The sequence below is a fragment of the Ostrinia furnacalis genome, unplaced genomic scaffold (genome assembly GCF_004193835.3).
Source record: "Ostrinia furnacalis isolate ACB-3 unplaced genomic scaffold, ASM419383v2 OfSCF4405, whole genome shotgun sequence".
NCBI lineage: Eukaryota > Metazoa > Arthropoda > Insecta > Lepidoptera > Crambidae > Ostrinia > Ostrinia furnacalis.
In genome coordinates, this window is record NW_021134644.1 from 215244 (window position 1) to 287332 (window position 72089).

Sequence of the window (72089 nt, forward strand, 5' to 3'; positions counted from 1 at the left end):
ATTATTTGATGAGCACTTTTCAACTTTTGCTTGTTTGACGTTATAATATTCTATTGACGTCGGTTTGTCGCTGAACTCTTGCAATTTATTCAGGATGGTATATTTAGTAAAGGAGTCCTGGTTACAGTGTAACGAAATATTGAATTGGAGGAGGAGAGCAGTGGCGAATCAAATTAGCGTCTTAAGCTGTTGAAAAGAAAACAAAAGAGACGCGAGCGCTAATCCAGTCGGGCCCTGCCTCCTCGCATTACACAAACGAAGGGGAAAGGCCGGCGGGGCGCGGGCGGGGGACATTAACAGCTGATGGCAGCGGGGGGAGGGGCCGACGTCAGGTGTCCGACCTGACTCAGCTGAGATTCGGATCGCGCAGCGCTGCAGCGGCTGCCGGGTGCGCGGTACATTGACCTTTTTGTTTATCATTTTTTTACACATTACACAACTATGTTGGCATGTATTCTCGATGCCGTTTATGGTAATCGGACGAATTTTTAATAGAGCTTTCTAAGTATCTGTGAATTTTCAGTTTTCTTTTAACAGTGGCTCTACCAAGGAATGAATTAACGAAACAATATTGTTTATTTATTCAAAGGTAGATAAGAAATAAAAGACTGAAAATTATTCTAAAATGATCTAAAATCTAAAATGATATACCTTCTGAATACAACAAAAAAATTTCGATACGAGTTTTTACTTAAATTACAAAAATTATATTACATTCCTACCTCCTGAAAGAAGTATAGTCAGATCAAATCGACGGTCCCTACGTATAGTTCAGTATCTACCAGTTCCGTGATTTGCCGTTTTTGTTTGCAAAACCTTCAGAGCACCCAACAGTTTCGGCTCAGTAAAAAAAACATACAGTTTTTATTCAAATTGAACCTTAAAACGTCAAAAAACAAATCCCGCAACTACAAAATTAGAACGATTTCCGCAGTAAAATTGCATTAGTGGGAGTTAAGAAATTTTACGTTGAACCGCACGCCTTACTCCGCGCGCCCAGCCCCGTAACTGCCACTTTCATTCGCGCAGATCGAGTAAATTGATACGTAATTTATGAAGGAAATAGGTATTATTATGGTTTCTGACTTAATTTATTTCACTCAACATTATACCAACGGCAAATTAATCAGTTAACTGTAGGCATAAGGTAGTTGCGTTGTTTTACTCGGGACAATTAAAGTTACTATTATAAGTAGGTGGCACTTACTTATTTTTACGTCGGAAAATTCAAGTATCTTCTAGCTGTAACTGCCACTATAAATGTTTTACTTTGTAAAAGTTTGTTTTATGTCTATAAGTCAGTGCCAGTAACGGTGTTTTACGCTGAGAAATTGTATTTTAGCAATATCTGGTGGACATAAATGTGAAGACAAAACAATATAAAATATGATATAGAACACGACTGAAGTATCTAGGGTCATTTATTAGACAACGCAACCAAGTTCTTCTCCTATGATACTTTATAATACAAGATACAAGTAAAAAATCGTAAAATTTATTTTATTTATTTATTAGGCATATTAAGGCATTCAGAAATAAAAATAAGCAGGTAACACTTACAAACAAAAGTTTAAATTAACTGCATTTAGAATCTACTATTACATGATAATGCTTACATGATATTGCAAACATCAGAAGGATGAGGTATACCCACTAAAAATACCCTGGTGCCCCGTCACTCGCCATAAGTGCTAACTTTGAGATTCCGGACAAATATTTCCCACCTACACGGCGATAGATAGGACGAGAGCAACTGGAAGTACACAGCTTTTCCGTACACACACTCACCGACAGCAAACGGTGGTGGTGGCCTATCTATGTAATGCCTCCCGTGCGGCCTCACGACCCCGTTACGCTGGTCATTACCGAGGAAGGAAGATAGGAGGCAATCATACTGTCACCTTCCCTGGAGCGAATTCAAATGCACCCGCACTTGGTTCGTAGTAGCGCTATCGTACTGCAGCTTCTTGCGGCACCTTGTCTTCTCAGATAGAGGTGCTTCATTACCACCCAACTTTTGTTACCGTCCACATAGCTTTGACTATGCTATCCCCCAAGAATATAGTGTGTCGTATGCTCCTAGCCACCGCAATACAGGTAGGACTCAAAGGATCCGTGCCCAGTCATGGTGCGATCGCTAGAGCAACCTTAAACTTCAGCACGAGTGCGAATAAGGTTCGGCGACCCAACTTAGCCACGGCCCACGGCGAGGTGGTTTATCAACTATTAGACTACAGCACAGTCTAGCGAGTCTCACGTCAAACGGCCTGTCTGTCCTCCGCGCGGAGCTTTCACCTCGTTCTTCACGCTGCGTTAAAGCCGACGATGTAGCCCTGTAGACTTTCTGGGACTGTTAAGGTCTTAGAAAATGGGCAGCGTTACCCTTCCCTATGAGGGTGATACCTTGGATGGGACAGAATCATGCTTTTGAGGGTACCAGTATAGAGCTCCCGGTCTTTCTCCATAGCCTTCCGACATAGAGTTTTCGCACCTCCAAATTAGGGAAGCAGCCACGAAAAAGCAAGCTGTCTTCCATTCGCACGGCGACGGATTGGAAAAAGTGCGAGCTGCCACTGGTTATATACAGTTAAGGTCACTGTGTTTGCGCTCACTACTTTGCGCCACTGTTGATTAACAGGATAATTCTTAGATATTTGATCTGGGCCTTAGTTTTGACAGTGGTGTGGGCGTCAGGTGAAGGTGTCAGGGATGCCTTTAAATATTTGTGGTCCCTGGCCTAGGGCGATCATAATGCCGTCTGTTTTGCCCAGGCAAGCCGCCTCGCTGTGATAGTTATTTATTTATTTATGAGGATATTCTTGTAATGATGAAACTATCTGCATGACAGAAAATATGAAATATTGAAATATCCATGTCCTTGAAAAGGGTTCCATTTAGTACCCAGTTGTATTCAATGTTCCACAAAATCGAACTCAAAAAAGAGCCATATGGATCTTCGGACTCGATGCCATGCTGTCAAACCTGGCCGGCATTATTGACAAAGAAAATTTACCGGTTCTACAAGTATTCTTCAGTCAAAAGACTCCTTAGATAAGGAAGAATCTTAAGGTATTGAGTACCTCCAAAATGCAACTATCTGGGAAACGAGGCGGGACGCTGTTATGCCTCGTCGAGCAGGACTATGGGCCTAGAGTGAGAGTTACGGTCAGTAGTAGCTAAACTTTGTTCCCGTGTACAATTACTTATGTGGCAGTTAATAATTTAAACAAATATATTACTCCGACGTAAAAGTTAGTAAGTGCCACTTACGTCATTTGTAATTAGAAACTTTCCGTTGTATAAGTGAGTAAATGACAAATAATACACTTATTGTGATTATTTTTTGATAATTCTTCATGTTTTATAAAATATACCTCATATAAAACTATTATACCAAATTTCATCAATGTATGATAAATAGAACGCGAGCTACACATGTTTAAACCTTCAAACCGCTCTCCTGTAAAATTGGCCGTTTTCAGATACGTTTTTATACGTAGGGACCGTCGAAATGTCCCTAAAATGTATAAAAAGATCCCCAAAACTGTTCCAGGAACCCTAAAACCGAAGCTCCGGTTTTCCCCAAACAAAATCTTCAAAAGACCAAAGTAAATACGTCCGCATTTAATCATAATAAGATTAAATTGGTGTTTTAATCGCGCAGCGCTGCAGCGCTTGATTCCCACGGATCTATGTCTCGGGCGGAGAGCGAGGAAATCCCGACGTTGTATACCTGTATATATCTTGTACATAATTATATATAGCAAATTATGTAAGTCAGCTGATCGTTGAGAGTGAACGTTTGTTTACATTTTTTATGATGTCACTGGTTCAAGGACAATTAATGGTCGATTGGTTTTTTGGGATTTTTGGATGGGATGCTGAGCTGGTCTCTGGCTGTGGACTGAGGGTCAAGATCAAGGCCCCTATAGAGAAAGAAGAAGCACATTATTTCTTTCTTTTTTACTTTCTATCACTTTTAACTATAACTTATGCTTAGCTAAGCAGAGCTCTACTTGTCATCGTCTATGTTGTGACAACTACTCTCATTGTGTCACTTATGAGCCGATATATACGCCCGTATTCACAAACATTACTATGAGGTCTCACAGTGCGCGTGGACAGGGTCACACACGAACCAATCACAGAGCTCTGTTTAACGCTGTGCGTTCGATTTGCTGCTTCACTTAAGCAAGCATCGTTTGTGAATACGGGTGAAACTATGTTTAGTTCTGCTGGACCGACGACATATCAAGCCCTTTTCTTTTGATTCAGGAATACAACAGTTTTTTTTTCAATTTGTGTGTCTCATCTGTGAATTGAACCCGAGACCTCCAGAGATCCATCCAGAGACCTCGAGATCTCTACCTCTAAGAAGAACTCTAATTAGACTTGTACTAGATTTCAAAAATATTGCTTCTAAGCCTTGAATTCTTTCAGTCCACCAGACTACATTTTTGCTGCAAAATAGCACCAATTTCAATAGATCCCACATGTTTACCTAGGTTTACCTAGACACTAAAGTGTTCAGCTTGATGTGATCGATGCTTGATGAGTCCATACTACGAAGCTCCACTACCACCATTCACCAATACTCAATTGTTTATTGCTTCCATAATGTTTACAAAAGGTGTTATTAGTAAGGTAAGATACAATAATACCCTGTCGGGCACTGCATTTTAGGAGAGAGGAAGATTTTTAGATTTTTATTGCATTAATTATTCTATGACTATTAATATCAAATTTATTTTTATTCTGTATTTATATGTATAACTAATTCAATAATATTTATTACTAGCGGCCGCCCGCGACTTCGTACGCGTGGATCCCGTTTTATCCCTTCTCTTTCTTACGCGGTTTAGATATTTTCATACAAATGTTTTTTCCCGCTAACTCCCGTTCCCGTGGAAATTTTGCAATATCCTGTTGTAACTAAGCTTTAAGTTTATTAAGGTACCTGCATGCCAAATTTCAAGCGTCTAACTTAAGCGGTTTAGGTTTTTCATACAAAAGGATTTTCCCGCTAATTCCCGTTCCCGTGAGAATTTCGGGAATAACTAAGCTTTAAGTTTACTAAGGTACCTACACACCAAATTTCAAGCGTCTAACTTAAGCGGTTTAGATTATACATACAAAAGGATTTTCCCGCTAATTACCGTTCCCGTGGGAATTTCGGGAATTCCTTGTTGTAAATAAGCTTTAAGTTTACTAAGGTACCTACATGCCAAATTTCAAGCGTCTAACTTAAGCGGTTTAGATTTTTCATACAAAAGGATTTTCCTGCTAATTCCTGTTCCCGTGGGAATGCCTAAGTGGGTCATTCCATAAAAATCTGTATATTTTCGACGTCATTTTGTCCGTAACTTTTTTAAGATGCTTTTGAATACTTTATTAGTGTAAATTATAGGTTATTAATTAATTATGTTATGTCTAAAAGGGCCAGTCACTTTATGCTTTATTTTAGGAGAAATTATAATTTTCAATTTTTTCATACTACATTACTCCTATATGACTTCTAATAAAGTATAAAACTTATAACCTTAACATTTACAGATAAGTTAATATACATAATGTAGTTGTTTTGTTATTATCACTGTATAAAAAACATCATTCCCTAACTAGTAATTTAGTCCCAAGTGCCGTTTAAAGCTAGGGCCTGACGCTCTAGGGACTGACGATTTGGAGTAAAACTTAACAAAAATGCAGATTAACTTAATATTATAAGATGCTTAATACGATGTGCCAAAAATAGCCAAAAAACCACACGTAAATACTAATTAAATTATATACAATTTCTTATTGTAATCAATAAAGCTACTCAACTAGGGACTGACGAAGGGACTGGATTAACACATTTTTCCGCAACAACTGGCACGTTTGCACTAATTCAAAAAACGGCTACCGCAAAGCCAGTATGGTCTGAGGATAACTTCGTATCGTACTTTAAACTCAACTAAATGTCATTCACTCTAAATACATATTAAAGCGCAAAATTATAAAATCAGTGCGTGGCGAGGGAATGACGCTAAAAGCTGTAGACTCTTTTTCAACTTAAGAAAATCAAATTATTGTTTATTGAATCCGCAAAATATTAATAGAATTTGATGTAATATACATTTAAATAGATTATTCGTTAATTAAAACAAAGGATAAAGTTGATGCTTTTATAAATGTNATCAAATTATTGTTTATTGAAACCGCAATATATTAACAGAATTTGGTGTAATATACATTTAAATAGATTATTCGTTAATTAAAACAAAGGATAAAGTTGTTTTTTTTATAAATGTGAGTCCCAAAACACAAACTTTTGGAGTACGGACGTGCCTAGGGAATGACGTTTTGGGTCATTCAAAAGGAATTTAAGATGTTTTAAAAATAGTTTCAAAAAATATAAATGGGTGATGAATAAAGCACATTGCGAGCTGTTATTTAACAATTTTGGAATAAAATATTAACAAATATTTCATGTGAAATGTGGCGCGGACTAAGAGTTGACATATTTTTGTGGAATGACCCAAGTATACTTTAACCTGCCCAGGAGTATGAAGACTAATTGTACCAAGTTTAGTTAAAATCCGTCTAGTAGTTTTTGTTTCTATAAGGAACATACAGACAGACAGACAGACAAAAAATTTACTGATTGCATTTTTGGCATCAGTATCGATCACTAATCACCCCCTGATAGTTATTTTGAAAATATATTTCATGTACAGAATTGACCTCTCTACAGATTTATTATAAGTATAGATTATTAAATAACCAGTCAACATATTACCACTTTTCCTAAAACAGCAGACTTTATAATTTGTTGCAACATAGCTCGAATTTCAGCTACAGGACGCCCACTGCTGAACATAGGCCTCCCCCAATGATTTCCACATCGCCTGGTTGGTAGCGGCCTGCATCCAGCGACTTCCTGCTACCTTTATGAGGTCGTAGCTCTGGCTAAAAGTATTCGTCTCAAATCAAGAAAGTATCTATCCTAGTTTTCAGGAAATAGTTACTTAGGGCTGATTTTTCAATCATCAAATAAATTTTAACTGAATAATTCACTTGTTATTTTGACATATTTTCCATACAAACTGTCAATATGCCAAGCTTATTCTTCAGTTAAAAGTTATCCGACGATTGAAAAATCAGCCCTTACTCTAATTGTTATATTCTAAGTACAGAACCTTAATTGCTGCCGCATCGGCCGTCAGTTCTGCGTATGTGCCGTGCCCATGTACAGTCGCGGAATTAAAAGGTTCGTCACCTTAGTGTCGGTTTTCGCTTGCACTAGGTACTGTAAGAGTCAAACCTGCCAACATAACAGTGCAAGAAACAGTGCTGCTAACATTTAAATAAATATGACGTTTGCTTACGAATAAGGTTTTGCTTGTTTATTTTTCTATCCCATCAGTGCAATGCAATGATGACATTGACCAATTGACAATAGTTTTTTTATTTTATAAGAAATAATAATGGCAGGTTGAACCAACAAGAAGGTTTTAGTTTATCAATCATAATAATCTTCTTGACGAGATAAATCATCAAACAACTTTGATCTGAATAATTTTGAACTTTACTGACGAACAGTTAAATATTATTTTCTCTAACTCGAGATTATTCTGTAACATAGTTTCAAAAGGTAATATGTTACGCGATTCGTTGAAGGAATCAATTTGAAAACTGACGAACCTTTTCATTCCGTGACTGTACTTACTATGTACATTTCTAAAATTCCAGTATTTAGCTTGTATTGATGTGCTGTATGTACGTCTGCACAAGACAAGTTCTGTTAAAGACGATTTTATGTAAATAGTAAGTACTTCACAATACCGTCTCATATCACGCGACTGGCATCAAAAGACTACCCTCAAAAACTGCTTGGTAACCGAACACGTTTCGTGTCATCAAACGTGTTTCCATTGTGTTCTGTTTCATCTCCGGACTCTAAAGAAGCCATCCGTACCTCTAGCACAAAAAACTATCGTCTTCGAATCGTTTGCGTATTCGACAAAATTCGATACTCAGCAGTCAGCCTTCGGATTCAACGATAACGTGACGATCTCGATTGCCAAAATTAGTTTCGTGCTACTATTTCTCATACAAGTGACATAAAGTCATTGTTTATGTCTTCATACTATCTTTTGATGGCGATTCGAATACGCAAACGATTCGAAGTCGAAATTTTTCATGCTAGAGGTACTGAGCACAAGTTATCTTCACGTTACTCTATCACAGTGTATCAATTTTATGTAGGCCGTTAATCTTTGACAGCCTATCATCCTAGACTTCGTAGAGACGCCTACATTGTATCACGTCATGTACCTGAGTTGTTGCTATCTAAAGTGCCCGGAGATACTCGTAATCTGAAACGACTCTCTTAGCTCGATTTGAACTCAAGCATAGATAGAAGCTTGTGAGATCTCACTCGAGTCTTGAGCATCATTTCAAAACATCGCCCCTAAACTTTACTGAAATTACAGAATACTGACCGTAAACTTTCGTAGGTAATTCAACAGCTATTTCAATGGTTTGGAATTAGTTTTAAATATTTTTAATTCAATTGTTATTACATTAAATTATTAAGAACACTAGCTTTTGCCCGTGCCTTCACCCGCATGAACTTTAGTTTGTCACAGATCGTCATAAATAATAGCTTATATGTTATTCTGCGTTATATAAAGAATAATATTGTAAAGTATCATCAAAATCGGTTCTGTAGTTTTTGCGTGAAAGAGTAACAAACGTCCATCCAGACATCCAACCTTTCGCATTTAATATTAGTAGGATTTTGCTCTATATTGTCATCTAATGCTGACAATACAGAGCAAAATCAAGACAATAAAAGGCTGACAATAGTGTCTGAGTTTCTTGCGCTGCTTCTTCTCAGCACTGGCCTATTTATTGTCCTGAAGCAGTGGTAGGGTTAATACTGGGACGTGTAAAAGTGCTTTTTTAAAGCCTACTTACAGAAATAAATGAGTTTTACTGAGTTTTTTTTACTAATTCCATCTTGAATTTCAATACAGTATTCCAGCATATACCATTTTTAAGAGCTGCAGTTGTTTATTTCCGTACATATCCCACGTCTCCTTAACAACTTTTAATAAATTCATCGCATACCCATTAAAACTCAATACATTCACAATAAATCTCAGCACGAACTCGATTCGAATCGATCTCACGAATTAACGAGAACTATGATTCATTCATACAGGGGGTGGGGGGTGAAGTGGCCTTAACGACGCTGGTTTTTCACGAGCTGTGCAAATACTACCCTCAGAACCACCTCGAGTGGGCTGGGGTACAAATTGTTTCTATCTATCTTACGCGTTTGTATCGCTATAGTGTTACATGATGAAGGCTCTTAGCTGAAGAGGAACCGTATTTTGTGCCAAGTATTTGTGATGTTGATGCAGTGTCTTATGCTAATTTCCGCATGCTTTTACACTATGCGGAAATTAGTCGAGTCAAGTCAAAAAAACAGAGGAGTGGGGATGAAATTCATTCATAATTCATCCCCACTCCACTGTTTTTTTGACTTGTCTTGGCTAATTTCCGCGCAGTGTAAACGCAGCATCAGCCAAGTTGAGGCCATATCTGGAAATGTAGTCATAATTGAGCTATTTTAAGCTAGGCGCAGACCACCAACTTTTAGTTGGTCGATGTTTGGATCGGGCTGTTAATCTGTACGAAGATGTATGAAAGTGCGCACATTACACCAATTTGGTATCTTCATACAAATTAAAATCGGGCCCACCTATCGGCTAACTAAAAATCGGTTGTCTGCGCCTAGGCTAAGATGAAAAAAAACCATTCCAAAAATACTATCACTTGTCTATCATACACAGGATAAATACTATTTTCGAATATCTGATGTGAACCAAATGATTTTATTTCTGTGTGAAATCCGGAGCCGTATTTGACAGATTTTCTTAGAAGTCTATCAGAGACCTCCAGTGATGAAAAAGACCCTCAAAATATGTCTTTGATATTCTATTGTTTCACTATCCACTGTAATTTAGGTTAAAAGGTTCTTGAGAGCCGACGGCGTTTTGTCAAACGCAGCTGCTGCGCCCTCTATCAAGATGCAGTAACTAATGCCCGTATTCACAAACATTACTATGAGGTCTCACAGTGCGCGTGGACGCACAGGGTGACACACGAACCAATCACAGAGCTCTATTCAACGCTGTGCGTTCGATTTGCTGCTTCACTTATGCAAGCATCGTTTGTGAATACGGGTGTAAGTATACTTACACAGTGGCACTGTTCAGAGAAAAACACCTTCGGAGGAATAGTCCACTAACTCTCGTTTTTATCATCATCGTAAGTCAAAAAAAGAAAGTTGTGCTGTCAACAACGCATGTCATAGTTTTGAGCCGTAGCCAAAGATGCTACGACTACGACAAATCGGTTGCTACGACTCGTAGCAAACTAAATCGCTATCTATCACATCGTTAATATGTATGTACTAGTTATTGATAACTATATACATAAATATAGGTACCTATTCGTGTCGTGTAAGTGAAATAAAATAATATTAATAATAAATAATACAATAGATAACTTTTTAATATTCTTACATCTTGAAATCAATCGAATCCTTTAATTTGAATCGTGGTCTCTCTACCAAATACTTTAATTATGTTAATTCAATTAGCAGAAGTAAATACTTCTTGAAGAAGAATATACAGCGCCACTCAATTTGGCACACTCGATAGATATCGCCATCGATTTTGCGTCGACACGGCATTACAATGCGCTAGATTATTTGCATTTCATCGTTTAAAACGAAGCATGCGCAGTTTTCACCTCTTCCTATTACCTAAACATTTATTTCTTCACACGTCTGTATTAATTAAATAACAATTTAGTTAGTTGCTAGAGATAGTTATGTAGTTGGTATCTAATGTTGTTTGGATTTTATCGTCTGAAAAAGAAGTAGCGATTTTTTTTTCTACCAGACCAAAGAGTCCAAAACCGATTATGAAAACTAACAAAAAGTTTGAAAAACACTTACGTTACAAAGCTGATAAGTTTGGCGGAACACTTCCTAATGTACCATCTCTTTTAGACCGTCGCATTGAGAAAGACCAAGTCTTTCTCTACAAAGTTTTAAATAACCATGTTGACTCCTCTTTTTTGTTAAGTAATATTAGTTTTAGGTGCCCTCGGACGAGTTCGCGTTCTACAAAACTTTTTTCTATTTCTCTCACTAGGACTAATTATGCTAGCAACAGTTTTGTACCTAGATCTTGTAAGGAATATAATAATAGGTTTAACACGATTGACATTTTTAATTCTTCCTTACCATCTTATAAAAAACAATTGAGAGAATGTTTGAATATATAACTTGATTTTAATTTTGACCTACATAATTATTGTTTTTAATTTATATAATTTTATTAATATTTAACTTTTTGACATTTTATAATTTTTATTAAATTTAACTGTTTGACATTTTATAAAATTGACATTGTATTTATTTGACATTTAGAAATTAATGTATAATTTATTACTATTTAATTAATTTTTAGTCTGCACTCTGTATTAATTTTAACTGTGGAAACTTTGCTGATTTCTGTCCTATTTTTTGTGTGATTATTTGTCTGTATATCAAAATTGTTTGTTTCCCTAATATAAATAAATAAAATAAAATAAAAATGAAACCTTCGCACGCATTATCCCACCGTCCCATTTCGCGCCCGAATCGATACGTTCCGAATTTAAACTGTGTGTCCCCGCCATTTTTGTCGGATCTAATGAACTATTAAACTGCAATTTGGCTGCGCGTTGCTTGCTAGATGGCGCTGTGCGCACGTATTGATCGCACGGAGGGGGCCAAATTCTCGACATCACTTCTGCCAAGTCACGGAATGTATTGCCGGCTATTGTGGCGAAAAATGGGGGGTACAGATGGGATACTGAGCGACGCCCGGCCGCTTGAGAGCTCTCCTGCGTTCCCAACCGACGCACGGCGTGGAATGCGAACTCGGCGCTTAGTGCTGGCTGGGTTTTTCTTTTTTAAAAATAAAAGTTTGGTATTAACTTTTGTAGGTGTCATTTGATTATTTTTCAATTAAAAAAAAGAGTAGAGCTGACGTTTATTAAATTATCTTTTATGGTTTTTTCTAGTTTTGTAGAGTTGGTTATCTCTTTTATTATCCTAATCAAATCTCAAACGAATAAAAAATTTAAACTGTTAAAGTTTATTAATAAAATCGAAAACCACATTTTCGATAAAAATGCTATCACACATAATAAAATAAGTCAAGTTGTGCCGAATATGAATAGCAATAAAAACAACTTTTACCTGCTGTAGGGTCAATATTATTAAAATAATAAAATGTTCAAAAAGTCGCACATTTATCGTCAAAGTAGAGCGCAAAAAATATGGAAATTAAATATACATATTTGCTCTCAAACTCAATATTATGTTAGAAATAGAATCAGACTGATAAATGGAGTTCTGTAAATAACTGCTGAAATACATCAAAAATTCCGCGGTATTAGAACGCTAAATTGTTATTCCAGGTCCCAATCGAATATTTTAGTAGTTATCTTGAAATAATCCCTTGCTTCGGTGGTGAGTTCCACTTTCCGCATTTAGGTCGGTGAATTTATCAGGCGACAGGCATCAGGTCCGCCGGCCATTTTGTTCTAAATTTTATATCACTAATCGCCCATTTTAGCCTGGACTTAGCCTTTGCCATTTTTGGATAGAGACCTATGCTGTGATCGCTGTGGAGCATATAAAATAAACATGTCTAATGCCTGCATCGAATAGTTAATGCTGGAAACTTTGCAGATGGGTAAATGTTTTATAATTGGAAAATAACTGGACTGAACTGGAAAATTACTGGGTAATTAGATGCAGCAAATGAAAATGGTCTAATTATAAGTTAAGGAGTGTTGTACTGTATGGTTTTTTACTTTAAAGCACACTAATCGCCTCTGTGGTGTATTGGCTAGAGAGATTGACTCTCTCGATCCGCAGGTCCTCGGTTCAATTCCCATAAATCGTTTGTTTCTTGCTATGGTGTCTCTTGGTGTTCTTAATGGTGGTTTGGAATGATCCTCTTAATTGTAAGGAAATACGAAAAGTGTGCTTTTTATTTTTCAATTAAAAATATTTTGTCTCTCCTGCTTGGCCTTTCTAATTTTCTGGCACTTATAACGTTAGGTTTGGCACCCCTCTATAATGTAAATCTAAATATATGCAACTCAAAGGTGACTGGCTGACTGACTGAATGACATAGTGATCTATCAACGCACAGCCCAAACCACTGGACGGATCAGGCTGAAATTTGGTATGCAGGTAGATGTTATGACGTAGACCTCCGCTAAGAAAGGATTTTACAAAACTCCACTCCTAATTGGGTAAAACGGGATCCACGCGTACAAAGTCTTCAGTTAAGTTCTTCTCTTTACATTATCTTAAGTTCCCTTTGCTACCAAATAAGTTTGTGGGTAGGGGGCACTCACTATACTTGGGTACTGTAATAAAAGTAATGAGGGAAGGGTGTGGGAGGCTTTGATGTTCCTCAAGTTTACAACTGCGGACTACTTTGTGTACAGAATACAAGGAATGTTTATGGAGAAGAAAGAGACAGAAAAAATAATACTCTAGGTTAGAATCATAGATCATGAATAAAAATATTGGTTAAAAAACTTACAACATTATACTGACCATTTTTCAATGTCCGTGTAGTACCGAATACCTCTCTACGCGATGAATCGATGGTCTAATTACCCATGTCAAAGTGCCAAATGATTCATAATAAGTTTTAGTCCTATTTAGTAATCAAGATATCTAGTAAAACAACTGTAGAGTTACCTCAAATGAACTGACAATTAATTGCCTTTCGAAGGAAGCCAATAACTAATTCACGGCTTAATAGTCGTCCAAGTCGCATTTTCTCATATTTTTAATGCAAAACCCATTTCGTGCTATCGATTGGCGCGTTAATTTTTCAGCGGCCGGCTGTACTTGACAACTTATTCAATTATTTTAGAGCTTCGATTGGTCCGCATTCATTTTTCACCAGTTAATGTGCTGTGTATAGCGCCATCTCTTGGTGGCAGTTGGAACTAACAGCTAGAGAAAGCTTTAAAGCTCTACTGTACAATAAGTAACGAAGGTGATAATATAATTTATGGTTTTGTAATGTGTATTTATTAAAACAAAAACATAATTTACGTACTTTTTGGAATGTATAATACGGGTTTGTATGGTTTGTAAATTAAAAAAATCTTGAAATTATAATTAACGGCGCCATCTGTCGTCAGTTGTTGGGACTAAATTAAGCTTAGTAAGCTGAGCTTTGAGGAAAGCTTGAATGAAGCTTACAGTATTGGTTGACTTCACAAAAGGATAGATGTCGTTGTATGTAGAGTTTTTACAATTTTGTTTATTCATTTGAGAAGTTCATTTCCTGCTTTTAAAGAACGATATTTACCTATGTCGTTAGAGTAAAACCTTGGTGGTAGTATAAGTTTCATTTTAATAGAAAATATAAAATTATGTTGAAATACATAAATTCGTCAAAAAGCTCACGGGCCTGGAAGTTCGTTGTAGCGAACTGGGTATGTGAGCTGATTACCTCGGTCCCAAGAATAGAGCTCCTGTAAAAAAGGGAATAATTTAAGAGGAAATCGTTTATAATACAGTATCATTATACTAAATATTTACCTAGGTAGAGTCAACTAATTAATCAATACACCATGCATCTCTTTATTAGTCTTAGGGCTCCTGCACTCGACGCCGCCACCGCGCCGCCGCCGCGCCGTCGTCGCGCCGCTACACTGAGACTCTACTGTGAGTTTACGTTAGGTGTGCTCGCTAGCGACTGCGTAAAAAAATGACACTTTAATGTATGACATATTGTGCAGCGCCCCTAGCGGCTACTTTCAAGAAATAAAATCTCTATAGATTTTTTTGACGCACTCGCTATCGAGCACACTTAACGTAAACTCATGGTAAGAACGCTGTTCATACGCACCGAGTAAAACCGCCGCCGCGCCGCCGCCGCGCCGCCACGTCGTGTGCAGGAGCGCTTAATTTTTTAACTACATAGGTACTTTTATGCAACGTTAAAAACAAACAGAAGTAATAGAAACAGAGTTCGTACGCCACTTTAAGGCAGTGCTAGTGTTCTCGCTAGGAAACCTTAAAGTTGCCAGAGACAGTTTTATTAATTATTTTTTTACTCAGGGCATCCAAAATATTACCTTGTGTGTATGGTCGTAGCCAAGCTGCGTGGTCTTCCTGAAAGGATTGGTGAACTGCAGCGACACCTCCACCTGCTTCATCAGGTATAGGTCTATAGCTATTGTCACTTTGCTCTCTCTTTCTGTGGCCGAGTCCAGGGCATATAACACCCCACAGACTATGAACATCTCTCCAACCTGGCAAAGGCGAAATAAACTTTTTTTTTTGTTTTCGGCACTTTTTCGATTTTGGTTAAAGTACCTAATAATGTGCTCACAGTTTTTATTGAACTTCGAAAGTTCTGAGCTCCAAGGGCGTTTAGTTGCAAGTCTGCTAATGGATACAGTCTGCTACCAAACGTGAAAAGAGAGAGAGATCCAACAATACGTAGCTTACAAGCTATGTTTTGTTGATCCCCTTGAGTTGATGGACTATTGAGTTAATGAGGGCTATGAACGTGACGATTGGTTGGGATTTTGTTATGATTTGTTGTGGTTTATAGGGGTGATTGGCGAAATAAACTTATCTGCGTATCAAATTGGCATTTTAGAACTTTGTAATTGTTTGGAATATTGGAATCAGGCATAACAATAGTAGCGATCTGGTAAAGGTCGCGGGTACCACCTGAAGCGGTTAGCAAGACGGTACATTGTGGAAATCTTTGGGGGGGAGGCTTTTGTTCAAAAGTGAATAGCATTTTATCAAAACGAAAGAACAATAGACTGATACTTTCATCATTAAAGTATATTGAAAATTACCTGCTTGTGGTTCAACGATATGTTCCAGATGTAGTCGATATTCAGCCCTTCCTTGTTGGGATCAAAGCTAAGCTGTTAGAAGAAACAATATGTGGATGTAAAATAATGTTACTTTATTAATTCAAAAGAAAAGGGTTAATGTTATAAAAATTATCTTAAAAAATACCAAAGAGCTGTAACCAATTCAATGATCTATTGTTTTTTAAAGAATTTATTGATCTTACCTTAGCAACGGCAGTGTTATTGGAGTTCTCGATCGAATAAATGGCCCAAAGACCGTTGTCATCTGCACTGAAGTCGACCTGTAATGAAAATAATGGGTCGGTGATTTTGTTTCACGTCTTTTTAACATGTTGTTTTTTATCCGGCTCGAAGGACCAAAACAATGTATAGTGTTCCAAAAAGCTCAAACTCAAGATTTAAGTATTTCCACCTGGTTGTGTTGAGCAGAGTACAGCCTGCCAGCCGCGTGGGGCAGGTGCACAGACTTGATCCGGCTCTGCGTCAGGTCGTACCGGATGATCTCGCCCGGTTGTCCGGACTCGTTGGCTTGGTAGAAGAACGACCCGCTGTATACGATGTGTCCATTGCCCTACACAAGATTCGAAATTAGACGGTTCGTTTTAGAATATTACAGAAAAAGTAAGCTAAAATAAAGGTAAATAGTAAGCTAGCTAGGTATATGATATGATGATGAAGAGTGTGAAATAGCATCACGTTGTAAGCTTTTTTATAGGACTTTATAGCTCAGTGCTTTGCAGTTGTAGAAAATCTGGTATTTGACCTAAGAAATAGCTGTCATTATGAAGTAACTTACAAAGAAAGGTTTTTGTAGTTTATGGAACTCATCCACGTGATCAGCCTTGAAGCTGGCTTTAGTCCTGTATTCCCGGAGCCTCTCAATGTCATTTTCTTGAGTTGTCCATAACTTATCTCTCTGTAACAAAGTAGGTATTGCCATATGATTCATATTGCTATACAGTGACTGATTGACGTATTTTTTTTTGTAGTTGGTACCTGAGCTTCACTGGCATTAGAGTCTCTCAGCCAAGCCCCAAATAGCTCGTCTTTGTAACGGTGGTAGACTGGTTTGCCAATTGCGTAGAGTTGACAGTCTGTAAATAAGAAATTATAGCAGATTACAAGCATACGTACGACTCAAATCACACTAATCAAAAGTCAATCAAGAAGCGAATTTTTCGGTTCCCATAATGTCCCTTAAAGGAGACAATTCAGGGAGACCAAAAGTCTAGAAGAAATACGTGGAACTTAAAGGAACAAAGCCAAGCCAAAGCCTCTAAAGCAGGAGTTAGGCACGCTTCGATGCGATTATTAACCCTCTTTACTGTAGACTTCTGTGGAATCGACTGTCAATACCTCTTCAAAAAATCATGTCTCTTACTCGTATTCCTCCTGGGCTTAATTCCGGCAGTAGCATTCATGGTGGATATCAGCAGCTGTGCTCGATCACATCTTGGACACGAGGGACACCTCTGCACGTGGCACAACTCCTCGTAAGAGGTCAGCACCGGAGGCCTGGAGCCGAACTCCATCGGCTGCTGTACCGTCATCTGGTGGTTGGGGCCGGGATCTGGATAGAAAGGTTTGATTGATAAATAATTTTGGTAAAGAGTTGGGTATCAACTTCGAAAAATATACTGCGTTCCTATCGCGCTGTGAATCATCTTGTGACTCTGCTATTGAAATGGTGAAAGTGAATAGATTTAAAAAAAATACTACTCGGGATTTGAATAAAAATTTTTTTTTAACAAAATATAGGCTGTGAAATGACAGTAAAAATAACAATTAACACTGGCAGTTCATATTAAAAGGCAATCTTTGAGGGCAGAACTCAAACTACTCGTAACAAGGTCTTATACGTAGGTACATAAACTGTTTATCAGTAAAATAAGTATTTTGACGACTTACACAACAGCTTGATATGCCCTTTCACAGTCTGGTTATTCAACTCATTCTTGGCCACGCAGCTGTACTGCCGCAAGTCGTGGTCCCTGATCCCGGGCACTTCCAGCCTCATGATCCACCGCCAAGGGTCTGCCGTTGTGACCACCTCAGTCCGGTAGCGGGGACCCTCAAGTGTGATTCCGTCGCATTCCCACGCGAGGACCGGTTCTGGCCAGGCTTGTACCTAGAATCCAATGATGGATACTTTATTTGAACTATTGAAAGAATAAAAGTATAGTGCAAGAGAATCAAAGAGATTGAATTAACCAACATGATAAACACTCTGTATGTCGTGTTCTGGGGACATGGCACCAGTATTCGTGGAAGCCACAGATGAAAGAGCGCTACCAGTTTTGTAAAATAACTATAAGATTGGGTTTTTGCTGATATAAAGACGGTAGTAATTCTTACCTCACACTCAAACTTGGCAGTTTTATTGTAGACGTAGACGACATTGTTTGGCACTCGGATGTACGGACTAACTGCAAAAAGTAATAGAAAGAGACGAGTCAGTTTTACAACAGTTGATTTTCATAGTTCATCTTATCGATATAAGGCAGTCTACTGCTGGACGTATCCTCTGTAGAGGCCCAAGCTTATAAAGAAGGTGGTATACATTTACAAAACTTCTTTTTAAATTAAGTCGTTATTTTTCGTTTCGCAATTGTTGTGTTCAATTTATTTTCGAACTAGCTACAAAATTTTAATGCCCCTATTAGAGAGGTTCGTACTACTACAGTGGAGAAAGGACCTAATGATGAGGAGGAGGATGTAGGTCAACTCACAATGGACCTCCACGTCGGTGGTCTGGTTGGCGGAGGGCAGCATGCCATTGTTGGCGAGGCACACGTACTTGCCCGTGTGCCAGCGGGACACGTTCGGGATGTTCAGCAAATGGCCGCTGACCGACGCGTCTCGCCAGGACCCCTGAGGAAGTAAACTGGGTATCAATTTGAAGCAAATTCAGTGTACGTTTGATCGTTCCCTTAACCAGCAAAAGAGGTGTAAGACCAAAAGACGTATGCAGCAAGACAAGGGCCTGGCTCAAGACTTATAGATTTCTACTGCTGGAAATCTCATTTTCGTTTACTTTTTGCTAGGCATTTATAAATAATATTTTTATTTCAAAATAGCACTTAAGAAATCTTACTGTAGGAATTTAGGTATATACTCGCTGTTTGATGTGGATTAGGCTATAATTTAATAACAATTCGTTTAATAAAATGAAGCTTTAGTAAGTCATTTTAATTTTGATGAAATAATATTTCGTGCCATGCTTTTCCCGGTGTTTATGTCAACGTGAAATTGTGAACTCTGTCAGTTTATAATATAACGCGTTAGATTGTAAACTAACAGTGGGTTAGGTTAGGTTAGATTGTAATTTAACTACGTCAGATTATAATCTGACGGAATTCACAATTTTACGGTGACATTTCGACGGTCCCTACGTATAGTTCAGTATCTACCAGTTCCGTGATTTGCCGTTTTTGTTTGCAAAACCTTCAGAGCACCCAACAGTTTCGGCTCAGTAAAAAAAACATACAGTTTTTATTCAAATTGAACCTTAAAACGTCAAAAAACAAATCCCGCAACTACAAAATTAGAACGATTTCCGCAGTAAAATTGCATTAGTGGGAGTTAAGAAATTTTACGTTGAACCGCACGCCTTACTCCGCGCGCCCAGCCCCGTAACTGCCACTTTCATTCGCGCAGATCGAGTAAATTGATACGTAATTTATGAAGGAAATAGGTATTATTATGGTTTCTGACTTAATTTATTTCACTCAACATTATACCAACGGCAAATTAATCAGTTAACTGTAGGCATAAGGTAGTTGCGTTGTTTTACTCGGGACAATTAAAGTTACTATTATAAGTAGGTGGCACTTACTTATTTTTACGTCGGAAAATTCAAGTATCTTCTAGCTGTAACTGCCACTATAAATGTTTTACTTTGTAAAAGTTTGTTTTATGTCTATAAGTCAGTGCCAGTAACGGTGTTTTACGCTGAGAAATTGTATTTTAGCAATATCTGGTGGACATAAATGTGAAGACAAAACAATATAAAATATGATATAGAACACGACTGAAGTATCTAGGGTCATTTATTAGACAACGCAACCAAGTTCTTCTCCTATGATACTTTATAATACAAGATACAAGTAAAAAATCGTAAAATTTATTTTATTTATTTATTAGGCATATTAAGGCATTCAGAAATAAAAATAAGCAGGTAACACTTACAAACAAAAGTTTAAATTAACTGCATTTAGAATCTACTATTACATGATAATGCTTACATGATATTGCAAACATCAGAAGGATGAGGTATACCCACTAAAAATACCCTGGTGCCCCGTCACTCGCCATAAGTGCTAACTTTGAGATTCCGGACAAATATTTCCCACCTACACGGCGATAGATAGGACGAGAGCAACTGGAAGTACACAGCTTTTCCGTACACACACTCACCGACAGCAAACGGTGGTGGTGGCCTATCTATGTAATGCCTCCCGTGCGGCCTCACGACCCCGTTACGCTGGTCATTACCGAGGAAGGAAGATAGGAGGCAATCATACTGTCACCTTCCCTGGAGCGAATTCAAATGCACCCGCACTTGGTTCGTAGTAGCGCTATCGTACTGCAGCTTCTTGCGGCACCTTGTCTTCTCAGATAGAGGTGCTTCATTACCACCCAACTTTTGTTACCGTCCACATAGCTTTGACTATGCTATCCCCCAAGAATATAGTGTGTCGTATGCTCCTAGCCACCGCAATACAGGTAGGACTCAAAGGATCCGTGCCCAGTCATGGTGCGATCGCTAGAGCAACCTTAAACTTCAGCACGAGTGCGAATAAGGTTCGGCGACCCAACTTAGCCACGGCCCACGGCGAGGTGGTTTATCAACTATTAGACTACAGCACAGTCTAGCGAGTCTCACGTCAAACGGCCTGTCTGTCCTCCGCGCGGAGCTTTCACCTCGTTCTTCACGCTGCGTTAAAGCCGACGATGTAGCCCTGTAGACTTTCTGGGACTGTTAAGGTCTTAGAAAATGGGCAGCGTTACCCTTCCCTATGAGGGTGATACCTTGGATGGGACAGAATCATGCTTTTGAGGGTACCAGTATAGAGCTCCCGGTCTTTCTCCATAGCCTTCCGACATAGAGTTTTCGCACCTCCAAATTAGGGAAGCAGCCACGAAAAAGCAAGCTGTCTTCCATTCGCACGGCGACGGATTGGAAAAAGTGCGAGCTGCCACTGGTTATATACAGTTAAGGTCACTGTGTTTGCGCTCACTACTTTGCGCCACTGTTGATTAACAGGATAATTCTTAGATATTTGATCTGGGCCTTAGTTTTGACAGTGGTGTGGGCGTCAGGTGAAGGTGTCAGGGATGCCTTTAAATATTTGTGGTCCCTGGCCTAGGGCGATCATAATGCCGTCTGTTTTGCCCAGGCAAGCCGCCTCGCTGTGATAGTTATTTATTTATTTATGAGGATATTCTTGTAATGATGAAACTATCTGCATGACAGAAAATATGAAATATTGAAATATCCATGTCCTTGAAAAGGGTTCCATTTAGTACCCAGTTGTATTCAATGTTCCACAAAATCGAACTCAAAAAAGAGCCATATGGATCTTCGGACTCGATGCCATGCTGTCAAACCTGGCCGGCATTATTGACAAAGAAAATTTACCGGTTCTACAAGTATTCTTCAGTCAAAAGACTCCTTAGATAAGGAAGAATCTTAAGGTATTGAGTACCTCCAAAATGCAACTATCTGGGAAACGAGGCGGGACGCTGTTATGCCTCGTCGAGCAGGACTATGGGCCTAGAGTGAGAGTTACGGTCAGTAGTAGCTAAACTTTGTTCCCGTGTACAATTACTTATGTGGCAGTTAATAATTTAAACAAATATATTACTCCGACGTAAAAGTTAGTAAGTGCCACTTACGTCATTTGTAATTAGAAACTTTCCGTTGTATAAGTGAGTAAATGACAAATAATACACTTATTGTGATTATTTTTTGATAATTCTTCATGTTTTATAAAATATACCTCATATAAAACTATTATACCAAATTTCATCAATGTATGATAAATAGAACGCGAGCTACACATGTTTAAACCTTCAAACCGCTCTCCTGTAAAATTGGCCGTTTTCAGATACGTTTTTATACGTAGGGACCGTCGATATATAAGTCGTTTGTTAAATGAAAGAATTTTTCCAACACATTTTTCAACACGTGGAATCAAAACGAGCAGAGCCAGGCCAAAAAATCTAATCCAGGCAATAAAGCGCGAGTTGGGCACGCGCCAACGCTCTGCGATAACGTTTAGACTTTTTACTGCAGATTTTTGTGGGATCTACTGTCGATGCCGCAATGCTCTAAAGATTTACTGATGTTTTTATACAAAGAAATACCAAATAAATAAACGAAATGTTTTGTAGAGTGTATGATTTTTAAGTTCAAATCAATTAGAGGTCCTCTGAGGTTGTACCTCCTACCTAGATGACCGCAGTTCCGTCAGTCCTCCGTTCCATGGAATTGCAGTTGATGCAGATGGTGTAACTCTCGCGAACGAGATCTCACGAGTGATAATACTCGTGTGGTCCTTTGAAGGCGTATGCTTTCTTATTAGACCTGGATGACAGTACTCCCGTCAGCCCACCGCTCTCGTGAACTGTCACTCGTGTGATCCTTTCAAGGCGTATGTTATGTATCAGTCTTTAGTCCTACCTGGATGACAGCCAGTCCCGTCAGCCCTACGTCTATGAGATTGCAGCTGTCACTCTCGCTGACTATCAGTGTCTTGTGGTTCTCTGAAAGCGCATGTTATATGTATCAGTTTTCACTCCTACCTGGATGACAGCAGTCCCGTCAGATCGCCGCCACTCCACCGCCGGCTCTGGCCGCCCTGTAGGGTTGCAGCTGATGCGGAGGGTGTCACTCTCGCGGACGATCACTCTCGTGTGGTCCTCTGAAAGTTTTGGAAGTCATAAAGTAGGGTGTGAGTTGCATTATTCTGGAGTGATCTAGTCCAGATTATTTAAAAGAAATGTGCCAAATCCTAAATCCTACTTCCTACTAATATTACGAGTATAAATGCGAAAGTTTGGATGTCTGGATGTCCGAATGTATGTTACTCTTTCACGCAAAAACTACAGAACGGATTTTGATGAAACTTTAGAGTATTATTGTTTATAACCCATAACATATAAGGCTGTAATTTATGATGATCTGTGAGAAACGAAATTTCATGCGGGTGAAGCCGCGGGCAAAAGCTAGTCATCAATAAACACTTTGTATTCCGAAATTATCTTTATGTCAAGAGCTCTCATATTAACCATTTCATTATGGTAGAGTTCGGTTCTCTAAACCATCACCGGCACCGAGTGCCCTTTTGATCTGTTACACTCCTGGTCATGGGTAGGTTACTTAAACTTACTAAAGTGTATAAAAGCCCGGTACGTAGTCTATGAATATCGACATTCTTGCAAGCCAATGTTTCTGGACTTACGAGTATTTCATCTAATGCTGACGCTGACCTTTTCAAATAGGTTTCTTGAACCTGTTCTAAGAGTTTTATTGCAATGTTATTTCGTGACCCAAATTAGGGTCAGAAAGCGCGTGCTTCGGCCAAATTAATTTGTAACTTACAGAAGTTTTGTGGGAAAACTACCAACGATACTTTGAGTAAGTTTATAAACTCTGTGTTAGCACGCAAAAAGACACTTGGAACGTACCAGCGGAATCGAATTGAGCATAAGGAGCTAAGAGAATTCCCTTCCAAAATATATTTTCCAGGACTGGAAAATGCTACCTTTTTTGCGAAGAATTTCTATTTCTTTGACATTTAATTAAACTATTCCAGGATAAGGCTGAGTACGGGTGAGGTTTCTATGGATTTAGCTGGCATTCTTGGATGATAGCTTGTATTAATTAACAGGCTAAAGTTTATGTTCTTTTTTCTAGAATCACTACAATTTTATGAATCAATAAACCCTTTTAGGCATCCTACTTCATGACGGTTTTCTTAACATTTAGGTATTTCTTTGTTTATACTCACGAGCAAATGTAGGCGGTATGAGTAGTTCCTTTTCCTTGGTGTAGTTGTATATGGATAGCCCTGGCCTCCCCGCGGCCCCGTCTCGGCCGTCATTGCCCCTCTGGCCCTTGGGTCCGATGGGGCCTCGGTCGCCTTTGGGGCCTCGGATGCCGGACGGGCCGGGGGCCCCTGCTCTACCTGTGAAAATGATTTTGTTACGCATAGGTTGATTATTCGGCAGAAAGCCAATAGAAGTAATTAGGTTTTAGTTCCCCTACATACGTACTTAGTTCAAAAATATAGCCTATTTAATTGGTGGGCTGGTTGTAATATCTGTGGCAGAACTGATGAAGTATGGAGTCAGCGAATCTCAAGTTTCTCAAAGTTTGATGAATCAAGTTTTGATAGTAATTTGTAAAGAAGGACAAAGCTTGATGATTTGTTATTCTTTTCACATCAAAAATAGTGAGTTTCACCTCAGGCGAGACTCGAACTTGCATTTTCTCTCTGACCAGATACGGACACATTGGTAAACCGTGTCAATTGAGCAGTTACTCGTCGTAATAATGCTGGATGGTCGACATGTAGTATACGCACCATCTTTGCCGTCTTTTCCATTCTTCCCAGGGCTGCCATCCTTTCCTGGGGTGCCGTCGCGTCCGTCCTTGCCCGGCGCTCCATCAGCGCCGTTTCGTCCGGACATGCCGTCCAGACCCGGTTCGCCGGGCACCCCGTCCCGCCCGTCTAAACCCGGGTTACCGGGGAATCCGCGTTCACCTGGAATTAAGGAGGTAATTGATCAGTTTGATGAAGGATGAAAGGATTTTGGGACGACGAGGGATCGAAGGTGTTTGTTCTTCTACGAAGTTCACATATTTGGCTGAATCTTTTTTTTAATTAATTAATACATACACGTTTTCTATTTTAGCTATCGACAATGGAGGTAGGCTATTTACGCTGACATACGCATTTGCACGATAATGTAATCAAATCAAGTAAAACCTGCGTAAACCTAATCTACTTATATCGCACAGTACTTAATTGGATTGTTCAGACTCCCGTGTAGCCAGGATCTACAGCTTGACCGCCACAAAAACCCAATCAATGAAGGTCAAGTTTGTCCCGGGGGAAAGTTAGACTGTCATTGGACCCGCAACGAAATTAATCAGAAGAACATAGGAGTTCGAAATTAAGGTTCGACTTCCCTCCATTACTAAGCGGATGACATGTGACAAACAAAGGGAGTTAGGTTAGACTAGGTTATAATTTGACTCTTACACTTAAGCTCCCGTCCCTCAGACGTGCAGCCGCCCTTGTTCAACATGCACTTGATGTAGGCCACCGTCAGCAGCTTGTTGGCCAGTACGTCATCAAGGTTGACGGTGTCGTAGCGGTCTATACTTACAATAGTAGTGGATTCACCGCATAGATTAAAGCTGTCCACGAATACTTTGTCCATGGGAGCTAGGTTAGGTTATAATTTGACTCTTACACTTAAGCTCGCGGCCCTCAGACGTGTAGCCGCCCTTGTCCAGCATGCACTCAGACGATTAGTTACAAAACATTTTTGACGTCATCTAACACTTTTCGTAGTGCAAAAATTACATACGAGTAAATATAGCACAGGTATATCCAAGTATCCAAGTACCTATCTACCTTTATTGTATTTAAAATGTATGTATCGTAGCTGTTGGTAATACCTATACCTATCAAGTTACCTTTTGGTCCGGGAGGTCCCAATGGTCCTCGTCCTCCCGAATGTCCCGGCGTTCCTGGTGCCCCCGGGTCGCCTCTGTCGCCTTTAGGGCCTGGCGCACCGCTGGGGCCCTTAGGGCCTTGGACTCCTGGGGGGCAGTAGTCTTGTGTCGCTTTGCAGAAACCTTGCACGACTTTGTACTGTAGGAAGCAAGATAACCTTTACAGTTTTGTAAATCAAGTGCCACAGAAATAAAAACACCACCATCCGGTCAAAATTCGGTTTTGCACACATTAAACCTTGATAAACTTGGAGAATGGGGGATAAAATATCCCGCAACATGATTTGCAATGATGAATCACGTTCAATCTACGGATGACGGATTAATGTGGACCATTGTCTCGTGCAATAGTATAGGACACCATGAATCAATTGAGATGTTTTAGAGCACATTTTTCAGTCTTAGAGTTTTTACGAAAATACCCCCCATTTGCAGGCCAGGTATTTCCAAAGTCAACTGACCAAAATAAATGCTTATTGATAAATAATAGACAAATAAAATACCTAAGTTTAAATAGCATTGTTGTGCTTCGGCAGTTACAGGTAAGATAGCCAGTTCCTCTGTGGTTGAGGATTCCGGGTGAAGCTCGCTTACAACTTCAGTCTGACCATCAGGTGAGATACATGCCAAGAGCTTCCTCGTTTTGGATTATAGAAAAAAATTATGATGATATTATTACCGGGACCCTGGAGTAGCTGGTCAGCCAGACCCACGTGTCACCTCCAGGGGCTGGGCCCTTGGCTCCGGTCCTCTTCATTTCTGCTGCGTCCTTCTCTTCTAGTTCCGCCTGCATTTTGGGGTTGAAGAACTCCACGTGTGGAGCCACTGTGTTGTCTTCTTGGATTGGTGACGGTTTCTTGAAAAATTAAAAAGAAAGAGTCTTAAAAATGCAAGTGGATTAAACCTTTGTTTCTTACATCTTTCGAGTGTCAGAGATTCTGGAATGGAGCCCCATGTGGTAAAAACCACATGGTATAGTTGGGTACCCAGTTGTAGAAATGGATCTAATTGAATTTCCGTAAAATGTTTTTTTTTATACTGATGGAGATTATTCTTCTTCTTGTCGTGTCGACAACAAACCTAAACAGTGTCGGCCCAAAACTCTGCCACAAGAGTGGATGGAGATTAAAACCGTGTCAAACACCGACGGCTTCAGCCATGGCCGTTACAACAGATACTGTTGTTATACGTCCAGCGCAATAGAAGTAGCAGAATATTTAGGTTGGGGGATATTATATTATTATTATGTATGTACCTAAATACACGTTTATACGTTACAAGTAGGGCATGCAAACCGGTTAACCGGATAACCGAAAAAACCGGATAACCGACACAATTTGGAACTCGGTTTTTGTCAGTTATAAATCCGGGTTTTTCGGTTTTTTCGGTTTTTCTTCTACGATTTTAGATAATTTAATAACTCATACAAGAACACGCTTCTTTAGTCATATCAATAAAAACAATTATTGTAATGCAATGTGGAAGCGGTACCAAGGCTCCAAAGTGTTCGCAAGAGACAACTCTATTGGGCAAAGCCAGCTGACGAAGCTAACGACGGCGGACGGTAGTGTAACGTCAACAAAAGCCGAGGTTCTGGGTGAGATCGAGAGGTTTTATGGACAGCTATATACCTCGGTCACCAAACCCGTTGATAGCTCAACTTCAGATCCAAGAGCTAAGCTAACTCGACACTATACCGAAGATATCCCGGACATCAGCCTATACGAGATTAGGATGGCTCTCAAACAGCTAAAGAACAACAAGGCACCGGGTGATGACGGAATAACATCGGAGCTTCTGAATGCGGGTGGAACACCGATACTGAAAGTCCTTCAGAGACTCTTTAACTCCGTCTTACTCCAGGGAACTACGCCAGAGGCATGGAACAGAAGCGTGGTGGTGCTCTTCTTCAAGAAAGGTGATAAGACCTTGCTGAAGAATTACAGACCCATCTCGCTTCTGAGTCATGTCTACAAACTGTTTTCGAGAGTCATCACGAACCGTCTCGCGCGTAGGTTCGATGACTTCCAGCCTCCCGAACAAGCCGGATTCCGAAAAGGTTATAGTACCATAGACCACATCCATACGCTGCGGCAGGTTATACAGAAGACTGAGGAGTATAACTTGCCACTATGCTTGGCGTTCGTGGACTATGAGAAGGCCTTCGATTCGATTGAGACTTGGGCAGTGTTACAATCTCTCCAGCGGTGCCGTATTGACTATCGGTATATCGAGGTGCTGAAGTGCTTGTACAAAAACGCCACCATGTCGGTCCGAGTACAGGAGCAGAGCACGGGGGCGATTCCACTGCAGCGAGGCGTTAGGCAGGGAGATGTTATATCTCCGAAACTGTTCACCGCTGCATTGGAAGACGCTTTCAAACTCCTGGAATGGAAAGGATTCGGCATAAACATTAATGGCGAGTACATCACTCACCTTCGGTTTGCCGACGATATTGTGGTCATGGCAGAATCGTTGGAAGATCTTGGCACAATGCTCGAAGACCTTAATCGAGTTTCCCAACAGGTAGGCCTGAGGATGAACATGGACAAAACGAAGCTTATGTCGAATGTCCATGTTACGCCCTACCCAGTTTCAGTTGGGAGCTCAATTCTCGAGATTGTCGACAAGTATGTCTACCTCGGACAAACGATCCAGCTAGGTAGGTCCAATTTCGAGAAGGAGGTCAATCGTCGAATCCAACTCGGCTGGGCAGCGTTCGGGAAACTACGCAACATCTTTTCGTCCAAAATACCTCAATGCCTGAAGACTAGAGTGTATAACCAATGTGTGTTACCAGTGATAACTTATGGCTCGGAAACGTGGCCTCTCACTATAGGCCTTATACAGAAGCTCAAAGTTGCACAGCGTGCTATGGAGAGGGCTATGCTTGGTGTTTCTTTGCGAGATCGAATCAGAAATGAGGAGATCCGTAAACGAACCAAAGTCGCTGACATAGCCCGACGGATTAGCAAGCTGAAGTGGCAATGGGCAGGGCACATAGTACGCAGAACTGACGGCCGATGGGGCAGAAAGGTTCTGGAATGGAGGCCGCGTACCGGAAAACGCAGCGTGGGACGTCCACCTACAAGGTGGACCGACGACATCGTAAAGGTAGCAGGGAAGCGCTGGACGCAGACCGCTGCCAATCGATCAACATGGAAAGCATTGGGGGAGGCCTATGTTCAGCAGTGGACGTCCTATGGCTGAAATGATGATGAATGATGATGAATGCAATGTGAATGAGTAGAGTATAGTCTATGGCTATGGTATTGAACTAAAGTACCATGTATCTTCTAGCTAAAGCTATAAGCGCGCGGGCGCAAAATGGAACGCGCTTTGTATTTGACCATTGCCGCCATTATTTTTGCTTTGCTAGTCTCTGTCAGTGTCAACTTACATATTATTTAAATAAGCATAACTATGACCAAATTTTCTTCTTCTTTTTTGATGATGTTGGCAATACACGTCGAGGTCGACTTGATTTGTGCCATTTTCCAGTATATAAGTGATACGAGTTACAAAATGAGATCAAGTAATGATATAATGAAGGATGATAGATGATACCCTTTCCCACCCTTTGAGTCTCAGTAAAGTTGTGGTGCTTTACTGAGACCTCCAATGGACAACTTGAGAGAACCAGAAGAATCACGATGCACTGTTTTGCTTCACTTGCCCACACCCATGGACGTTCACGAACACTCAATGGTTAATAATCCACCATTATTACACATTAATAGTCGCCCACACACGATTTTGAGGAAATAAAACAAAACCGCTAACATGACGCTTCAGATTCCCGCCAAGAAGTCCTGACCAAAGGTTTTGCTTTGCTAATGAGCGAAGTATCCTATTGTTGATCTCTTTATATTTGATTTTTAATTAAACTATTCAATTGATCTCACAATATTATGTTCAGAACATGTAACTTCATCTTGTCAAACTAGAATATAAAAGAAATAAAATTATTTTTATAATAATTTGCAGCATTTTTATTTACTTACAAACAGTCGACCCGAAAAACCCGAAAAACCCGAAAAAACCGGTTTAGTTCGGTTTTTTAAAATAAAAACCGAAAAAACCGGTTTTTCCAAACCGCTCGGTTTTTGCATGCCCTAGTTACAAGACAGTCAAGATTCAATCAGAGTGATAAATTCGGATTGGACCTAATAATATCGTACTATCTACCACTCATTCATAGTCTAGCATGAACTTTGACCCAATTGACTAGACACGAACGTGTCTCTACTATAAAAATATTCAAAACTTACGAGCATGGCTTCTCTTTTAATCCTATGTGATGTGAACCCTGTAACATCCGAAAGGTGCTCCTCGAACTTCTCCTTAAATTTCTCTTCTACAGCTTTCTCAACTAATCTCCTGGTGTCTTCATCAGCACACTTATTTAAGTCTACTTCTACATAGTTAACTGCTTGAACGACTAGCGAGAACAGCGCACACGCACACGCGAAAACAGAAAGTTTTTTGCAGCAATTGTCTGTAGCACACGGTTTCTTTTTGCTTGTATCACTCATCTTCACATCTTTGTCTTCTTCAGCTGCACTGTCTATTAACTCATTGGCGTTAGTTAGAGTTTTAACTGTAATATTGTTGGTTTTGTTTGGAGCATATCGCGGTTATCTGGATGTGGTCCTCCAATGTGCGTCTTCCTGCCGGCGTGGTTGCACAATGCGGACTGTCGCGATAACAATTGGGAGACTATTAAGGCGACGAGCTCAATCAGCCGTTCGACAGCCGTAGTACTGCGCCCTAGCCAGGAGTTTATTAATGTAGGTACTTATCCAGTTTCTGTTCTACTACTTTAGCTTGATACTTTGGTTTAAGCTGGGATATCGTACTGAAATAAGTATTTAACTCGTAATTTCTTCCTAGGTAGGTATGTTTAAATTTTGATATGTAAAAGTAGAGCGAAATAGAAATAAGTTTCGCGTATTAAGACTGGCCGTTGTAGAAATATTTTCGTTGAAACGAATATTGTATTTATTGAAATATTTTTGGTTAAAACTGTCTGTTTAGGATACAAAATAATAAGCTTCTGTTTAAATTATACCAATCCCTATTAATAGCGCAATCTAGATTTGAAAATAAATTGGGTAGGTACCTATTTACCTACTTCAATCATATTATATCAATTATTCATAGTTATATTTTCTGATAATAAGAGAGTATTGTCATCTAAACTTATAAAAGAAATGGACAATTATTATCCTGATTACCCTAATTGACTGGGAGAGGAAGTCCTTCGTACATAAAGTATGTCAAGGATAAGGTATGACCCGTATTACATAATTGACCTACATCAAGCATAGCTCACTAAGGGTTCTTCCAGCCTTTTGAAGTTGTTTTCTTGTTATCACCTCATTGTTAGCGTAGTATGTTCGACAGAAAATCATTGCAAGTTTTGCTCTGAAGCTTACGAACAATAATAATTGTTTTGTTCCTTCTCTTCACAGCCACGCATGCGCCAAAAACCATGTCAGGGCCATGACCTGATGCTACCAAGGTCGCGAATGTTTAGCATCCAGTACTCGCTGTCATATCCCCGTGAAGCTAGGAGCGATTCACTTCTGCCTAACTTGTGTTATTCCTGCATTTTCTGGAAAAGATTCAGAATTTCCTTTGGTGTACGGTGCTTAGTGTCTCGTTGAAATGGATCTAATACCACCCCTTGCTGTACAAGGTACTTTAGATTGCTTTTGGAATGATAGTGTCTTAAAATAGATAGTGAAGAGGTTAGAACAATAGCTTGGGGCGTGCGGTTGTTGCTATGGGATGGTAATTTGGGGAATTAATGTGGCGAGTAAATATTTTCAATACTAAAAGCAAGAAACAAGTTATTCGAGATTCTTGAGCATAACGAATGCTCGAAATTTTGACATGAATCTCACATTGGACTATTTTGCTTTCTATTAAATAGGTGCTAAGTAATTAATTGATTAAGCTATGTTATCCGCATAAATATTTGAGCATAATGAATGTGAAGCGTTTGGATTCTTTGACTCTTTCTTACAAATACAATGTTGATTTATTTTGATATGGACATAAATACCAAATTATCGGTTTACGTCTGTATTTTGAACTTCTATCAAGTCTATAATTTGGTTTCTTTGATGAATCGTACTTCCAAAAAATTTTTAAAACATAAATTAACAAAACATCGAAAACATGTCAATTATGTTACGTTTATGTTTGCTTTCAGCCTGCAGTGTTCAGTCCTTAGAAGACTATGATGGACCACGAGCCCCACTCCTCCGACAAGTCTCCCTGGATGAGGAGCGTCGTGAGGACTGCCTCGGACATTGGAGAGGACCAGAACTCCAGGGTGAAGAAGAGGAGAAAGGCGTCAGGCTGTTCAGGGCGTTGCTACTCCAGCATCTGAGGATGGAGGAACTGAGGCCTCCCCCTTGTATAGCAGCGCCAGCTAGACCTGATCAGAGGTAAGTAGCTCAAGGACAGATTGAATCAAATATTATCTAGATTACAGGCATATTTTAAGTGTATCTAGGTGACTTACTAATACCTACTTACGAACTGGCAAACTCATTGATGAAGTAAAGAAACCGATTTTCAACTATCTCCAGCTCCTGAATGGTTTATTGAAATAATCATAGATAACTTTCAACTTTATCACTATAGAGTCTATAGTATAGACAATCAAAAGTTCAAGCTTTGGAGAATTTGTGATGTTTATAAAGTAACTTATGGACTTCATAATTCCAGAAGCTACTATTTCTTCAGCAGTTAAAATTCTTGGTACTAATGTCTTCTTTCTTTATCTTCAGGGGCTGGTGGATGTACTGGCGCGACTGGCGAGCCCTAGAGCGAGCAGCCAGAAGGTTTCGGGAGTCCAAAGCCCGAGCGATGCTGTCGGAGAGAGCTGAACACATCAACCTCCTCGGTCTAGATGAGGTGGCTTTTGAAGACATCATGCAGGAGCTGTGCCAGGTAGATAATATAGTTTTTATAGTTTTAACGATGTCTATTGTTACTAAAAGATGTAGACCATAATGAAGTGACTTTAATATGGTAAATATGGTAAATAGAAGTAAATAGGTAAAAAAATATTTGTAAGAAATTTTGAAAACAGTGAATCTTTAATGTAGGTAGCTAAGGAACAGTCGTCGTAAGATTGTCCAATTATTAAGCTAGTTATTTTTTTGTTATTTTCTCGAAATTCTTTCGTAAATGGAAAAAAATATCATTACCATGCCTCGTCTACCGTCGTTACTTTATCAAAAATCTCATTCTAATCAAGTGAATTTTTAAATTTTAGTTTTTAAGTCATTTTAAGTTAATGTACCTATTATTATAAAATTTATTCTCTAATAAACCCAGAATTACGAACTTGAAAAAAAAAAAACAAAAAAATAAAAAAAAAATCAAGTGAATTAATCATAAATGGTTTTAGGCAGACTTACCTTATTTTTATTTCTCTCCATTTTTTTTCTAGATAGGAAAGTTTGGCATTTTCCAAAAGTATTTGTTAATTTGTTTCCCATCATCTGATTGCGTTAAAGGACATTACATTATGTCTGTTACAGGCATGTGCCCACATAGAGCAGCGCGCGCTGGTGGTGCTAGCGTTCCTTTGCGAGGTGTGCGCGCGCGCAGTGCGCGTGGGCGGCTGGTGTCGTGCCGTGGACTGGGCGGCCAAGCACGTGGCCCAGTGCGCCACGCCGTGGGCCATCAGGCATGGGGGATGGGTAAGATATTTTTATCTTCTTGTCATCGTTTCAATAGCACTTTAAGGATTAGGTTTCTGTAATTTCATATACTCTTCTTTTTGAACCTATAAGCATTCCTTGTAGGCTCTAGGCATGTTTTCAATTGTGAAAGTAAGGCATCTCAGAAGGTCTGAACCTCCTTCTTACGCTCAGTGAATACATTGAACTCGTTTCCACCAAAAGACGTCCACCGCTAGACAAAGGCATTTCCAAAGGATTTCTACAATTAACTCTTTTCTGCCTACATCCAGGAGTTTGTCGCATTATTCCACAAGATCATATGCCAGTCTATCGACTGGAATACCTGCGCCTGAAGTGCCTACGCTACGTCTTTCGGACTGTGAGCTGCACTAGAATCCGTATTTTACAGTACATTGTGCAAATTATCAGTATGTATAAACAAAGTTACATACTGTGATTCATTGGGTCACCATGTGCCAGTTTCTTGACTTAATGTCAATTTTTAATTACAGAGTAACGTAGTAGAGAGAGCGGGTGGTAGCCGCCGTGACGACACTCTGCTAGCCGGAGCTGCCTTCGCGGCGCTTCTAGCGTTTCTACTGTTCTGCCGGACACGTCTGCGTCACGCCCTGCTCTAAGCATCCCCACCACAAGTCCTGGTCATACTTGGAAGTACCTACATGACGGCACTCTTCTCTTGGCGCTCAGACGCGACGGTTCTTTAGAATGTGGTCTAAAGACCGTTATTGGTGTTAGGTCTTTTTGAGATAGAACTTCAAGAAGACAGGTTGAAACGTGATGTGAATTAAGATGAAATTTGGATCGGATTTTGTATAGATTAGGAGTAAGAACTATTTATTGGATGGTCTAATAAGTTAATAAAATATATCGCTTACTGAATAATTGTTGTTATGTTTTTAGCAGTAAATATATCAAGTAATACTGGATGTGTGATTTTGCGCGCTTATTGCCTAGAAAAAAGAAAAATAGTCTCAGGGTGTTTGTTACTCGTATCTTTAGGACCAGTGGGGTCCAAATAGTTTTTAGAATTAATGTCTGTACCTACGTCATAGGCTCAAAAGTTAAGGCTCTATTTCTGTAAAGCCGCTCAACTCGACGTTAACGAGTCCAACAACTGAAGACTGACTGAAAAATATACTAAAGTTTCTAACATAATGTTACCAACTAATTTTGTCCGATAAAATAATAACTAACCCACATCCTGATTTTATGTATAAATGTATAGTAAACCTACAATATTGACAGATTTGCTTCTCGCGCAATTACCTAATTACATATTGTACCTATTTATGTTTCTGAAAGTAATCCCTAATAAGATATTTTTATAATAACAGAAATCCACTTCTTATGTATTATTATAATATTCTTCTTCTTTTCGTGTCGACAACAAACCTACACAGTGTCAGCCCAAAACTCCGCCACAAGAGTGGCGTTGTCAGTAGCACTCATCAAATCCTCCTGAGTGCAGTTGCTTGGGCACTCAGGGCATGACATCAGGTGCTTCATCGACTGGGGAACAAAACCGCACCTGCACTCCATGCTCAAGCCATCCAAGAATCCCCACCTGGCCAGATTGAAGAAGAAGATTATAATATTGTTATTTAACTTCTAAATAAATTACTATTTATTTATTAGCAACAAAGTAGTTTCATTGCCCTTTATCATTTAATTAAGAGTAACAGTAACTTTCTTCTTTCTACTGCTAAATTTTCTACTTCTTCGCATATATCCCACGTTCATCCTAACTTCTTATACAATTTCAGATCTTTTAGTATAATAATGGGGATTTCTCAAAAAGTGAACTTCTCAAAATGGGGATATTTTGATCGTTTGGGAAAAGGAAACAAAACTTCACTCACTATTTTATTATTTTTATTGTAATTTTTCATAATACCGTCGCAGTAACGCGCACGCTGCTCCTCACTCGCTTCGGATTCACAAATCAACTATAAATCATCCCGACTTTAAACATCTGAATGCAATAAACTAGAAATTACAGAAACTATCACATTATTTAATCATCAACAATCATTAAAAGCTTTGATAAGAGCAACAATATAGATTTGAAGGTCACTTCCCAGTTGAGCACTTTTCCATTTGCGAAACACACGAAAATACTTTTTGAAATCTTTCTTGAATTTAGTTCCATTTTATGAACCCTGAAAGATCTCAATAGTAACTACAGGTTGATAAATTTTGTGATTTCCTAAACGCTGAAATGGCCAACTAGGAAGCACCTGATTTTAATTACATTAAAATGCAAATACATAAACTCTGAAATAAACTAGCTCACTGTCACTACCGAAAAATTCATATTAATACTGTAACACTTGAAATCACAATAATCACAATGTGGTTTTGCAAAATTAACCCTATCAGAGCCATCGCCGTTTTTTTCATTAACATGATGAAAGTCCCTAACTTATCTACTTTGTTTAAAATCAATAACATTTTTTTTACTTTTCCTTATTTTGTAGTATCACTATTATAACCTACGCTGTCGCCTCGATTTCGTGTGGTTCTTTTGTTTCCTAGTGAAATGGAATTAAATTGGTCCTGTTATGTGACGTTATAACAAAAATGGTCTCATCCAATCATAATATTTTTTAAACCAAGGATATTACAAGTCTAAAACTGATCATTGGGCCTAGTTCTTTAATTTACAATAACCATTATTAAAACATCAACAATGCAGTTGTAGCTATGGTTAATGACGTTCATTACAAAGTAATTCTTCTTTAAATAGACATTTACTAAAGTCACTTTCGTTTACTCAATTTATTTACTTGGAAGACATTCTTGGTGGTACAGATTCTTCTGTCGAATCATTTTAGTTTCATTTATAAAAAATATTCGATTCACACACGCAATCGAGATCGACAGCTATAAACAAAATTGATGACTAAAGATCAGTCCCCATTTCCCAAAGCGCGTTTTAAAGCTGACTAAATCAATCAACTAAAAGTAAAACCAACACAATTCTGGTGTTCTCGACACACTGAAGGAAACAGAGACTGAATATCTGCAATAATTATAATTTTATATAAAAAACCGTCACTAGTAACAATCTCTACCAGGATATTATATTTTATTTTTGTTAATAAACATTTATTTTTTAATGATAGCCGTTAAGCCTATTCTTAAACTACGAGAGAAGTTATAAAGGTTAGTGTTGACGACTCACTTCGTCGTATAGATCAATAAAGTCAACTCTTATGCTAAGGCTCCTCTACACTAGAGCATATTTGTCGTGAATAACATCATTTATTGTGTTTACATCTTTATTATTATCAAACATTTGATTGGTCACACAAGCTATATCCTTGGCTTCATTATTTCCAAAGACACTGTTAAATGCAATATTTGTACAAAGATCAGATCAATTTGTGCGATTAATTTAGACCTTGAACTAGTCTGTATGACAAATCTTCTTTTCTGCATTTCTGAATAGCCAAAAATTCAAACTGTTCCCACATTTTTAATTTAATCTTCAATCTGCTGTGGGCTTATTGCTGTCACCATATTTTGAAATACATGCTGAAGTATGAAGTTTTAAAAGTAATGTATAGTAGCTATATCTTCTGTATTGGCTAAGGAGTTCATTTTTAGAATTTCAACGATATTATATTCGTTTTCTTCTCTTAACATTGCTTTTCCTTCATCATTTTTAAGACTTGTGACTACCATTTTGATTCTAGGACTTCTGACTTGAACTTTTTACTTTATCATCTCATAACCTTTAGTTATCACTTATATGCTCTAGTTTAGGGACGCTAAGAAAATTTGAGTAATGAATTCTAGCTGGGCTCGTGCTATTTGGTACTGAACAAATGCAATTTGATGTATCTACGTCGTATGACATGCGAAGAGCGAAAATTGTGATAGTCATGATACTTAGGCTAAATCAAATAGAGTATTTAGTTTTAAATAAGTTCATTTTTCGAAGTTTCGAAATTTTTTGCTACTTTTTCTTTTAACTTTACATCGTCGTATATTATACCACAATTTACTTTACTTTGTATTGTACCTTCGAATAAGGACTAAAGTTTCCTAAACATCACTGATTTAGCCTTAAGTTTCACATAAACGAAACCCTAACCAATGGAAGGATGATAAATTTACAAGACTAATTACATTATTCAAGAGATAGATAGAAATTACTAGTTTATAATAGTAATATAATAAGACGTAGCGTATATAAATGTAGCATCGTGGCAGTACATAATATACGTACGATTTGTAATTGGTGCTTCCCAATAAACTAGTACAAGTATGTAAAAGGATATATTGTTATACAGCTTCTACTTCATCCTAAATTGAATTTTTATCAAGTATAACGTGTAGTATATCACCAAACCTTAAAGAAACTTTGGAATTAGAGCAAATTTCATTCGATTCTTACTTTTATAGACTGGCCACTTATAGATCGCACAGTTTTGAAGATTTCAAATATTATTTAAACGTCAGAGAAGATTTTGAATATAAACGGAACGAAGTAGTAAGTATTGAAACCGTTTGACCGAAAGTGGCACCGCTAAGCGAACTACAGAAGGCTAAAGTCAAATCCAAGCTTAAATATACAATATACAGAACTGTGATTGTAGAGAGATGAGCTTCTATAAACACTTTATAATTACGTCATAAGCATGCCCTTATCACAGATAATGACCTACTCAATGTCCGGTACCTATCGATATGTCGTGTTTTGGAACTGCTTGCTTCGTCAGCTTTTTGTGCAGTCGCTTTCACTTTTACAATTTTATCATTAATAACCTTCTATTTTTAAAAGATACGTTTTATAATTAACAAAAGAAAGAGTCGAGTATTTGTTTAAGCAGTTATATCATCTGAATACTTGTGCGCATTCGTAATCTGTAGTTTGTCGCGTTCGTCCACCATTTGAGCTTCACAATGGTTGACTTGTTAAAGCTTAACATACGAATATTTAACTATCTATTCTAGTCTATTTATTGCTATGTCAAATAGGCGGGTTATCAATATAAAATTTTCGTGGGGGTATTAACAATTGAATTTACAAAATTTGTATTTCTCAATTCGATGATTGAGTGATGAAGACGTAATGTGCGAACGAAATAGAACTAGAAAGAAAAGCCTATGGACGGTTCCCATGCAGTTCCTGTCTAAGTAGTTTATTAAAAGCATTCAGCTTCATGGAACGAGGGAAGTAGTAGTATTAACTAACAGTGTAGAATTGACAACATTGCCAGATGCGCTCGATTAAATTTGGATACACAAGTTTCAACAAGAACAAGTGGAAAATCAATGAAGTAGGTTATTTATAGTAAGAGTTTATAAAGATAGTGTAAAAATCTAACTACCGTATTATATTTGAGAGCGGGACACGTGCGACCTACAGCAATATCCTTGTCGTATGAGTGAGTGGATGCGGTTATAATTATAAATATCGAAGCTAACATTGTTAATGGGTCAGTTGGACCCTTAGGCACATTTATGGAATAAACATCGCGATCGTCTGCCCCGCTGCTCAACTTACCCCCTACGTGTTATGTACATGTCGCTGCGGACCAACCACCTGCAACACTTCATTGATACAATAAAATTTTAATCGTCAACCCATGGACTGAAGGTCACCCGACCGATCATACAATCCATATTAAATATTTGTATATAAAACAAAGGAATATTTACAAAAACAACGCAACTGACACACGGACCTAAACGGCTGCTTGAAACCTTACCGATGCGATAATAAATGTCTCTCCTTCAAATAAATTCATTTGCTACCTTTGTACTGTGACCCCTGCATTCGGTAAGTTTCAACACAGCCCAACCAAACCGGCTAATAACGCTAAAACCTCTTTGTAAAGCGCCATCGAATAATAACAAACATCTAACATTCATATATTTAACTACAGTCTCTATTGATGGCTATACAACTTCATCAATTAAACTTTCTGATATAAAAATGATTTCATCGTTACTTATCTCACTTACACGAACTACTCTGAGTAGGTAAACCATTGAAGCGTCATATTTATTGCATTTCATAGGAATATTTTTATCGTGACTTCATAGTTTATATTCGTTTATATTATCTTTATCCTTATTTAATATTGGTGCTCGTTTCTCTCTTGTACTTTTAAACCATCTATTAAAGCATTCACGTTAATTAAAACACCTAAAGAACCTACAGCAAAGCATAGAAACATAGTATTTGAGCAATGTAAATTTACAAAACGTGTGCTATGGCAACATCTAAACAACTAAAACTAATTTTAAAATTAAACTCTACAACTAGTTATAAATGAACGGATTACAATTCAATTAATATTATTATAAATATGTAACACCAAATTCGTAAAGTAAATGTGTGAACGACAGAAAATCCAAAAGTTGCTAAGACTACACTACCGACTTTGGCTTTGTAAGTCGAAAGTAACAAGATATTGATTGAAATGCCATCATGAAGAAACGTTACTGTAACAAAAATTAATGGAGACAACATCAAAATTTTAAATAAAACGTGTTTCAACTATAACACCTAATCTAAGGTATTACGATTATTACTAATCTCCAAATCTAGTGGAACTTGTACTAAAATGACCAGATATCGATTTATAGGTACGTATTATGATACTATACATACATACGTTAAGGATAACGATTCCATGCATAAATTGTCATGTTCATTACAACACTTCACCCTCTGGATTCGAATCCATAACAGTACCTACTTGACAGTCCCGTACCACTAGGTCAGGTGATCATTAATTTTCTGTATTATCATTACTGGTTTGATTAATTTACTTACCACTAAATGTAATTAACACCCCGTAGTTTGCTTCAAATAAAGTAGCTAGAATTGATCAATTCTACCAAATTATTATATTTGAAAGCGTATCATTTACTTTTTCTGTATCTGGTCAAAACAAAGTGATTGTGGTTTCATAGGGGACTATGTTTTGACCAAAAGAGTTTAGTACAGTTACGCTGTCCACATTTTATACACGACGCCAAAACTTGTCACAAATCTGCCTCAAAATACCATTTCAAATTTTCCGAACATTTCCTTCCTTTTTTCATTCACACTTATATTGCTACTCTTCATTTCTCTCAGTTTACTTGAAACAAAAGACTTTAGCTTTGATTCTGCAAATTAAGATCTCAACCAGCAACCAACCTTTGACACCAATTTTGGGTGCCCAAGATTGGCCCAAATAATGCCTTCATCTGTAGTGTGGCCTTAGCGTAACTAAAACAATTGGTTTCACCAAAATAACATGTTCTGTGGGTGGTTCTATCATTCACAATCACATATAACATTTTAGCGCATTCTATTTCTACATCCTAACCAAAATGTTGATCATTGTGCTATTTCACAAGTGGCCCTTATATTAAATACTCCTTGACTCTTATAAGCTTGAAATTGTAACATTACTATGTCGACTACTCTCTTCAGTCACTAAGTATTTCGTACCCTCTATAACTTAATAAAGTTTTGCTAAGCATATTGTAACGAGTCTACCTAGCGGAATTATTTATAATCCAGTAAATTTTGGAGGTATCTCAAATTTCGTACTGCTCTAAGTCTTATCAAGGCCTCTAAGAATAGTCAACATAGCATCATATGCTGGTGTGTGAGGTCCACATTTCGTCCAAATATCTTCCTTTTATTTTCGTATCCAACTAAAAAAGAACAGGCTCTGAAATTCCAAGCAGTGGCATCTTTCTGTTGTGTTCAACCACTTGAAATTTCAAAATCGTACTAACCTACTTCAAAACAATAATATGTAGAAATTAACAGTAAAATAACAAAATTACCATCTATCATACTAATAAAACATTAACGCCAATAGCACACCTCGATCACAAAACCTTGGCAGCGAAACCATTAAAATACACAACTCTGATTCTTCATTCTTCTTCAACATCTTCAAATCTCCAAAAAACTTTATAGAATGAACGCATGTATTTTGATTGGTAGACTTCCACTGTCATGGTTTCATGAGGGTGTTACTGTAGACTCAATACTTGTCTCACTGATTTTTTCAATAATTGGATAAGCCATCAAACCAAAGTCATTCTACGACCTCACAGCACATTATCTTCAGAATAACCACAACCTCTCCATACCCTTACTCGCTAGGACAATGCAGGTAGCCGTATTCTAGTCCCAAACTGACGGCCACGAAGACGAAGTACAGCATGAACATGGTAAGCCCTAGGCCCTTGTTCATCTTCCACCTGAAGCAGGCGATGCTGAGGATCACGAAGAGAAGCATGGCGAAGAGCAGCACTATGCTGCACACCATGCCTTTGGAGTTGACCTGGACCGGTGCTCCGTTGATCAGCCCGTATAGGAGCCAGGGGAGAGGCAGCCTGGAAAAGAAACGGTTGATTTTTATAATCTAAGGATGAACATTGTTGCAAAACCTCAAGACGATTTCATTCAAATTCTTCATTGGGATAAGTCCCAAACACAGCATGCTGGGCGAGTGAATAACATTTTCTAATACCATGTGAAATAGATGTGACGACCACGATTACTCTGCCAAGAGTATAGTGACGAAGAAGAAGAAAAAATATAGATATTACCAAAATAAATTTTATAGGATGTTTGGGAAAATCAATTTCTTCCAAGGTAAAATCTTCTTCATTTAACAAGTAAATTAATCGACCATGAAGCCAACTCATCATTCGTTTTATATCGGCTTAAACTTTGAAACCACTTTGTTACAAAAAATATACATTATGGTATGTACCTACTATGTACCTATCACAACCCAAAATTCACGAGGCAGCAAACGATACATGGTTTTCTACTTTTGCTTGAGTTGGCCCAAATCATTTGCGTGTTCAGCCAAAACCGTGATCGAAATCCATCGCTCAAGGCTAATTCGCCTATTCTCCGAAGGTTTCGAAGGTCCTACCACCATATCTCATCGCGGTTTTACTTCAGTGTCGTTCCGTATTTTTCTTATACTTTTCCGTAACAAATGTCGCTTAAATATATCGCTCCGATTTCATGGTACAGGAGACGCACAGTTAGTGGGTCGTTAGTCATAACCCCCTCCTACCCCAGGTTAAAAGTTACGATAAAGTTAACAGTTTGATATTTATCTACGTAATTCGAAAGGCCTTGGCCCAAATGTTGGGTCATACGAAATGCCAGTTTAGTACAGAGGAAAAAAGTTAAGAAACAGTTCTTCATGCTACGAAAATATCGGAATCGAATGCTTTTCCGCTGGAAATGCTTTTCTATACTATTTTCTTTGCCTAAGGGTAATAGCAGTTTAAAGACTGATCGATTGAGATCGAACTCGTTAGGCCATTAGCCCATTATGATGTTATTGAGCTAGTTATTCTATTTTCCTAGAAGTAATTTCATGGGCTACTAGTATTTGGATCTATAGGAATAGAATATTCAATCATTTTGTGAATGTGGCATCGTTTATAAATGTTTTTTCTTCTCGTGACTCAAACATTTATCCCTAGGCCACACACATTGTGATAACATTCGGGCGACAGCGGAGCGAAGTCTTTGCGACTATACAAAAAAGCGAATCTTTGAGTTATGTGTGGCAAGAAGAGTCTCTGAATAATCAAGGCAAATTTTTAATCCAGTTAAATCAAGCTTTGGGAGCTCCTCTTAATCCACAATCCGAGGATATTCCAGATTAAGTTTCGTTATAAAAACCGGCTAATACAGCGCGTTGGGAGTTGCAAGTCTGGTTATGTAAGTTTGTAGCAAATAACAAACCAAAGTAATACTTTCAAGGACCAACCGCATCCTTTGCCAATGCAAAACCGAATTTATCAGTGTTAAGTCCGACTGTAGGAGAACAGCCAGAACACTTAAAAAGGTGAATGATACAAACAATATTTTTAAATTTGGATGTATGTACACCTCACTTATGCAGGATATCTTCATTTACAATCTTTGGGTAAGTGATGAAAAGCTAATCATTAAAACAAAAACATTAATAAAGTTAGTTACTAAATGGGTTATATCCTCAACTAGCGACCCACCCCGGCTTTGCACGCGTACAAATTATACTCTGTCTATCACTCTATCTATTGCTGAAAACTATATTAAAATCCGTTGCGCAGTTTAAAAGATCTAAGCGAACAAACCGCGGGAGCGACTTTGTTTTATCCTATGTAATGAAGATTATCTCATTGATACTAAAAATACTAAAAAATTTAGAAATACAAAGTTTTTGCTAGCAAAGATACAAGTAGAGAACAATAGCTGCACAAACTGGCCGCTGTCTTTTGCCTGCAACATAAGCTTACTTGAAAACTATGGACGACTTCGCCAAACACTTTCGACAGGGGCTTTCGGACTTTACGTGAAGGGATTTGGGTTGCTTATCGCTTGTTTGCGGGTTTATCGACCGTCCACAGACCGACGAATAGTCCAGACGCGAATGAAATTCCGTAGAATTCTTGCGAATGCAGAATGCGGTGCATCACAATTGTCAAAATTGAACTCGGATTGGTGCAGTGCGAAAGGGGGAAATGTAATATGGAGAAGACACTTTGGTAAATATTTAAAACGACTTCCCTAGGCCGTTTTCCTGGATTTCTTGTTTTGGCTCGGAGTAGGGATGCTGCCAAATGTAAGAGTTTAATAAAGCTTTTTAGGAATAAAGGAATTAAGATAGCGAGATGCTCAAGGAAATACGAATAATACAGCCAAATTTTTGTATTGAATGCAGTTGCACTTTTAGGCTGGGAAGCACCATCTTACTTTGACTTTAACAACCATCAAAAATCTGTCAAACATCATATATTATAAAAAACACCGGTTAAAGTTTTAGTTACGGTCAAAGTTAAGTGGTGCAACCCAGTCTTAGATTTCACTATCTTATTGTCAGATAAAAAAAAAACGGAGTAACCAACGTTGAAACGTATTCTTGAAACCTAATTCATTATATTAATTTGAGAAAATAAGGACTTATTCCTGAGATATTCAAAATAAGCCATTTCTAGAAGTTCTTTGAACCATCTCAATATTATTTCTACCTTCGCATTATAATGGATATACCTACAGTCTCTTCGAGTCCCGCCAAATCCAGTTTAAGGAGCATTTACCCCAAAGATTACCTCGCTAATAAAACGAAAATCGAATCACGACGCTACATATTCTCAAGCAAAGCACACCAGTACAAATGTCGCGAATAACTTTATTTATGTTACCACGGACTTTTATTTCCATGATACATTGCAAACGATGCCGTGCCAAGCGATTTAGAACTCAAACTCCACCAAATAAGGTGGTCTACATTGCGGTGTATTTCAGCAATCGATACGCGTTTTTGTTACAGATTTATATGGTACAGTAATGGTAGGAGTGCCGCATTTTTCACCTTCAGGCTTTGGGTATAAGGATGGAATGTAATTTGTTTATGTGCCGCCGGCTGTATTGTTAAAATCTGGGTAGGTTGCGCGATCTCTATTCAATGACATAGAGATATGTCCCGCGAAATTCTTGGTGCGTTGATGGAATGTCCCGGCAAATTGCTGTCTCAAAGTGTCTTCAACAAATGTATCGTTTGTGGAAGGGTTATGCCTCCATATCAAAGAGGATTACGTTAGGTAAATATATTCCCCAATTTATGTACCAAGGCTGAAGGTTTTGGATGAAAATTCAAGTACATTTATGTAAATAGAGAACTACAATAATGCCACAAAATTTCTATCGTTAGAGTTGTAATTACTATGTTACTATCACAACCATCATGGTATCAGAGCCACCCATAAACCATAGACATAAATCAGTCAGACTGCGACTTAAGTTGCCGTCTGCACCATACTCGTTATTATTTTCAAACAATAAGGTTAATTCGATCCAAATTCAAATATTTAATTGAGAACATTATCAAAACTCATCAAGTATTACCAGCAGCATACATTTTACCAATCCGAATACTAAAAATATTCCAATAGCACTAACTTTCAGCCAACTGTAACCCCGAACTTCAGCCATCCATAACGATGCAACCGAGAATCCTATAAATACAAAACTCGCAAACGTCAGCCAACTTGCGGGAACACCGATCAAGATGTTGAAAGATTCCATTAAAGTTTAAGACCGTGAGCAAGGGTGTCGGTAGGGCTTGAAAAGGTCAAGACCGTGGCAGGCTCAGGGTCGTGGCTGAAGCTCGATGTGTATTGTTATCTTGTTTGTAATCAATCTAACCTATTCAGTCTGAATTAAGTAGAACCTGTCCCAACAGGTCCGTCAAGAAAGTCAGAAGTTTAAATTCAAGTCACATACCTTTAAAGTATAATTATTTGAAACGCAAAATACACTACTTATATCACATTGATACCAATAGTTCTAGATAAGTTAAATATCTTTCACTACTTATTCTCAACATAGGCCTACATTAATGTCACGAAAAAGTTGGTCACACGTGAAGATACTGTGAAGAAAATTGTTTACGTTGAGATATTAGGTAACGCTTCCATTTCTTCCTAAATAAAAGTCGCATTATCCTAAGCCACAATTCGCGAATTGAATGTCAACACACTTGAAGAAGATACAAAAGATCTGGAACGAATTTAAAAACAATTTGTACATCTGAACTGTATATCGCTATATTTTAAAAGTTCCCAACAAAAAGGGAATTATTTAGAGAAGGTATCTTTACAGAGCGCCATTTTCTTTTGGCATGTCTCCAGCTTGGTGTAGTATTTAAGGTACCATTTTGCGTTACTTAAGATTCTGGGAGTGCTACGAACTTCGTATCTACTAACTGTAGCAAAACCGAAATATATTAAATTGTTGAAATGCTGCGCCGTCTAAACCACAAACTGCTGTATTTTACAGTCTGTGGTAGGAGCTAAAGTTTTATCTAAAAGTTTTAAGTAACAGGACTGTTTGAGTAAACTAAAACTAACATTACCAGATTGGGACTTAAGGACCTTTGCGGTGCGGATTCCATAGTTTATGGGGAAGTTATGTGATTTATAGACGACTAAATATTAAGAATATTTCACTGGAGAATTCGTAAAGTACAGAAATAAAAATGTCTATGAAGTATTTGGACGAAGTTGAATGAAAGATCATAGAAATGACAGAAAGCTCACAACACATATTAATAAGAACTCGTCTAAAATAAGACGAGTTAGGGCATTTTCCAAAGCTAATGTGAACACAATAGACAACCAAAAGCAAAATGCTAGTGTGAATTTACAGGTAAAAAAGAGAATGACAAAGATAAATGAAGAAAACCACGTTCAGTGTACAATGAACTTAAGTTAAGACTGTCTCAGGCAGAAATACGAGCATTTTGAGTCGACTGAAAGACATGATTGATGTCTCCACCGTATCTCGACATTGAAATAATATGTGCGTTTATGAACGTCGGAAACGCTACGAAAAACGTTGTGAAAACTTGGATTTCAGTCATCATTAACGTTCTATGAATATTATAGCAAATCGAGCTATTCTTAATTTCAATGGGAAAGAATGTTGCGATCATTGAATGAATACTTTAGTCGATTTTCGACAAAACTTGTCATTTTGGGGACAAAATTCTTTCGGTGGGGTCTGTATTTTTATGATGTTCTGATACCTATTTGGTGATACGCCAATATACTCTTCGCAAGGTCTAATATGGGATACTCTCGCAGAACCTTAAGTATGAGACCGCGGTAACAATTGATTTTCAATGTGTCTTGATTCGCTGGTACAGTCAGCGTCAAATAGTTCGTGACACCCAAAGTAGCCAAAAAGTTCGCAACACATCTTTGTCACAATGAAGGTTTTCGCGAATGAAAAATCTGCCAGATGGCAATACGTAGACGCGAGGTCCAAATGCTGCATGATTGATTATTTTTGACATGACATTGACAGATATGTCAAAATCTACCAACCACGCAGCAGTCAGACCCCACATTCACGTCCCGTCATCTAGCGGATCTTTCATTCGCGAAAACCCTCATTGGAATACGGTTGTGATGTCAACTTTTGGCCACTTTTGGTGTCACTATTTGACGCTGAATGTGCTTGGGCTACGGAAAAACAAATGACACTCACCCAACAGTAACATCAAAAATATTGCTGCCGACTGAGCTCGAGACGGCCATGTCGCCGAAACCCTTTCTGGCGACGATGACCGACGTGATGAGGTCCGGCACCGAAGTCCCCGCTGCAAGCAGGGTCAGCCCCATCACCTCGGGAGGAATGGCGGCCGTGGCACCAGCCACGTTGGCCCACCACACCATAAGGTACGAGAAAAATGCTATCCAAACTATTGACCCTATAAATGTTATAGGGAATAGGTTCTTCCCTGGAACAAAAGGGTAGGGTTAAATAAAATATTCAAAGTTATGGGGCTGTAAAAGGCGTTAAATGCTTTGTTGGTACACTCTTCCTCTTCACAGGACTGTTTTAGTTTTAGAGATTTACTGGTATAATTGAATTCATAGCATTTTTTATGCAGTTTATTTACTCAAAGAGTGGTAAAGTGGATCATTTTAAAAATAGCTGAAATTGAGATTTAGGTATTATTTAAAAAGCTCATAATTGGAAAGGCAACTATTCTAATGCGATTTAAGCTACACTCAACGCCATCTATCGGGAAGTAGGATTAACTAGTCCAACATTTCACCATGTACCTACAGGGGCGAAAAGCTCTCATACTTGTAGCTTTATTAATTTTTTCGTGGCAAGTCTCAAGTACTTCAGTTTACTACAAAATTCAAATAGATTTTTAACCTTAAACCAAAGATACAAAGTTCAAAATAAAAAACAACTTGCCTCTCGGAGTCCGCGTGTCCGGGAGGGTGATCCATAGTGGGAAGACAATTGGCGCGACTAACAAGTACGTCACTCGCTTGCGGAACCCTGAAGGCCACGACATATCTAAAGGCGTCGTGTCGTCCTCCAGATCTCCTATCTGGAAAAGGAAATAAGGAAATTGAGGAAAAAGATCCTTAGTGCGTTTTTCCTGTGACGAGTGCCAGTAACATCGGGACAACAACGGAAAATATGTATGGAAGAATGAAATTCGGGGCAGCCTGTATGCGGACGAGATCCGCACGCGTGGCGGAATCCGCATCACCGGAAAAAGGCACTTATTATGTTCCTAGCAGACCTAGGAATATCATTATAAAAAAATTATAAAAGAATCCCTTGTTTTTTTTTTGCCAGCAATGTGGTTGTATACGTTTGGTGGACCGACGATGAAGGTGAAGGTCGCAGGAAGTACTTGGATGTGGGCAGCGTGCCGGTGGTGTCGCGGAAGTCTAAGGCTATGGCCGGATACTCGCGACACTCCCACGGAACGCCGCGGAGGTTTTAGTGGGTATACCCCGTCCTTTTCAGTACGGAGCAGCGCCCGGAGTCCCACACACCACCCTGTCCCTCGGCAGTAGTGACGGTGAGCAAAGAATTTCCTCCGCGACAAAAAAAATGTGGGCAGCGTAGAACCAGCCATTGTGGAAATTCCTTGAGTCCTATGTCCAGCAGTGGCGTGAACATCTTTTGGCTTAAAACAAATTGACAAACGTGGTACCATATCATATTCTGAAACGGGTAACTACTCGTAGATAAAAAGTACCCTAGTTTTTTTTATTATTACAATCAAAGGTTTTGCCAAATGAAGATAGAATTACTAAGATACTCCATTGCGTCCCAAAGTCACCAATGCCAAATACGGATAACCGCAGAACGAAACCTCTCGGTCAGCCGAAAAGGAAATTACCTCTAGAATTCCAGCAAAAAGTTGCATTCCAGAAAAGAATTTCCTCTTTTGTCGCACCACAAATCAGAAATAAAAAAAGAAAATCGTTTCCAGTAAAAATAGATGGGGCGCGTTCGTAAGTCCGCAGACGTCTGCGGTTTTAAATGGGCCTGCGTTCGCTTGACTTTAGCTTTTATGGAATGTGCATTGTGTTTTTTTACTGACTTTTTAAATATTTTTATAGCCTCGAACACGAATTTTGTTATTGGTATTCAAGGGTATTTTACCTAAACTTTTGCAATCTTGGAAGGAGAAATAATATTCAAGACTGTCATGAATGTTTTGAAAAGCCTAGAGTTTTAGTTATTCTTTGGGTCTATTATCTTTTTATCATAACTGCAGTCAAATTAGAAGCACCTAAACCCAATTTATTTGACACTTATGCTATGAAAATTGGCAAATCTTAGGATTTATTGGAATATCTTAAGCTTTACCGTAGTTTGGGAATTTACAGTAACATAAAAGCTTTTTGTAAAGCCATAACTAGTTTTTTTTTCGTTAATAACTGGAATTTTATTTTATATTCGTAATATCATGCATTACGGAATCAAATTTTTGGACGGCATTCGTTTCAATATAAATACAAATCCGTGCCCTTACTGGCCTAAATACTGAATTACAGAAAGAACATAAACGATTTTTTACGATTTCCCAACTACCACTTCAGTTTACTTATTCCACGAATTTAACCGGTACATTCAAATTAACTGCCGCGGTTAGTTGTTAAGCTGTAAACCGGCCAATCACAGGAGTGGGTCACCTCTTACCCTCCGACATAAACTTGCTAACCTTTCATTTAGAGGGTTTTTACTGACTTTTTATTGTATGGGAGCTAGATTAACATTCACGGTACATGTTTATGGAAGACGTTCGTAAAAAAGACACCCATAAATCAAGTTTGACCTCGTATATTGTGATCCTAGATTTCCCCAGACTCTAGCGAGTCCCTCAAGTATTTGTAGTCGTACCCCGTTTTTGTTCCATAGATCTTGAGTCGTGTTTTCAAAGAAAAAGTGAGATTAATCGTTTCAACGGATACTGGAAAAGAATAGAAGTAGTTTTCCACACAAACTCTGGTTTACGATTGAAAATTATGGGCGTGGAAGGTTTCTAAAAGTTATTTAGTTGTGTTTGTGTGTGTACAAATATTATTTTAAATGTGAAGTACCTACTTAACTACCTAATTTCAATTCAAAAGACAAAAATGTTTTAAATAAATTGTATTTGGTAAAATAATGATTGAATTTGAACACAATTTTATCTAATTAGTGTCCAATTAGATAAAATTGTGTTCAAATTCAATCATTATTTTACCAAATACAATTTATTTATCTGCTACAAAATTGAATAATGATTCAGTAGGACGTAATAAAATGGCATTTAATATTGTTATATTAAAGCTAAGAATCTGTTTTTCAGACTAATGTTGGAAGGGATGAGCAGAACAAGTTGAGAAACTTTGAAGCATCTTTCTATTCATTTTTCGTGCATTATCTACGAGTTATTGGCGTTGTAGAACAAATAGTGTGTATAGAGGAGATTTTTCGCTTTTTCTTCAATGTATTTTTCTTGTTTCAATGCTCTTCAACAACAACATGGAACAAGTATCGAACTTGAGTCATTAGTGATATTGGATAAGTACTTGTTGCTAATAGTAAGTTCATAATATAATAAACTGTATTTTATTATGAAACAAATATGTTGTCTTGTGTTTATGACATAAATAATGGCTGTAAATATGTAATGGTCCTTTTCAAGTCAATAATTTAGGTGATATAGTTAGCTCTTGCAACTCAAGGCGAGTGAGCTTTACTTGTTTTTTTTTTTAATTTTTTTTTATGCATAACAAGGCAGGTATTTGACCACAATCGCACCTAATGCTGTGTGTGTACGTGTACATGCACGTCCTATCAAAACTTTTAAAAACAAACAGTATCGAGCCACCACACATGTAAAGTTCACTCTCCTTTGTGAATTGCAACAATTCTATCTAATTTGATTAATTCCGCCCAGAAAAACTCACAGGATACGTCATCATCCATTCTCGTTCAATTAACTTAGTTTTCATCGGGATAAATGGAATATGTGTGCCTATTACTAGAGATGAAACGGATAGTTGTTTGGCCGGATACCGGATACCGGATATCCGGCCAGCTGCTAGGCCGGATAGCCGGATATCCGGCGGCCGGATAGTTGGCTCATTGTCTCGTTGCATATCGTGATGAGTTTAGCGTCGCACAGGTGGTTCGAACGCGATCAGTGGGTCTATTAGTAGGCTAGACTAGTCACACTTTTCGAAAATCGAATCAGTCCGAATAGAATGTCAGATTTTGCCACTTGTCTAGGGGGCAGTGGGTCTAGACAAAGTGCAAATTATAATCGCAAACCAGTCGAAAAGTGGTCGAAAAGCCCCTTTTTTGTATGGAGATTTGACGGATTCGATTTTCGATTCGATCAAAAAGTGCGTTTTGTCTAAGGAGGCAGATCAATTCGGGCGATTTCGGTTGCCATCGTGAGTGTGTGATTGAATAGCGAAAATTAAATTAGTTTACTTGCTGCATAATCTGACTGAATTGCATCAGATCATCATCAGTGAAAAAAGATCGCCTATTTTATTTGGCAATATTTCGATTTGACAGGTATTTTTAAAGTTTATGTATTCGTCACTAGAGTGAATAGGCCAGAAAAAGAAATTAGTTTTTTTAAAGGCCTTAATATGGCTTTTTGTAACTTTTTGGACTTTAAATAAAAGACGCCATTATTATATGACATTTTATTGATGTTTACCTCAAAGATTAGTATTTCATTTTATTAAAACAGGAAATTGTCGTAGTTTTTTAATATCCGGTATCCGGCCGGATAGTGAGTTACTATCCGGTATCCGGCCGGATAGTAAATTTAGGCCGGATATCCGGCCTACCGGATAGTTACCGGATATCCGTTTCATCTCTACCTATTACCTAGGGTACACTTGTCACTTATTTCCTTTGCTTAACTTTTAACATCGTTACCTAGAGTTTTTGTGCTTCAAATAGGGACCTTGGCTTTAAGCATAGCTCGGTGATCAAGAAAATATTTATAATATTTTTGGCATGAATTTTACTGGACCCACATTCCTAGGATATTTAAGAAAACCTAGCCAGAATATATACCTATGTACTTACTACATAAATATTGGTGTAAGATTTTTGTGCTATAGTGCTGTGTTTCTTACTTTTTTGTTGCAAGTCCGGGCCTTTTCAAGGCGAGAGTGAATAGGCACTTACTCATACATAGAGCAGATAATAATATGTACCATCCTAAACTGCATCTCACTTAACATGAGGTGCGATTTCTGTCAAATATCTGCCTTGTACAGTACCTACAAGGTAGGAAAAAAATAGTGTTTTGCGTTATACAAAAAATCATTGATTTATATCAGCACAAGGTTTATTTTGGTAGAACATTAATTTCTAAATATAGAGTTTTATAAATACATGGGTTAATTCGTTTTCCGTTGAACCTTTGACATTCTTAACGTGCTCGATCTAAATTAAGAGCACGAAACCTTAACGCTGACTGCGTCTAAGCTTTGGTGGCACCGATCAACAGGGCTGGACTTTAGGGCCAGGGGGCGTAGTGTAAGTTTACGTCAAACGCATTTGACATCAACTGCGTAAAAAGTGTCATTAAATGTATGACGGATTGTACAGCGCCCCTAGCGGAAACTTTCAAGTACTAAAATCTTCATATATTTTTAACGTCTTCGATATCAAATGCGTTTGACGTAAACCCACAATACGCCCCCAGAAGGGCTCACTATTTGAAAATCACAATAATACTTTTTTATTTATTGTAAAAGATAACCAGCACCAACAACATATCATTCATAATGCATGGTTACATTGGGAGCTAAAATCTGAAAGATACGCCTTTACAGGTAAATACAGCATTCAAAGAAAACAAGCTTATCGACAGAAGAAATAAACTACTTACTCATAAGAAATATTGATTTTTTTTATTCATAATCAGGAAACTCTTGACCTGCATCTCTCACCAGATGGAAAGTAATGATCAGGCCAAAGGTATAAGCGAGCTTCGCTCGGAATCCTCAACCATTGAGGATATTTCTGTCTTTGGGGCCCTTGGGCCAAGCCTCGAGCGCGTTCCTCTTATTAATGTAAACCTACTGCATATTGATGCACAAAATCTAGTTTGATTTCAATGGGACCTATCCCATTAGTTAAATAACGATAAACATTAAATACCAATAGAAAAAATAATAAGTAGTATTATCGTAATAGTAACAGTCGTCAGCTTTATTTCAAAATAATCATTCGACGAGTTGTACTTTTTTATGCTTAACAAACTTTTAGCAACATTATGCCATGGGTTATAATCACAAGTACCGAATCCACACTAAACTTTGAATCGAATTTTGGACGTGACTTTATAAATGGGCCTACACCTACCAAATACATCCCTGGACGCTGTGGGCTCGAGCCTCGGCCACCATAATAGATTCTGGCCTGGCTTCAACAGCCCAAACAATTAATCTTTGAACGCAAGGCCATATTCTGGTAACTTAATACACAATAGCTGATTAATTAGTGTTTGTGTTTTTTTTCTGTATGAAGATTTAGGGAATTAGGGATGTTGCTTAAGTTTATCGATAGATTTGACAACGCCATCTCTTGTGGCGCTGACACTGTGTAGGTTTGTTGTCGACACGACAAGAAGAAGATTGTAATTTTGCTTGTTAACTAAACTTTTAGTTTGGTAGGTACTGCTTCTACAATGTAGGTAATTGTGAACTGAGTGTAAACAAGATTAGGTAATTAGCTCGAATGGAACAAGCTTTACTAAACTTAAGACTAGTAAATGTTACAGTAGGTATAGTAAAACCATGGATTTATACATTACTAGCTGACCCGGCGAACTTCGTACCGCCTTAGCGTAGAGATTTTCTTAATATTTTTTTCCGTAAGAACCATCCTTGGACTTCCACAAACATTTAAAAAAAAGAATTATCGAAATCGGTTCAGCCGTTCACACGTGATGCCGTGACAACGCGAAACGGGTTTCATTTTTATATATATAGATAGATTATAATTATTATTTTTCCCATTAAAAATATGTCAACTCTTTCTATCAATCTCTAAAATTAAAGCTATCACTTTGACACCGAAAACATTTTAGTGATATTCAATCTAACAAATCCAAAAAAACCAAATAATTTCAGGAAGATTATACTGCGTCATTGTAGATCCTGAAATTGCTTTAAACATGGTTTATAGGCAAATTATTGTACGAAACACGTGAAAATTACTTTGTGACTTTTTAAGCTTTTCCATTAGCATTTAAAATATCGTAGAATGAAAAATGTTTAGTATCGATATTAAACTGTGCAAAGAACATCACTAGCCCAAGTTATAATCTTAATCTTGAGTAAAATTGGGTCCTCACTTGTTTGCGAGTTCGTAATATAAATCACAGTTGTAAAGAAGTAATTTATGTCGCAACGAAATTGTAAAACAAATTGGAAAGCTTCATTTGAAGTTTCTTTTTGTTTGAACTTAAGGTTATTTTGGCTTTTACTTAATTATTTATTAGGGGCCTTTTATTAGTTAGTGAAATAACTAAAACATTAATTAAAAGCTTTAATTTAACTTTCTTATAGGTCAAAAGCTTGCGTTGTATTTTTAACTAAAATATAAAAATATTTTTGCACACATACTTAAAGCAGTTACAAAAGGCGAACTTAATGGCAATAAGTATGAAACATTTAAATGTAAAGAAAATCAATTACTGCGTACCTTTTACCAGGTAGGTATAAAAGCTCTAAAAAGCTCACTTCATATACTTTAATATTCTCCTTTGATAAGATTATTATTAACAGCAATTTGAACTTGAATCAAACCAAACAACTAAATAAATACCAAGTAAATCTATTTATTTATGATACATCTTCATTTGTAACTAATTCTATCAATTAGGGAAAAGACTTCCCTTAACGAAGCGATAATTAATTAGTGTTTCAGAAGCAAAGCCTTCAATTAACGGTACCCTGAAAATTAATACTATCTGTCGCGGGTCCCACAAGACCTCTAATAGTGATTGATGCGCTAAGTACGGGATAAACTAATTTAGACTATTTGAAAATCATTTCACAGGATAATTTACTCTATTCAATTTTGATAACGTCTGTTTTCGCTTATGTGCTTTGTTTCAACGCATCGCGATTTAGACTATTTGAAAATCATTTCATCAATTATTTAAACTCTACTCAATTTTGATAACGTCTGCTTTCGCGTGAGTTTTGTTTAACGTATCACTTTGAATTTCCTGGTGTTATGTATCCATTTTATTAAGTTTGGAACGAGTTTTGAACGTCGTTTCATAATACGGGTCTTAGATAATGTTGAAACGCAAACAGTTGTGAATTGTTTTGATCATTATTATTAAGTACTTAGCTGTGACGCGTGAAAATGGTTTTGGAATGGTTTTTCAGTGATACTCTGCTCTTATGGTCTTAGCGCGATATTATGAGCCTTCATCTATAAATAGACTATCCAATACTAAAAGTTTTTTTTCTATTCGCACCTAGTTCCTGAGATTAGGGATTCAATCAACCAAACAAACACTAAAAAAAAACTTTATCTTTTAGTATTAAATGTAGAGTACCTACCTACTCCAATAGATTTGTTATGAGTAAGAAGGTCCTCTCACTCATCATAATCATCATCATTTCAGCCATAGGACGTCCACTGCTGAACATAGGCCTCCCCCGATGATTTCCACAAGGGCCGGCTCACTCACTCGCTACAGGCTAATTACATATTGGCGTTCAATGATATACTATGATGTTCTCATTATCACTCACAAGTTGGCGCCACTAGCGTGTAAACCGTGCCAACTGCCGGCCCAAACACGACAGCCTCATCGATTCCATTGTGTTCGCACGTCAATACTAAAGTATCAAAATCATTTCCTTGTCCTCGACCCAATTTATTTTCAATTTACGGTATAGAAATCCCTTTTTATCGGGGAAACTGTCAGGTTTTCTGTTTACACCCCCATTTAGCAAACCCTGCTGTCACCAGTGGGCTATCAACCCGTTTCAGCCCTCGATACGCACCTGTCAGGTGGAATTGTCAGTTCTGGGCCACAAAAAGGGTGCAGCGTAGCTATTGGCTATACTTTTACATCCAGAATCCAGATGTGACTTAAAGGTCAGTATTAAACTCCATGAAATCTTGATCTTCTTCTTAAATAAAAATGAATGTTCCTAAGCGCAAAACTCGAAAACGGCTGGACCATTCAGCATGTTTTTTTTTACAATTATGTTCCTTAAAGGCCCACGGAAGGTTTTATGGAAAGAAAAAACTGAACGGAATTTACTTGGGTGAAACTAGTACGAGTAGTAAATGTTATAAAATGAGAACGGGTGAATTTACACTAAAGCATTTTTATTTTGCACAAAATGGTTGTGCAATTTTCACTTTGCAATTCCGCTAGATTTACAGCCCAAATAAAAGTTTTGGGTCCCATTAGGGCATAGCATGGAACAAAACGCTTTGTACGGGCAATAAAATCCCCAATAGACATGTTGACACCACAGTCAATTGACGTACTTTTTAAAACTGTCAAAACGAAACTCTCCCATAGATTTTGTATGGCACTACAAGCAAGTGACGTCACTATTTTGTCAACCCAATTAAACTACTTTTTTCAATTACAATTCGAACAAAAATCGTACAGGTAATTTTAAATAAATTCGGTTTTTAAGACCAGAATGAAGAGTCTTTTTAAAACAGTTGTGGTTTCGAATTATTGGGGTATGGTGTCAAACTGTCTATTACTTTATTTCCCTGCACTATCTACTGGGATAAAGAAATAGTTATAATAAAACAGCTTCAAAGTAGTCTGGAAATGCATTGGAATGGAAATTCGACGGCCTTTACACAAAGCGACGATATTGCTACGACGTAGACGTAGACGATAAGATTTTATAGTGCAATTTATAGATTTTACGCGATAAACCCATTAATTTTGTCGTCTAAAATTAGTAAATTGTAATTTTAAGTACCTAAAATAATATCTATTTATTTATGTATATCTTGGATATGGCATAATTACAGGGTTTGTGTTGTGGGTCTCCTGCAATCACTGAGTCATAGACCTTTTTGTCTCTGTAAAAAACTGTAAATGAAACCTGTTTTGAGACAAATAAATACTTTTATTCTATTCTAAAATCATCGATAAGATTTTATCACGGCGCGCATCCTAGTCCGGCAGGTCTTCGAAAAAGACTATAGTAAATAGTGATAAAAAATACATACCTAGTTGGTTTACATGTATGAGTTTGATGTTGCCTCCTATGCATTTAGTTGGCACGTTTAATTAAGTTTCATTGTTGTCAAATTGTTAATTGAGTAAACAACTCAGATTGTTCAAAGTAGATAAATATGTTTTTTATATTTTCAAGAACCGAACCATGATATTTATTTTGGATAAATCGATAAGAGAGAAAAGTGGTTAGATAAAAGTTGTTTGTCTGTAAACTCTTTCGTCAGTAAGCTGTACAGCTAACAGCAGTAACAATATACGTTTCGTACGTTCAATAAACGAAACGTTTCGTATTTTCATCGCGTACGTTAGTCGCATCGTGTAAATCCTCACCAATGTTACCTACTATGATATCTGAACGCCAGCGAGAGCTTGTTATCGTATTTATATTTCGAAATCGCTGCAATTTGTACGTTAAATAAAGTTATTTGCATTCTTATTGCACTTGCAGCGGGATCGTCTGCTTTTACAGCTCAAATTAGCCGAGAATATTCAGGCAGTTCGCTGAAATTTCATTGGATTCTGCATTCAAAGATGTATCTAATTTCGTTACATATTTTATGGAAATGTAGGATTTATAGAATGAAGATACTGCTTATTGTTTTAAGTTTTGAGGTAGAATTTAGTAATATTTAGTTGTACTATTGTAGTAAGTGTCTCAAGAGCTTTAGAAATGAAGCCACGTCAACTCTATGGTCGCCGGTTAATCTATGTTTATTATTTATAGTTATTTGCCGATTAGCTACACCGCCTTAATTTTAACCGTTGCTATAACTTTAACCGGTGTTATTGTATGGTATTTGACATTTGTTAAAGTTAAAGTAATATGGTCGTATCCAGCCTTCCTTTTGACTTCACGGTGACTTAATAATCTTAGCATCGTTGTGTTTAATGGTCCAAGAACCGATTCCGATCCGATTACATAAATGTAAAATAAAGAGTCAATCATGAAAATAGTGATGATGAATCCCTATTTCTGCCCATCAAAAAGTGTGAAGAAATAATACCAAAGTTTGTGGCAGCAGAGGAAACTTAACCCTTCGAAAACCTCAACAAAGACTCACCTCTTCTATAGCATCTAATTGCTTATCCTGAAGGCCACCGTTGGGCAGGTCCAGCGGGGTCTCCTTGGCCTGTGTGGCCGCGGCGGAGTGCCTCGCCGCCGTCGCCCCCGCGCCCCCCGCCGTCGGCCTGGTGGCTTCCAAAAGCACCTTCAACGAGGCAATCGCGTGCAACTGCGTCGCTTTTTCATCGACTTTTCCTGATGAAAGTCAAGGGTTAAGTAGAGGTTCTTATTAATGGGCGTAAGGGCAGAGTAAATACAAATGAGTAGGTCATCTTCATAGAAACGCTCCGAGCGCCATTTTGGCGCAACACCCCGCTAATCCACGTTAAATTTTTTCAGTGTGTGCGTGCGCGCCGCATACGTATTGGCGCGCTCACATACAAATCGCGCTCGATGCGTTTCTATGAAGATGACCTACTCATATGTATTTAGGGCCAAAGAAGATGCCAATTGGAGTTATTTTGCGATTCACAAAGCGCCTGCTTAGGTTTTTTCATAATTTTATTTACACACACTTGTAAGCTGTGAACAGTGAGTCTAAAATTGTTTCGGTGCGACAAAAGTTTACAAAGACAGTTGTGATATTTACATACCTAGTTAACTAAGTTATTACAAAGATTTTAATGATATAATTATTGCAGGTTCGTCTAATAAGGACCAGTTGCTAATATAATAAGTCAAGTCTTTTAGAAACTCATTTATTTATGCAAGTAGGCTTTTAAAATGCACTTTTACCCGTCCCAAAATTTTTTTTAAAATAATCAACGTAATGGAACCTATTAGCAAACGGCCCTACATTACACGAACCTCCCATTACCCCATAGGTAGGTACATCCCATTAAACAAAACATAACATTTTCATAGGATGAAAAAACGTAAAGTACCTACCTACTGTCATTCTGCCGTTTACAAAACTTTCAAGCTAATTACAAAAAATACTTACACTTAGTACAAAAAGTAACAATTTTAAAGTAATCAATGCTTATAGTAGGAAGCTACAACAAAACAATAAGTATTGCCGTCCATTTAAATAGGTACTAAGTACTAACAATGTTCCATAGTCCCATAAACGAACTTCAATTTCCAGTCTCAGGGAGAATGCTATTGCCCATCCCTCTTCACTCTTCAAGGGCCGGAAGACACCTAAAGGCGTTCAATTTTCGATATTTTACAGGTAAAAATAGAGCCAAAGTCTATTTCAGAATGTCCCGTTCACACCGCTTCAGGCTTGGCTGCCCAAAGGGTTAAGGCGTAGTATTCGTAGTTTCTTTGATAAATCCTCTTATTATAGAACTTTCTAAGGCTTTAAATAGATGTTAAATGGCGACTTTTCCTATTTAGTTTCTTTAGTCCGTACCAATAGGCTTACCAATTTTGTAAGTAACAAGATTGAATTAAACATTAATATGCCGAAGTGAAAAGGAAAAGAGGCACACCACATGGGACACAAGACCGATCTTTGAGGATCCATTTGGAGGTCTTTGTCCAGCTGTGGACCAGGGAAAAAAAATATCCGGAACCGCAACCGAAACCGGTATAATATTATTCCTATGTCCGCAACCGTATCCGTAACCGAAACTACATAATATCCTTAACATCCCTACTGTGGACATCGTTGGGTTGAGACGAAGGAGAAGGGCAATTCGGGCTCAGACCATGGTTTGGTAATAGAATGTGTCAATATCTTCTTGTTATAAAAATCAATTGCTGTTCGTTAGATTCCCTAAAACTCGAGAACGGCTGGACCGATTTGAAAACGGTTCGTGCAACAGAAAAAATATATTGTCGTACGAAGTTCGCTGGGTCAGGCAGTGTATCACTAATATTATAAATGCGAAAGTTTGTGTGGATGTCTGGATGTTTGTTACTCTTTCACGCAAAAACTACTGAATGGATTTTGATGAAACTTTACAGTATTATTGTTAACCCAGAATAACATAATAGGCTATATTTTTTTATTTATCTTTATTAAAGAAACATACAGCCTTGTTTGACACATGCAGCTTAAAATTAAGTGGGTTATACATTGGCCTTATATGACGATCTGTGACAAACTAAATTTCACGCGGGAGAAGCCGCGGGCAAAAGCTAGTGTGTCATAAAACTGGCCCAACTCCTTTAATCTCAAACACGTTGCGCCACTACCCCACGCGGTCAAATACCGTTCATGCTAGAACTACTTGGCTGTGAAACATCCGAATTCAACACTACTGCGGTTTGCAAAAAGTTTCGCTTTTCAAAAGTTATTTCATTTCGGCACGATATTACACTCTGGAGTTTTTATTAACCGAACTCGGTTTTGTAACTACTCAGAACATATGGTGGAAATTGTCAAGTTTAGTGCCAAAGTAGCAAAGGTTTTATTGATGAAAATGCAGATGCAGTACGAGTACTTTTTGAAATTAATTGGATCCCGTGTAATAAAATACTTAGAGCTCACAACCAATCATGGCTATACTCGTGTATTCAAATAAACAAAGAATCTGTGCTTGAGTTGGAATCGAATTTTAAGTAAATTCCATTAGGTATGTGTCTCATACTTGAATTTCATGCTGCCATTTCTAGAGTTTCAAATCATAGTTGGCTTAAAATTCTTGGATGGCTTAAACATGGAGTGCAGGTGCGGTTTTGTTCCCCAGTCGATGAAGCACCTGATGTAGTGCCCTGCGTGCCCAAGCAACTGCACTCAGGAGGATTTGATGAGTGCTGCTGACAACGTCACTCTTGTGGCGGAGTTTTGGGCTGACACTGTGTAGGTTTGTTGTCGACATGAAAAGAAGAAGAAGAAATCATAGTAGTTTGAGATAGCCTTCTAACTTGTCAGAATTTGCAAAACGCGCCTCGTTCCTGCTATCTTTCTTACCCAAGAAGTTAATGGAACATTTTCTAGTTAATGTATTCTTTGACCTGATAAACTGTTGTTCACAAAAATAGGTCGGCGAAGTAAGTCGTGAGCAATGCAAGTTCGGGCGCACGTTAAGATTGTAGCCGCNAGCAAGGACACAGCGCTGGACGAACTGTCAAAACTCGCCGACAAGATGATCGAGCAATCTCATCAAGTCTCTGCAGTCTCCGCTGCCGCCCACGCACCGCCGCTACGCCAGCAAGACCAACATGTCGACATGCATTTTCTCGTCGAGGAAGTAAGAAAATTACAAATCGAAGTTGCAGAATTAAGAGCTTACAACTACAGCAGAGATAATTACAACAACCCACGATCGCGCTACCAACAATACCATCACTCCCGCGGCAGACAAGGAAAGCAGACATCGCCCTCTCGCTCGCACAGCCCGTACCCGCGTGAGCGAGATAGCACGCCTTCACCGTACTGCTATTACCACCGCAAGTTCGGCAAAAATGCAAGAAAATGCACATCGCCGTGCAGTTTTGTCAACGAGAAAACGGAAAACTAAAACAAACGTTGGCTGAGGCGGAATCCAACGTAGGAAACAAGTCTTACCGCCTATTCGTCACCGACAAAAACTCAAGATTATCATTCCTGATCGACACCGGCGCCAACATCTCAGTCATACCAAAGAAGAAGGGATCGTGTGGTAAACCATTACCATTCAATCTCTACGCTGCAAATAACACCATCATCCCTACCTACGGAGAGAAGACACTAGAACTCGACCTCAACCTTCGAAGACCATACAAGTGGAAGTTCATCGTAGCCGCAGTAAGCAAGCCTATAATAGGGGCCGACTTCCTCAAACATCACAACTTGTTAGTTGATTTAAAGAATCAACGACTCATCGACAATACCACGAAGCTACAAACCAACACGGCAAGATCATTCAACAACACGCCAACAATTCGCAGCATCGATGTACGACAGTCATACCACGACATACTCGCTGAATACCCGGGTACCACTCGGTTAACATCAATGAAACTCAACGCGAAGCACAACGTCGAACATTTCATCGAAACAACTGGCCCGCCACTCCACTGCCGCCCCCGACCGATCCCGCCGCACCGCTACAATCAAGTCAAAAAGGAGTTTGAAAACATGATGCAACAAGGCCTCTGCAGACCAAGCAAGAGCCCGTGGTCAAGCCCTCTTCACATAGTACCAAAGAAAAACGGAGATCTACGAGTCTGTGGCGNCATCCCGTTCGAAATTAAAAAAAGTCTGCTTATTTATTGCCATTAAGGCGGAACAAACTTCGCCGGGTCAGCTAGTATAAAATAAAAATGAATTGATGTTCGTTAGTCTGATTAAAACTCGAGAACGGCTGGGCTGATTGAGCTGATTTTGGTGTTAAAATGTTTGTCGTAGTCCAGGGTAGGTCTAAACGGTGAGCAAATACGCGCACGATATTGTTTTTCTGTGACAGACAAAATTCCACGCGGGCGAAGCCGCGGGCGGAAAGCTAGTCGTTAATACAGTTCTTACTAAAATCTATTCAGATTCCTTACGTTAGACAAAATTGGTTCTCTGTAGGTACAGACTTTCATCCCCTATTTCGCCCATTTTATATTTATTGATGATCAACATTATTATTATGATGCCTTTCTCTGCCATATTGTATTTGTACACACAAGCTTGTGTACGTATAAACCAATCCAGAGATAGGATTTAATCAAAATAAATAACTAAGGACGTAAATTAGATAGATAGAAGATATCATTTGATATCTTTTTTAAGTTTGCCTTGAAGACATTTTGGCTGTATGAAGACGGAAAAATTTAAATTCTTTCACCACAAGCTCTTTGTGGTGAAAGAATTTAAATTTCTACTTTTCTACTACAATAACACTTCGTCATATAAAATTCTCATTATATAAAGTCACCTAACCTATTAATTTCAGTGAAAATTTTCTTTCTTTAACACTACCAATTTTAACCCACGAATTCCGCACCCAATTCTAGCAAAAATCATCTAAGTGACAAACGACCATCTTTGCATACCCACTCCTGACTTTAGTGATGTAGGTGACAACTATTTTTTTCTCATCTTTTTATCGTGTGATATAACCACACTGGTGTCTACTTCAGCTTTTTGATTTGTGACATTATGCAGCCTTTTTAGAATCAAGGAACATTTTTCACTGCACTTCTAGTCCCAAACTTTTTTTGTAAATACATACATATTATACATAGAAAACACCCAGTCCAATACAAACAAATATGTTCATGCACACAAATGTTTGTACTGTGCGGGAACCGAACCCGCAACCTCCGGAATAGTAGTCCGTTTCGAACCACTACACCAAACGGCCGACGAATTCTTTGTATTTTAATTTTCATTCGTATTTAGGACAGTTTATTTAATTAGCTGTTACAACAACCTATATTATGACAACAAAATAACTGAAAAAAGTATATCTAGAAAATTAATATATCGCTCACGCTGTATCTACGACTTTTAGTAAAACAATAAGGTTACCTATTTCTGAAATATTTTTTTATTATTAATTAAGAAACTCTAGAGACATTTATTTACCAAAATAAATCTTGGTGGCTTTAAGTCAATACAATTCTTCATTTTAAATTCTTAAGTTTGATAGTACTCGTAATTAACGAAATAGAATAGCACTGCTGAAAAAATTGAAATGACTGGAATTTACATTTAAAAACAAATTGTCTTTTAGAAAAAAATAGTCTTTTTTAAGAATACTGTTAGGGATATATTAAGTCCGCTACAGAGCAATAAACACAGTGGTTGGTAGTAACATAATAAATATATTGGTATCAAAGCACACGTAGAATATTTACAATAGAGAGTTCGGCACAGCCATTACACAGCTAAAGACAACATCACATTTGAATATAAATGACAGTTCTATCATAGCGGTTCCAGCTAGCCAGCTCTACGTTATACAGCATGAAGNGATGGTTTTGACATTGATGGCCTAAGGCAAACATTTGGTTGATGCTTTTTTGGCAATTTACATGTACTTAATTGCAAAAGATTATTTGCAGCCAGGATATGTTCTTTGATTTGTTCCTGGGCAGAGTGGTATTTAGAAGATAGAAGTTCTAAAGACTTATGTAAATCACCAATATCAGCCTCCAGCCGCTCAATGTCAGAGGCATGATTTGACCTACTTTCCACTAATTTATCATGATAAATTTCTAAAGAATCAATTAAATCTAAGCGTTTTTTCCTCAGTGAGATATTTTTATAAAAGACTGCTTGCTTCTTTATTAATTTTTTAGTTTTTGTAATATACCTATTGATTTTGATATATTTTTTGGTACGTCTATTTTGAAGGTTCTCTTCTTTAAGTAATTTGCATACATTTCGCTGTTTACTACTCTTTTGTGTGTAGCCTGCACAGCCCTAAGTATAAAGAGTTTTCGTACACTTAGCACTTGGGCCTCCCTATACAAAAGCTCAGTTGAGAAACGCCGCGGTCGACCGAGCATTGTTTTGAGCACCGCGCGTTGGGCTCGTTCGACCAACATCAGGCTGGTCTTGCCTGAACCTCCCCATGCCCGGCAGGCAGTAATCTATTACCGATTGGCAAAGCCCGAGGTAGACCATTCGGAGAATCCGGTGTTCGGCCGCACCCCGAAGTAATCGCATTGTGTTAATTATTTTCCTGACACGACCCGACAGAGCGGCGATGTGTTGATGAAACGTGAGTTTGTGATCGATTACCACGCCCAGGTACTTCACGGAATCAGTGCGACTTATGCATTCACAGTTACAGGGCTGGACGTCAACGGTTGCTCCCACACCGCCGCACAGGTTTTTGTGGATCTTAATGTTAGGAATTACTGTTGGTTTGGATGAAGCCGTTTTGTGGAAGGTTATGAAATTAGTTTTTGCAGTATTCAATGTTAGGAGGTTGCCTTCCAGCCAGCGCGCAACCACCGCCAAACCTTCATCAGCCTTTTGAGTTACCTCGGCCCATGTAGCGCCGCGAAACAAAACAGCGGTGTCGTCCGCGTAACAAATGATTTCTGCGTCATCAACAGTAAGCGAAGGTAAGTCGTTCAGGTATATATTAAACAATTGTGGCCCCAGGATACTTCCCTGGGGCACCCCAAAAACAACTGGGCGGGAATCACTCACATCCTCACCAACCCGAACGCACTGACGGCGGTCGGTGAGGTAACTCCTGAACCATGCCAAGGCTTCCCCCCTGATGCCGTAGTTTTCTAGTTTAGTTAGTAGTATTGGAATTGATACCGTATCAAAAGCCTTGGCAAGGTCCAGAAACACGCCCAAGCAGACGGAACCCGTGTCCAAACAGCCACTCACAATAGATGTCAGTTTAATGACTGCGTCCTCTGTACTCGCGCCCTTCCTAAAGCCATACTGCCTCTCAGACAGAATATTGTTTGAAGAAAGGTAACTCGACAGGCGTTTGTTTACTATTTTTTCAAGCATTTTTGATAGAGTACTTAGGAGCGCAATCGGTCGATAGTTTCCCGGTATATGCCTGGGTCCCGTTTTGTATATTGGGGAGATTGCAGCAACCTTCCAGCAGTCGGGAAATGTCCCGCTAGACAAACTGAGATTATAAACGTGTGCAAGGGGTCCAGCGATAATACTATTCGCGCTCTTCAGGAGACAAGTTGTGATTCCATCAATTCCCGGTGCGCTATCAATTTTAAGATTGCCTATTAGAGCGCCAACCTCTGACGCATCCGTAGGCGTCAGAAAGAATGAGTCCACCGGGGAACGAGTCGCGGAACATTTAGCAGCCAGCGATTCCTGTGTAGTGTTGAGTTTAGAGAGGGTGCCGCTAGCCAAGCTTTCACCCACCGTTGAAAAGTATTCATTGCAGACAGACAGAGATGCAGTTGCAGTGGGTTCAATCCTAGTTAAATCTGTGGGTTGGTTTTTACGTTTCGTTTTGTAGCAGATGTCATTAATTGCCCTCCAGAGTTTCTTAGGATGATTTTGGCTACTATTGAGTTTCTCTTCGTTGTAAGATTTTTTAATTTTACGTAGAAGGTCATTGCAGAAGTTTCGATATCTAGAATAAGTCAACTTCAAGATTTCATTTTCAGGGTTCTTACGCAATTCTCTATGTAGACGATCTCTATTGTTCATGCAGCGAACTAGGCCTGGAGTTATCCAGGGTTTGGTAATGTGTTTCGATCTACTTACGCGAATCTTTTGTGAGTTATTACGGACCGAGGATTGCAAAGCATTAGTTAAGATAGATGCCGCTTCCCCGGCCTCTACTTGATTGGTAATAAGCGACCAGTCAAACTGTTTAAGCTCCTTTAAAATAGCTGTGTAATCTACTTTCGTTGTGTATCTATCGGAGCTGGGTTTCTTTCCTTTACCCAATGACAATCCTACCATTACCAGGTCGTGGTCTGTAAGACTTGTAGGAGCTATTACTCCTGCACACGGGCCGAATGGTCTCACGAATATATGATCTAAACAAGAATTTCCGCGAGTTGGTTTAGTGATTGCCGGATAAAAACCATGTTCGGCTAAAATACATAGGTAGTTATTGTTACTAGTGATACAATTTTGGCTATGAGTGGCATCAAATTCGTTGTGTATATCTATGTTCATATCTCCGGCTATGATCATGTTTTTATTCTGATTAAGTGAAGCTAAAGTACAGTCTAGTATCTCATTAAAGTTATCTATATTTCTAATGGAGGGAGATCTGTATATTCCGAGGATGGTAATAGTGTTGTGTATTTCAACCTTTAAACAATTTGCCTCGCCTCTAAAATCCACTTCCACCGAAGCTGCCTCTAAGCCCTCTCTCACATACACGACCACTCCGCTTGCTTTATTAATATTTAATTTTGTGTGAAATGAAGTGTAGCCGTCTATTTCCAAGATTTCCCTATCGGTATTTAACCAGATAAGGGTTGAATGCTTGATTTTTGTGGTAATTTCACTAAACTAAGTTTTAATGTGTTGATTTACAATGATTTACACTTGAAAAATACAATTAAATATTAAAATTAATGTAAAATAGATAAGAGCTGTCCTAACTACGTTTGACAGCCAGGGTGGCCAGCCGAAAAAAAAAAATTTAGAAACATACTAAAAATTTATAAAAATTTACAAGGATAAAAAGTTTCAGGAGTATCTGGGTACAGACAGCATACCCACAAATTCTTTTGTTTTCTAGGAAGCTTTTTGTACAACAGTATAAACAAGTTTCTCTGTATATACCCAATGAACAGCAAAGAATGTAAATATGCACTGCAGAAATGGCTCAAGGGTAAAACATATGATGACACAGAAAACCTGTTAATAGTTATTAGTTAAATTACTTACTTTAGGTAGGTATGCTAACTATAAATAAACATTCTGTCAGCAAAATTTTATTTATGTAACAAAATTGTCAACCTTTACCTTTATCAACATTGTTTTGGTGTAATTATTTATAATATCTGTTTAATAAGCACTAACTTACATAATAAGTATGGATACCTAAAACACAGGCAAACATTTTTGCTTAGTTTAGGTATACTACCTTAATTTTTCACACTTTTCTATTAAAAGTAGCCCAATGTAAGATCGATTCCCCACACCTCCTTTCTTTAATAAATCTACGTGCTCCTAGCAGGACTTTAAGACGACCCATTACTCTTTCTGTTCCTCATAGTAATAGCAATTACAGGAAGAACTCATTTTTTATTCGAGCTGCTAATGTCTTTAACCTTATGGCTGGCGATTCCGATATTGATTTATTCAATTCCAGCATAAATAGTGTTAAACGAAATCTCTTCAAAGACTGGTTTGATGTGCATTCTTGAAAGGTGCTTTTTTTTTTTGTAATAAAACTCACATTATTTTCCAAGTAGACTTCTATTTTCTTCAGATACTCGTTACAGGTTCCAGGCACGTCTGTCCACGACAACGGCTCCAGCAAAAGTGATTCGATTCGCCATGTTTTTATCCCTCCTCAATTTAGCAGCCGGTGTTGCCAATAAAAATATTTAAGTTTTAGCCTTGTTTCCACTAGGGGGCACTTTGTGCGCACTAGTGAAAACAAGGCTTTATTCCATCGACCGTAGTTTTTAAAATTTAGCACGGTGTTGCCAGTAATAAAAATATAAATATTCGTTCGGAAATAGATAATTTTAATGAAACCTAACAGTATGCAGTTTGGTGACGTTTGGGGACCCGAATGACATTTCACCATTTTTATGAAAAAAGTCTGGCAACACTGAAAGTTATGGGGAAAAGTTTTTTTTGCGACATGGGTGACTTTAAAGTTAGTGACAGACAGAAAGAATTATGGCAGAAAAAAAATAAAAATTACGTTTGGTCGCATATACGACTCAAATTATGGGAAAAATCCGAAATGTCAGGAAATCAAGTCGAGTTGTATGAGGCGTATGTGTGTTTTGTCAAGAGGTGTTGCTTGGGCAAATAAGTTTCACCAGTGTCGCCATATTTTTGGAGATTTGGTCAAATAAATTAAAAAAATGTAATTAATGAGTTCCGGTCAAAAATTTGGATGTGAACTCGTGCAAAGTAATCCTAAAAATATCGATACCTCTGGGCTCAAAGGTCGTAAAGGACAAAGTACGACTTTTCAGGATAAGCAAAAAACGATTTTTTTATTTTTTTATTCGACAATAACTTTTTTGTTTTTTGAGCTATTAAAATATGACCTAAGAAGAAAGTGCTTAGAATTCACAACATTTTCCGAGGAAGTATTGAAAAATTGGATTAGGGCAGTATTTACTGAGATAGATTTCCTTTACGCCCTTAAAATTACAATAAAAAGACCTTTACACCCCTCAAATATTCGTCCTAGGCAAGTTACTCAGGGCGTAAGTCTATTTTTATTTTACAAAACTACAAAATCAAGGTAATAAAGGACAATTTACAGAGTTTTATAGGTTTTCATACGTCGTAACGGAACACCCAGGTAAGGTATTATGAATTGATAATTTAGCTTAAAATTTAATGTTTTATGGTATTTGATATGTAATATACCATTTATTCACATATTTTTAATTAATTATAGTATTTTAAATGAAATCAAATGATTTTTCGTGGCTTCAAAATTTAATGCACACAATTTATGAAACTATTATTTAAGCAAGCAGAAGTTTTGATATCTTCGAACTAGAAGATACCATTTCCGTTATATAAGAGCGATTTTAGAAAATAAATATTGTGACGTTTTTAAATAAAACTTCATAATAATGTCTACTTTACACGAAAATCCGAAACCAATTTAATTTTATTTATTTATTTAATAATTATTATTGATTCGAAAAACTACAAATGGCGGACTTAATTCTATAGGGCAGTCTGTCAACCAGTTAACCTTATGATACTGCAGATAGGATAGAATTATTAAGGACAAACGAAAACCAAACTATGATTATTCTAAATTCTAAATAGATTAAACATTGTTATTCATAATAGCTTGAAATTATGTCATTGTACTTGGTACAAAAGTAGAAATATTAGGTAAGTAAGATTACAAGTAGGAAGTTTTTCATTCCAGTAAAGTATATTATCCACTTACTTTACTCTTACATAATACAATTTTTAAAAGTCAATTATTTTTAATATAAAAATATAACTTCGAAAAAAAGTGCATTCACGCTTTTTAGTTCATTAAGTCTCAACTGACACTATAGTACATATATTTTCCCATGTTAAGCGTAAATATTTTTCCTACTAGTTATACTTTATTATATGATTCAAATAACTTTAGAAACTAGACTTATTTATTATAATTGTTACAGTCAAAACTCAAAAGAACGTTAGTCAAAATTACTAGGAAATCATTAAAAACAATAATAATTGTAAAACGTAGCATTTGTGTGTCGTCAGTCGTGTAATAATGACACCTTATGGTACTACAGTAAGGGGACTTCTTTTTCTCATCTAGTTTTTTCATTTTTCAAATTTGTATGATGACTATCCTAACTTAATTAGGTAATACGTTATTTTATAGCATGTTTTCATTTTGTTAAATCAACTTTTAATTATCTTTTACCTGACAAATACCTAATTTCGTCAAATATGAGAAATAATAAAGAGCATCACTACTTTACCCGATGTGGATAGATGTCGTCATTTTTAATGTACAAATCACTTAATCATTACACTCTAAAATAGTTTTATTACATATTTTTGATGATTTTTTAGTTCTTTCGTTTGTTCTAAACACACATACTTAAATACAATAAGAAACGTCTATAAAATTTACCTACTCAGTTGTTTTAATATCCTCTCTTTGTAGATTTTTAAAATATTTGTTTAGATAATCTANTTATCTTGCAAACCCTCCTTCTTGCAAGTTACAACATCATAAGTCTTATTATCTTGCAAACCCTCCTTCTTGCAAGTTACAATAAATAATTTACAAATGAATAGCTTGCAAACCCTCCTTCTTGCAAGATTCATTGTAACCAATGTCATTCAGAACAATAATAATTAAAACTGAATATCTTGCAAACCCTCCTTCTTGCAAGTTACAATAAATAATATCAAATGAACATCTTGCAAACCCTCCTTCTTGCAAGTTACAATAAATCATTAACAAATGAACATCTTGCAAACCATCCTTCTTGCAAGTTTCATTGTAACTAATGTCATTTAAAACCAAGTTATTTAAAGCTGAATCCTCTTTCTCATGACTATTTCATCTTTACTTAAAATCAAACTATCCATTACTTGTTTTTAATTATTATAGTTTATTCATTAACTCAAGTAGCGACCTATATATTATTTATTTATTCATTATTTATTATCCAATCACATTTACCTTATATGTAATGTAGTAGATATATGTATAACTTATTAATTCCACTAACAAAACAAATCTTTGATGCGTAACTAAATGTGTTCTCCAAACTTATTAAACGTAATTAAAACAACCCCTTTTTATTTAGAACTTCTAACAAGGTAAATGACTAAGAGCAAGAGCGCTACAAACAATAATTGTTACCTAGCACATATCTGCATAAACGTACAGAATTAGAAAACATGTTTACTATTATCAATTTGTAAAGTGGTCAATCAGTTAAGTACGCAATACAGCTTATCCGATTTAGTACGCTAATAATAAAGTAAAATCACCGGTGAGATGGAAATTATTAGTATGAATATTCTTGTTTATAATAAAATAATAAAAATTTAAGTTCATCAAAAGTAAATAAATGATTCATTTCATTCATTTCATTTCAAATCTCCCCTTTCTTTTTATAATTATTTACATGTACAATAAAAACAATTACTTACATTAAGTACTATAAGTATACAATATATTAATAAACAAACTAATGATTACTTTCAGTGTCACTCGCAATAGAACTATTATCTTCAGCATCCTTATCCTCATTGCCCTCATTTACATCTAAAGCGGCTACGTGAACCCAGGGTAACATTCTATCAGCAGCGACGGTAGTCTGGCGTTTGTTCCTAGTACTGCTCAGACCAGGTATAGAAGCTAACCGATATCGATCGTTGCCTAACACAGTTACTACTCGGTAAGGTCCAATATAAGGAGACATCAGTTTTTTGCTCTTTCCGTCATTCGAGAAGCATGTTCGAGTAATTTTAACAAGTTCTCCCTCCTTAT

At 37.8% G+C, this 72089-nt stretch overlaps 3 protein-coding genes across 3 annotated transcripts; 1 reads left to right on the forward strand and 2 right to left on the reverse strand.

The window, feature by feature from the left end:
* Nucleotides 1-14484: 14484 nt before the first annotated feature.
* On the reverse strand, nt 14485-30417 carry LOC114359488 (uncharacterized). Its single transcript, XM_028313912.1, has 17 exons — nt 30007-30417; nt 26415-26591; nt 25697-25874; nt 24576-24755; nt 24000-24176; nt 22792-22910; nt 18714-18855; nt 18340-18410; nt 17893-18112; nt 17366-17554; nt 16981-17078; nt 16781-16900; nt 16397-16555; nt 16188-16265; nt 15964-16035; nt 15226-15402; nt 14485-14619 (listed from the first exon to the last, which is right to left on the reverse strand). Exons 1-17 carry the CDS (start codon nt 30268-30270, stop codon nt 14548-14550), a joined length of 2493 nt encoding a protein of 830 aa, XP_028169713.1. The 5' UTR covers nt 30271-30417; the 3' UTR covers nt 14485-14547.
* Nucleotides 30418-31305: 888 nt separating this feature from the next.
* Nucleotides 31306-34761, forward strand: LOC114359489 (uncharacterized). The gene is made up of 5 exons (XM_028313913.1): nt 31306-31436; nt 31956-32193; nt 32539-32701; nt 33298-33459; nt 33954-34761. The coding sequence occupies exons 1-5, from the start codon at nt 31406-31408 to the stop codon at nt 34077-34079; spliced, it is 720 nt and encodes a 239-aa protein (XP_028169714.1). The 5' UTR covers nt 31306-31405; the 3' UTR covers nt 34080-34761.
* An 840-nt stretch (nt 34762-35601) lies between these two features.
* LOC114359486 (sodium/potassium/calcium exchanger Nckx30C) lies at nt 35602-59410 on the reverse strand. The gene is made up of 5 exons (XM_028313910.1): nt 59404-59410; nt 58595-58791; nt 48218-48356; nt 47495-47747; nt 35602-41823 (listed from the first exon to the last, which is right to left on the reverse strand). The coding sequence occupies exons 1-5, from the start codon at nt 59408-59410 to the stop codon at nt 41580-41582; spliced, it is 840 nt and encodes a 279-aa protein (XP_028169711.1). The 3' UTR covers nt 35602-41579.
* Nucleotides 59411-72089: the final 12679 nt, after the last annotated feature.

Bases quoted from the DNA above. Each gene is read 5' to 3' on its own strand.
- LOC114359489 (XM_028313913.1), top strand. From the start codon at position 31,406: ATGGATCTAATACCACCCCTTGCTGTACAAG. The intron at 31,437-31,955 runs GTACTTTAGATT...GTTTGCTTTCAG, and splicing joins ACCACCCCTTGCTGTACAAG to CCTGCAGTGTTCAGTCCTTA. The intron at 32,194-32,538 runs GTAAGTAGCTCA...CTTTATCTTCAG, and splicing joins CCAGCTAGACCTGATCAGAG to GGGCTGGTGGATGTACTGGC.
- LOC114359488 (XM_028313912.1), bottom strand. From the start codon at position 30,270: ATGAGTGATACAAGCAAAAAGAAACCGTGTGCTACAGACAATTGCTGC. The intron at 26,592-30,006 runs GTAAGTTTTGAA...TAATTTTTCAAG, and splicing joins TTAAAAGAGAAGCCATGCTC to AAACCGTCACCAATCCAAGA. The intron at 18,113-18,339 runs GTAAGAATTACT...ATTGGATTCTAG, and splicing joins CTGCCAAGTTTGAGTGTGAG to GTACAAGCCTGGCCAGAACC.
- LOC114359486 (XM_028313910.1), bottom strand. The intron at 48,357-58,594 runs GTGAGTCTTTGT...TTCCTTTTCCAG, and splicing joins AATTAGATGCTATAGAAGAG to ATAGGAGATCTGGAGGACGA. The intron at 41,824-47,494 runs GTGAGTGTCATT...TTTCTTTTCCAG, and splicing joins ATTTTTGATGTTACTGTTGG to GCTGCCTCTCCCCTGGCTCC.